The following is a 72,089-nucleotide window of genomic DNA, read 5'->3' as shown; positions in this document are numbered from 1 at the left end:
GGTTCCTATTTTAGTTCTTTAAGTTTTATAATCTGAGTGTCGGCGTTCTAGGATTGCCTCTGGCATTTCCAGGACCTTATATCTTATATACGTGGCACCTTTACCATGCTGAGAACCCCCGATTCTTATTCCATTCGGATATTTGTGGTTTTTCTGATGCAGGTCAGGCGGCACCTCGCTGAGGCATGCTAGAAGCTTCTGATAGCGGAAATCCTTGTCTTTGGGGTTTTATCTTATATATATGTATATATGTAGATACTTTTATCTCCTCTGCCTATGTATTTGATGTATTAACTTTCTATTAGAGGCTATTTTGGAGAGATAGGTTTTGTAACTTTGTATTTGGGCTTATTTTGGGTTCTCATATATATATATAAAATGTGTATATACTTATGTGCTCAGGCTGGTTTATCTTCGCAAACTGAGTCTTGAGTTTTGATATTTGTACCTTGGAATTGTCTTTGGTTATTTCTATGTTAGTTCCTCTTATCTTTTCCGTTTATCGTGTATGTGTCGTGAGTGTTGCGCTTTTCTGTTTAATGTTTTGCTTTTAACTTTCTTCCAAAGGCTCCTAGATAAACCTTCTCTTCAACTATATATATATATATATATATATATATATATATATATATATATAAGTTTTTATTTTTAGAAGTCGTAGCACCTCGCCACCTCTGTTTTACATCCTAGGTGTAAAGCTCTGTGTGGTAGGGTGTTACACCTAGCTGCTATGTTCTTCCTAGTTGGAGCAAGAACATAAAGCGCAAGCATCTTATGTCAAGAGTAGTCATGACGTGATTCGGTCAGATGAGAGTTATACTACAGGGGATTATGTGCACACTTCTTCAACATTGCTCGGGAATTCGTCTATGAAGCTGACGAAACAGCCTTGCTGCATGCTGCTCTAGAAGAAACAAGGGCCAAGCTGACTGAGCATGGTGGGTCTAGGTGACATTCAAGGCCCGTCAAAGGTCAGCACGAAAGGCCGACCAAAGAGTAAGAGGTTTGGCGCTGCCCTGGAGAAGTCCTTCAAGAAATCTGCTCAGAGGAAGAACAAGAATGTCGCCCCGATATATGTTTGTGTTAATCTGACCTTGCACAATTATTTGGTATATTAATATGCAAGCCCTTAACTGTTGTCATCTATTTATGTTGTTTAGCAGGTTGTTCGTTCGGAGGGATCTGGAAATATAGAGTTTGGTGCTCCTGTTGGCCGCAATAAGCCCTAACAATTTGGTGGGTTCATGTCTTTGTTAAGCTCCTTCGACAATAGTTAGTGTCTGTTGGACATGGCTTTCAGTACGTTATTCATGTATTAGATAGTGTAAATGAAAATGGTATTTTTCCTACATGCAAATGATATCTGTGATGTTATTGTTGTACGGACGGAGTGGGTTTATTTTCTAAAAATATAGGTTTCAGGTTTCTTTGTAGTTGTTGCAAGAATCTAGACTTTATTAATTCTAATGTACCACTTTAATGTGGAGTAATGCAGATGCTAAGTTGTATATGATGCTGGATGGTTATTCTTTGTGTTACTAATTTCCATATGCTATATTACATAGTCATCCGATATGCAGATGGTCATTTTAGATAGTGATTATATGATTATTTTTACGCACAAATTTTGGATGTTCGTGTCTATATATAACCGGATGTTCACTATTATTTTAACCACGGATGGTTGGTTTTGGGGGGCTTCAACCGATGTTCACTCTAACACGTATTCAAAACGAATCACGGGATCTCAACTCAAGGTCAATGATCATGATTTTGACACTTAACAAATTCAAGTCATTCCACTTTGAAATACGAAACAGAAATCCCTGTATCAAGATATAATTAGCCGGATGTTCATTTCAATGTGTATCTAGATGGTTACTTTCGTAAACAAAATAGATGGTCATTTTGATTCACTGGTAAGTATGTCATGCTTGAGTGATTGTAGACCAACAAATTCATAGAATTTCAAAAAAGTAAAAGAGCGACCACAACTACATCCTCCTACTATCTCAAATAAATTTCCAAGACTGTAACCAGTACATAAGCCAAACAAGCATATCCAATGTTACACTTAAACATAAGTTAGCCTACTTTTTTCTGCCCTTGACCTTTCTCCCAGTTGGTAATCCTTCGGCTCGTCGTGTCAACATCCTCTTCCTAGGTGTTGTGAATGGTGATCTCACTTCCTTTCGCTTGTTTTATGGTTAATTGCGGCGTATGGGTTCAACTTTGTCCTCCAATAATGAAAGCATCTGATCAACCAATGTATTTTGTGGCCCACAGACAATGTTTAACATCAACTCCAACCTGATTGATCTAAGGATATCCTGTATGAAGATTTCCAAAATGAGTTAGATGTTATAACCGTGACAGTAATTTGTATTCTAATTTACACATGGTATATGCCGAAAAGTTCGTTAAAGTCACCTCGTCCTATTCATCAAACTCACGCCCATCAGTCTAATTTTCCACGAACTTAATAACGTGGATTGACAAACCCCATTTGTAGGGTTTATCTTGTATTGATTTTTGGGGATTTTATCACCTTTTACCCATATTTATTCAAGAAATAGCATGGTTTTGTATATTCTCCTTTAATTGTGCTTGAATGTGAAAACATGCTTTTTAGGACTCAAAATAGCTAAATTTAGTTCACCTTGATTCTATTAGATGCCTTGATATGTTTGTTAAGTGATTTAAGGTTTAGGAGGCAAAGATTGGATCAAGGGAATGAAGAAAGAAAGCATGAAAAGTTGGAGAACTCATGAAGAAATGGAAGAACCGGAAAGCTGTCAAGCCGACCTCTTCGCACTTAATCAACCATAACTTGAGCTACAGAGGTCCAAATGATGCGGTTTTAGTTGGGTTGGAAAGCTAACATCCGGGGCTTCGAAAAGATATAAGATTTGCTATGGTTGAACTGCGCATAGTGACGCGTACGCGCATAGTACGCGCACGCGTCGTTGCTGCCACCTGGTTCACTTAAAGCAAAACGTGGCCAGCGAATTCTAAAGCCTTGTGGGCCCAATCCAACTCATTTCTGATCCTATTTAAGCCAAGGATTGAAGGGGGAATGAAGATACTTTTCATACTTTTCATACTTTTCATACTTAGAAGTTAGTTACCATTAGTTTAGCTTTAGCTTAGTTTTAGTAGTGAGAGTTAGTTTCTAGAGAGAGAAGCTCTCTCTTCTCTCTAGAATTAGGATTAGAATTAGGTTTAGTTTTTAGATCTAGGTTTTAATCTTTGCATTCTTCCACTTCTATCTCTCAATTCCTTGTTGTTACATTCATTCTTCTTCTATTCTTTTGTTGTAATTTCCTTATTGTTGTTCTTATGTTTTGTTGTAGATCTACTTTTGCTCCTTCTATTTTCTTTCAATTCAATTAGAGGTAATTCATAATAATTGTGTTCCTTTTGATTGTTGTTGTTAATTCCTTGCCATAATTGTTGTTAGATTCTATTTTTGTTATCAATTTACTTTGCTTTTCTTTTATGCCTTCCAAGTGTTTGATGAAATGCTTGGTTGGATTTTAGTATAGATTTTGTTCCTCTTGGCTATGGTAGAGTAATTAGTGACGCTTGAGTTATCTAATGTCTTTGTTGATTGATAATTAGAAGTTGCTAATTGATTTAGATACCACTAAAGCTAGTCTTTCCCTTGGGAGTTGGCTAGGACTTGTGGAATCAAGTTGATTCATCCACTTGACTTTCCTCCGTTATTAGAGGTTAACTAAGTGGTAGCAATGGACAATTGTGGTCACAATCGAGGAGGATAACTAGGATAGGACTTCTAATTCTCACAACCTTGCCAAGTGCTTTTTAGTTGTTAGTTTATTTTCATTGTCATTTACATTTCATGTCTCTTATCCCAAAACCCCAAAATACAATCCATAACCAATAACAAGACACTTCATTGTAATTCCGAGGGAGAACGACCCGAGGTTTAAATACTTCGGTTTATAGAATTTAGGGGTTTGTTACTTGTGACAAACAAATTTTTGTATGAAAGGATTATTGTTGGTTTAGAAGCTATACTTTACAACGAGATTTCAATTGTGAATTTCTAAACCGTCAAAAATCCATTCATCAAAATGGCGCCGTTGCCGGGGAATTGCAATGGTGTTATGTTATTGGTTATTGTACATATGTGAATAGTGTGAATATCTTGCTTTTTGCTTTATTTGCTAGTTGTAGAATTTTGTTTCTTTTGTTTTCTATTAGCTTTTGTTTTTATTTTATCTTTTCACCATGAATTCTCATTTTGGCTATGAGTGTGATTACAACTATGTTGTAGGTGATGGGAGCTACAATGAAGATGTGTATCAAGGATGGGACAACCAAAGGTGGGAGGAGCCATATGCTTATGATCAATCCTCATGGCAACAACCCCCACCAATGCACTATGAAGAAGAGCCATTCTATGATGCATACCAATCCAATGGCTATGGTGAATCTCCTTGTGACTTTCAAGAACCACCACCATATGCCTATGAGTCATATCCTCAACATGAGTCTCAACCACACTCACAAGCCTATTTTCAACAAACACCTCCATATGATCATGATCCTTACCCATCATACCAACCTCCTTTTGAACCATATGAGCCATACATGGAACCACAATTCCAAGATTACTACTCCCAAGAACCACCTCAATACACACCACCACCTTACCAAGAAGAACCACCTTCCTATAATGAACTCTTTCTCCAAGACAATGAACCCTCTTATCCACCCCAATTCTCAATGGATGAAACCCTTAGCCTTATACTTCAAGGGCAAGGAGAAATACAAAGGGAGACACTAGAATTTATGGCTACCTTGACCAAGGTAGTAAGCATTTTAGCCTCCCAATGCTTGAGCACTCAAAGCACTCCCATGGTCACATGTGGAGAACCAATTAAAGAGCAAAGCATGAAGGAAAGATTGGAAACTCCGGTAGAAAAGGAGGAATGCTACTTTGTGTTAGAACAATTGGAGGAGCCTATGATTATTAAAGAAAAGGAAGAAGTGGTTGAAGACCTAGGAGATGCGGAACCTCCATGGGAAGCTAAAATCATAGAAAATCCATCCAAGAAGATTGAATTTGATGTCGAGGAGGAAAGTGCACAACCTCCAAAACAATTTTTGAATGAAGACTTGGAAAGAATGAAGCAAGAATTGAGTTCCCTTGGTGATAAAGATCATGCATCCAACCATCTTGGTGGTGAATCCTTTGAATTTGAAGAACCTTCTCCCAATGAGATAGAAAGCAATGTGGAGGTAGATTTCTCTCAACCTCCCATTTATGATTTGAGTGATGAGGAAGAGTTGGATGAAATTGATGAACAAAGGATTGGAAGTGAAGAAGCTTATGAAGAGGTGGAGATTAACAAGGAAGAACACAAGGGAGTAAAGCTTGCTAGCACATTGGAGATACCTCTCCCCAAGCCACCACCATCCATTCTTTCATTCAAGTGGGTAAATTCCTTATACTCAAGCTTTATTATTCCCCTTGAATATGGTTTGCTTGAGACGGATGGTCAACTTAGACATATTTGTGGCTTTAAAAGCAAAAAGGAAATGGCTAGTGGTTGGAAACATTATTCTAGGCTCATTATGGTTGCATGTTCAAAGCTTAATTGCACGGTTTGGTATAGAGCTAGATTGTTTGGGTCTAGGAGAATGTTTGGTCACTTTATTGAGAATTCTAAGGTCATGCCACCCAAATGGAATAATGATAATCAACTTGAAGATGGGTGTGGAAATAAGATATGGGACCTGGGAATATATGAGGATCAATTTTGGGAGCCCATGGTTTGTGAAGAACTCCATCAAGGCTTGAAGATATTAAAATTGAAGAATGGAGCTTATTGGAGATTCAAGCATTGGTGGATGTTCAAGGATAGCTTCAAGCACAAGCCACCTTGAGAGGAGCTCCCCATAAGTCCAACTTAAGGACAATAAACAAAAGTGCTAGGTGGGAGACAACCCACCATGGTAAAATCCTTTCATTTTCTCTTTTGTATATATTGGTAGAATTAGCTTAATTTCATGTTTTGTTTAGTTAGTTGAGTATGTTTGGTAGTTTAAGTATGTTAAATAAGGTTTTATGGTGTTTTGGTAGCTGTTTGGAGGTTTGGAATGCTTGGATTGGTGCAAAAACATAGAAAAAAAATTTTTGAAAAACAGAGCACCATCCACGCGTAGCGTACGCGCACTTACAGCATTTCCGACCATCCACGCGCGCGCGCCATGCGTGCGTACGCGTGGATTGAGAAGTTCCAACCTCCATACATTTTCCAGAGAGTTGTGCCTGCGCCGCGCCAACGTTGTGCCTTTGGCACAAACCTATTTGCGCGCTCGCGCACGTGACGCGTACGCGTCACTCTCGAAATAAGCCATCCGCGCGCGCGCGGCATGCGCGCGTACACGCGGATTTCCTTCCTTCACCACATTTCTTTTCTTCCCCTCTTTCTATTTCTTTCCTTCTCCTTTCTCCTACCCCTCATCCAACACTTCCAAACACCATTGACAACCATTTATTTTAGTTAACAAACTAGTTAGTTAGTTAGTTGATTAGTTAGTTTTAGTTTAGTTTTCACTTTATTTTCTCTCTTTTCATCATAAGTGTTGGAGTATTGACTTTGCTTACTATACATTGCTATATCCCTTATGACTAAATGCTATTTTAGCATGAATGTTTTTAGATAATCTTTGTTGGATTCTATGATTGAGGTTATATTTTGTTACTTGGTTTTGAGTTCTTCATGCTTACCTTTTGAAAAAATACCAAGTGATGAGAATTGTCTTCGAGCTTATAACTCTTTTGAATTGCATGTTGTAGCTAGCCACCATGTGATTTGGATCCTTTTTCCCTCGATTAGGCAATCTCTTAATGGATAATGTTGAGCATTTACCTTAATGCATTGTATTTCATGATTATATCCATCCATATGTTTGACTTGAATGCTTTCATGCTTCTCTAATGCTTGTCTTACCTTACAAGTTCACTTAAAGCATCTCAAGCACACTAGGATAAGTGAAGTGCATGCTTCTTTTGTGACATAGCTTTTATGCTAATGTGTATTCTAAACCGCGCAATTTAGAATTCACACACCTAATATTTCTTAATGTCACACTAATTCACTCACCTCATTCTAGTGATTTACCTCATTCCAACAATGTATGCTTCCTTGCTTTTATATCTTCTCATCTTATGGTGTTATATTTTTGTTTTTCATAACGAATGCACCACAAGCAACCATGGAAGCAGAAGAAAGAACACATAGCAATCCGGAGAGTCGCCGTACCCCCTTTGAGTGCACCGAGGACGGTGCAAACTTTTAAGTGTGGGGAGGTCGTCCGACCGGTCGGCGATTTTGGGTGACAAATTTCTAATCCCAACACTTTTGCATTTCATTTTAGGATTTTAGGATTTTTACTTGCATTTTCTTATTTTTGCATATGCATACACAATAAGCTTAGTCAAAATAATGAGAATTTTTCAAGATTTCTATCTATAGGGCATGTCAATTGATTTGAGTGAAAACTTTTCATAGAACTTGCTTGAATTATATATATTATGGATCATGTTTTGAGCTAAGAACACAATCTTGTGAGACTTGAGCCTAACGGTGTGGTTACATCTTACAACCACTTATTTTTCCTTCTTGTGTGCATTATTCTCTTTCTATGATTGTAATCTTTGATTTGTTTGATTCTTTATGTCCATTATTTTGTGTATTCATGCATTTATATGATTGAGGCCATCATTTTATTAGCTCACTTACCCAAATAGCCTTACCTTTTATCTTCCTTTGTTAGCCAAATTTGAGCCTACGCTTAACCCACTTATTCTTATTTTAGCACATTACAAGCCTTAAAGCGAAAAACAATAATTGTCCCTTAATTTGGATCTTTGATTAGCTTAGGCTAGTGTGTGTGAGTATCATTCAAGTGTGGGAACCTTGGGACATTGGGTGAATAAAAGGGTAGTTTTGTAATGTTATTGGAAATATTGGGAATTGGGTACATACTCATGTATTGATCAAATGTAAAACCTTATGCATTGAGGTTCTTGTATATAAAAAGAAAAAAAAATAAGAAAAACAAAAGAAAAAGAAATAAAAGTGAAAAAGAAAAACAATATGGAAAAGAAAAGGAAAAAATAGAAAAAGAAAGAAAAAAAAGAATAAAAATAATAAAAAGGGGACAAAATGCCCCAAAGTGAAGCTCAATAAGATCAATGCATAAGTGCTGTGAAATGAAAAGAAAATGCATGAGTATGTGAAAAAGTGAGAAAATGGGTAGTTAGGTTAGAACTTAATTGTATAGGATGTCATAGGTTAGGTGGGAAGTCTAAGTTTATCAAAGATTCAAATTTTAAGCTCACTTGACCAAATATGCATCCTACCTTGACCCTAACCCCATTACAACCTAAGAAAAAGACCTCATGATAGATGTATGCATGCATGAAATATATGTTGATTGTTAGAAGAAGAACAAATCTTAGAAAGCATGATTAGGAGAGAATTGAGTGAATCAACCCTAAACACTTGAGCGAATAGAGTGCAAACACATCCGGTGAGGGTTTGATGCTCAATTACATGTTTTCACCTATGATCATCATTCTTCATGCAAGTTTGTAAAAATATTTAATAACTCAATTCAATTGTGGATTAGACTTGCTAGTCCTTAGCCCTTGTGCATATATGTTTCTTGGGAATTGATTTATTTTGACCAAGCACTTGCATTCATTTAGATAGTTGCATATAGGTAGATTGCATTTAGTTAGTTTCCATTGAATAAATGCCATACCCTTACTTCATTCTTGGTTTAAGCATGAGGACATGCTTGATTTAAGTGTGAGGAGGTTGACAAACCCCATTTGTAGGGTTTATCTTGTATTGATTTTTGGGGATTTTATCACCTTTTACCCATATTTATTCAAGAAATAGCATGGTTTTGTATATTCTCCTTTAATTGTGCTTGAATGTGAAAACATGCTTTTTAGGACTCAAAATAGCTAAATTTAGTTCACCTTGATTCTATTAGATACCTTGATATGTTTGTTAAGTGATTTAAGGTTTAGGAGGCAAAGATTGGATCAAGGGAATGAAGAAAGAAAGCATGAAAAGTTGGAGAACTCATGAAGAAATGGAAGAACCGGAAAGCTGTCAAGCCGACCTCTTCGCACTTAATCGACCATAACTTGAGCTACAGAGGTCCAAATGATGCGGTTCCAGTTGGGTTGGAAAGTTAACATACGGGGCTTCGAAATGATATAAGATTTGCTATGGTTGAACTGCGCATAGTGACGCGTACGCGCATAGTATGCGCACGCGCTGTTGCTGCCACCTGGTTCACTTAAAGCAAAACGTGGCCAGCGAATTCTAAAGCCTTGTGGGCCCAATCCAACTCATTTCTGATCCTATTTAAGCCAAGGATTGAAGGGGGAATGAAGATACTTTTCATACTTTTCATACTTTTCATACTTAGAAGTTAGTTACCATTAGTTTAGCTTTAGCTTAGTTTTAGTAGTGAGAGTTAGTTTCTAGAGAGAGAAGCTCTCTCTTCTCTCTAGAATTAGGATTAGAATTAGGTTTAGTTTTTAGATCTAGGTTTTAATCTTTGCATTCTTCCACTTCTATCTCTCAATTCCTTGTTGTTACATTCATTCTTCTTCTATTCTTTTGTTGTAATTTCCTTATTGTTGTTCTTATGTTTTGTTGTAGATCTACTTTTGCTCCTTCTATTTTCTTTCAATTCAATTAGAGGTAATTCATAATAATTGTGTTCCTTTTGATTGTTGTTGTTAATTCCTTGCCATAATTGTTGTTAGATTCTATTTTTGTTATCAATTTACTTTGCTTTTCTTTTATGCCTTCCAAGTGTTTGATGAAATGCTTGGTTGGATTTTAGTATAGATTTTGTTCCTCTTGGCTATGGTAGAGTAATTAGTGACGCTTGAGTTATCTAATGTCTTTGTTGATTGATAATTAGAAGTTGCTAATTGATTTAGATACCACTAAAGCTAGTCTTTCCCTTGGGAGTTGGCTAGGACTTGTGGAATCAAGTTGATTCATCCACTTGACTTTCCTCCGTTATTAGAGGTTAACTAAGTGGTAGCAATGGACAATTGTGGTCACAATCGAGGAGGATAACTAGGATAGGACTTCTAATTCTCACAACCTTGCCAAGTGCTTTTTAGTTGTTAGTTTATTTTCATTGTCATTTACATTTCATGTCTCTTATCCCAAAACCCCAAAATACAATCCATAACCAATAACAAGACACTTCATTGTAATTCCGAGGGAGAACGACCCGAGGTTTAAATACTTCGGTTTATAGAATTTAGGGGTTTGTTACTTGTGACAAACAAATTTTTGTATGAAAGGATTATTGTTGGTTTAGAAGCTATACTTTACAACGAGATTTCAATTGTGAATTTCTAAACCGTCAAAAATCCATTCATCATGGATGCCACAATCAGAGCTACAGACAACGAAAATATTGGTGCAATCGGAATGACATGAATGTCACAGAAAATATGCCACATTTTAAAAAAAAGTTGTGCTGTATATTCAACTCACTTGTTTGGCTACTTTGGAACACTGGCGTATGAACGAGATGGGCCATTTGTAGTCCGTACGTATGCGGAGATGGCAACTCTAGCCATGTCCTCGATCAGTCTCTCCTAGAAAACAGGCAAATATAAAGTGGGATAATGTGTTATACAACTAAGTATTACAAATCTCTAGCGGGTACAGAGAAGATATTATGTTACCACATATGCATCGAGTTTATCCCGTTCAGTACCAGGATTAATGGAATGCAAACTGTCGATTATCACAAATCGCTTTGCTGGAACATCAAACGCATACACCCACCAATGGTCATCCCAGCAGAAAGGAATCAATCACTGCAGCAAACAATACACAAGATTGAATATGCCTCTAAAAAAAACTCAATTAAATCAACCATAAAAGACCGAGAACATCATCGAATCAAATAACAGTCCCAACAAATTTCTAAAAAGACAATGCATCACAACAACCCATATACAACTATAATCAAATATAAAACCCAGCAAAGAAGATTAGAATCAAACAACACAACAACATGGCAACCGCAAACAGCGACCTATACAATGAAAAACAACCATCCCGATAGTTAAAAAAGTAACCATCCATTTCAGATCATTTCAGGAATGAATATTTGAGTTCGAAGCCCGCTTTGTGCACCATATATACACATTTTTTCTTAAAAATAACACACGCATAAAACAGCACCTGATTCAAACAAGCTATCAACATAGTAAAACCAAATAGGAGTCACTACGATAAAAACCAACCATCCAAATCCATAGTAAAATAACCATCCGATTTGCAACGAAACTCATCATGTTTACAATGAATACAATAAGAAAGCATCAAATAGCTCTTTGTGTTAACAAAATATGCATAAACAACAGATGGAACATAACCAGGCAAAACATACAAGGATGATGAAAATCAACCATCCAAATGTTTGGTAAAGTAACCATCCGATTCGTACTTTATCTCATCATGTGTACACTGAATTATCAGCAAAGACAAAAGAAATCATACATCTAATATCAAGGCAACAAGGTTATATTGAATTATCATCAAAGAAAAAAGAAAACTTATTTATAATGGATTGACTTATGCAATACGTAGCTCGACTTAAGGAGCATATATACATTTACTGTACCTTAGGGAATCTTTAATAGGACTCAGATACCAAGCTTAGTTGCTTAAAGAGAAAAAAAAGAAACGCGTCAAATAGCACTTGAGTCAAGCAAGCTAAAACCTTAGTAAAACCAAATATCAGTCCCTAGAATAGAAACCAACCATCCGAAAACATGTTAAAGTAACCATCTAATTAGTGTCAACTAAAGATCGACAATGGTCAACTAATTTACATCACGTTGCATGCAAAAGTCCACACAGTGAGGGAAAACTACTATGCTATTTAAACCAAACTTTTGCGATTCTTCCCGCGCTAACATTAAATCAATTGCAATCATTACAACAACAACTTATTCTACACATTCCAATATACTGAAATTGCAACAATGGAGTTCTTCACTATGAATAATCAAACATCATAGCAAGATTCATTGCATCTACAACTAGAAGCAATAGAAACAATAATGATGAAAATAAGAAATTAACCCACTAACCGTAGAGCGTCGACAACGGTAAGGGTTTGGGGGTCGTAACAGCAAGGAGACTGTGACCCGTCCAATAGTCACGGCTTCAACTGGTTGACACAGGATGCAGGCGGACGCAGGGCGCGCACACCGTTCAGGTTACTTGTGCTGAGACAAGCCAGCAACAGAAGACGCCCGCGTGTAAGGGTGAGCAGTGCAGGTCAGGGGCCAACCGAAGTGGCTGTTGCCGGCTACGGAAGACACACGCGTAGGAGGTTGAGCGGTACAGGTCTGGTTGGCGCTGATGGAGGTGTGGGGTCATGTGGTGCCACAGCGGTAGGATGGTCAGGAGCGATCGTGCAGGGTTTGCAGGGTAAGATTGCCGTCGGTGCAAAAAAAGGGAATTGGGAAAATTTTGAATTAGGGATTATGTGGTTATAATGAACACAAAACTGAACAGTACTTTTGGAATTAGAGTAAAATGTGGGTTGATTTTTATTTTTAACTTATATTGGGACAAATAAACAGCCCATTGTAGACATTGTAAAGATACCCCATTGTCTCCCTAACAGGATTCAATAACTATTTATAAACTACTTTTAATATAAGCATTTATTGTTTAAGCTATTTTTTCAAAAAGAGTTTAATTAAGTTGTTTATCCAAACTGGACCTAAATAATAAATAGATTATTAGTTTTAGGCCAATTCTACCATGTAGACTGTAGAGCATGGGTTGCCTTCTATAAACCCCGAGTAATTAATAAATAATTAGCTAATAAATTAATTAATAATGCAAGAAATTATAAAATAGAATTTTATAGTTTAATGAGGTAGGATTAATTAAAATATGAATTTTGACACTAATTTTAAAGAATTTGGCTCAAAATTGGGCCAACGGACTAAACTGAGCGAACTGAGCCCAAGTGGGCCCAAGTCCACATGTCCAATCCCCATATATAAGCAAGCTTCAGCATTTCTTCCCTCCCCATTTTGTGTTCACGCAGCAGAGAAGAAGTAAGGAAACAAAACACAAACCCTATTATACTTCAAACTTTGAATCCTTGTAACTTTCAATCCGGAGAGCTCCGATTGACGAGCCGTCAGTGGTCACGCGTTCGTCACGGAATTTTCTACAAAAATCACTCAAAAATTTGGTAAGAAATCTGGTATTGTGTGCCCATTTTTCTGTTTTCCCCTTTTCCACGAATTTGGGTTTTGGTATTGAGAGATTTTGTGATTTTGATGATTTAGGAGTACTCTAGCAGTGGATAATTGTTGGATTTTATCTAATTAATCCTCGAGTAAGGTAAGAAAACTCTAAACCCTTGTGGTTATTCAATTATGTGAACCCTAGTTATTAATTTGGTGAATTTTATGGAAATAGATTGAATTTTGTTGAATTGGGTGATTTGGAGTTAAATTGGTGGATATTGAAAGCTTGAAATTGAATCCTGGGAGCTTCTGTCAGCGAAGGATCCTAGTCCTTTGGGTTTATGTTTTGGTTAAGTTGTACATATAGATACTATTATATCTCCACTATGTATATTTTATATTTTTGTCCCTCCTAGAGGTCGACTTGGAGAAACAGGTTCTGTAAATTGTATTCTGGGTCTTTTGGGAATCTTATATATATATATATATATTTGCTTTGGCCGGTTCTAGCTTCACTAGCCAAGTCAGAAGCCTTGCTATATGTATCTTTGGAATTCTTCTCTCATATTTATCGCTTACGTGAGTGATGTGATTTTCTGTTTAACGCATTGCTTAACTCTTCTTCACAGGCTTCTAGTTAAAATTCCTTTCAACTATTATTTTTATATATTTTTTTTTCTTTTAGAGGTTGTAATACCTTGCCACCTCAGCTTTATGACTTAAGCATAAGACTCTGTGTGGTAGGGTGTTACATTATGGTATCAGAGCAGTTTGTTCCCGTAGAGCCTGGGGAATGGATTGACTATACTTCTGAGCATACTCTGGCTGTGTGCATATGCTATTTAGGATGTTTGCTTGACATATATAGCATAAATATTCATGAGCATTACCTTTGGAGATTCGAAGCACTATACTTTAGATATTAAGACTGATCACCTTAATATCAATTGTTTGGTGTGGACAAGACCCAAATGACATCTCGTGAATGCGAGTGAGGTGATACGGTTGACGATAGGGCTACTGCGGTGTAGGCTATTGCTGACGAGTTAAAATAACAAGCTAGAAACAGTGATAGGAGAGGTAATGGACCTGGTGGTGAAGAAGACCATGGAAATAGAACTCATGCAGCTTGGAGTAAAGGACAATGGCGTTTAGTTAGAAAGGTAAAAAGATACAAGAAGATGTTTGGTGGAAGCGAATAAATGATTAAGTTCTTAGTGGTTAATAATCAGAGTAACGCTGCGGAAATGCCGTGATTTTGGTGACCCTAGAACTATAGGGACGTGAAGAAGAAGCCTTGGGATATGAGAATGATTTGAGGATTGACGTAGGATCAAGGAATGGAAGTGTGAGTGTGTGATTTAGGTTATAGCAGGTTGAATTAGACTAAGAGATTGAGAAATTTTTTAGTGTTTGAGATAGTGAGAAGCATTTGAGATTGTTTTGATTTAGATGGAAACCTTAAAGGGTAAGAGAGAGTATACTTACTGAGAAAGAGCTAGACGAAACTAAGAGTGAAACAAATGTGTACGACTTAGGCTTGAATTTGGTTAAGTTTATGATCTTGTACATGAGAATGGAGAATGTGAACTAGTGTCTGAATTGATGTTGGAAAATGGCAGAATGAATGATATGAAGTCGGTTGAATTTGAGGAAGCATATAAGAAGATTCGAAAGCAAATTTTCGAGGGCAAAATTTTTTTTAGGGGGGTAGGATGTAAACGCCGAGTAATTAGTAAATAATTAGTCAATAAATTAATTATTAATCCAAGAAATTAGAAATTAGAATTTTATAGTTTAATGAGGTAGGATTAATTAAAATATGAATTTTGACACTAATTTTAAAGAATTTAACCTAAAATTGAGCCAACGGGCCAAATTGAGCAAACTGAGCCCAAGTGGGCCCAAATCCACATGTCCAATCCCCATATATAAGCAAGCTTCAGCATTTCTTCCCTCCCCATTTTGTGTTCACACAGCACAGAAGTAAGGGAACAAAACATAAACCCTATTATACTTCAAACTTCAAATCATTGTAACTTTCAATCTGGAGCTCCGATTGACGAGCCATCAGCGGCCACGCGTTCGTCTCAAAATTATCTACAAAACTCACTCAATAATTTGGTAAGAAATTTGGTATTATATGCCCAATTTTCTATTTTTCTCTTTTCCACGAATTTGGGTTTTGGTATTGAGAGATTTTGTGATTTTGATAGTTTAGGAGTACTCTAGCGGTGAATAATTGTTGGATTTTATCTAATTAATCCTCGGGTAAGGTAAGAAAACTCTAAACCCTTATAGTTATTCAATTATGTAAACCCTAGTTATTAATTTGGTGAATTTCATGGAAATAGATTGAATTGTGTTGAATTGGGTGATTTGGAGTTAAATTGTTGGATATTGGAAGCTTGGAATTGAATCCTGAGAGCTTCTGTCAGTAAATGATCCTAGTCCTTTGGGTTTATGTTTTGGTTAAGTTGTACATATAGATACTATTATATCTCCACTATGTATATTTTATGTTTTTGTCCCTCCTAGAGGTCGACTTGGAGAAACAGGTTCTGTAAATTGTATTATGGGTCTTTTGGGAATCATGTGTGTGTGTGTGTGCTTTGGCCGGTTCTAACTTTGCGAGCCGAGTCAGAAGCCTTGCTATATATATCTTTGGAATTCTTCTCTCATATTTATCGCTTACGCGAGTGATGTGATTTTCTGTTTAACACCTTGCTTAACTCTTCTTCACAGGCTTGTAGTTAAAATTTCTTTCAACTATTATTATTATTATTATTATTATTATTATTATTATTATTATTATTATTAGAGGTCGTAATACTTTGCCACCTCAGCTTTATGACTTAAGCATAAGACTCTGTATGGTAGGGTGTTAAACCTTCTATATTTGTAGAATAATACTGACACTATTAAAAAATGATAAGTGTCTCTCCCAATAGATCATTTCTATCAAAACCAATAGAAGGGACAGTTTGTGCAGGTGTTGCTCAATTTTTATCACGTGAGTAAATTGAGATAAACCGATGGACAATTATCATAATGATACTGAGTAAGATTAAAACTAATGATGGACTATTATTAGGCGTTGAATTTAGTCATTGATGGGCCTTAAATGTTTTTGCAAGAAGATTTTAGAGACAATGGAAAAAAGAGTTTTTGAAATATTATTGTGTGGACTTAGTAATCAGTTTAGATATTTTTTAGATGGAGGTTTTAATTATGGATAAAAAAATTTTGCTATTAAGGTGTCTTTTAAAAGCATTTTGAGATAACCAACTTGGGTTGGTCGAGTGGTCAGCTAAGCTCAGATCCGCGATGGATTAGTCCTTAACCTGTCGGGTTGGGGAATACCATGAAAAACCAAAAAAAAAGTATTTTGAGATTTAGGGAATTGCCCCATAACAAATGTTTCCTCCATTATTATCATGAACTCTTCTGAAAAATTGACCCGCTAATAATATTTATTATCATGAATTTTTCGTTGAAGAAATTTAAAAATAAAATCATTTTAAAAATTTCAATATGACAAGTATAATTTTTTTTTTTTGCTTTTAAATAAGAAATATATAAATGCTCACAAAATATCTTTTATTTATAAGATTTATTAGTAAGCAATAAAAATTTTACAATACCAAAGAATTGATATTAAAATATTAAATTTAATTACAAAATATAAAAGATTTAAATTATCAAAATAATTACAAAATATTATTATGCACTACTGTATCATTTAGTGGAACAATAAAATATTAATGATGGTTCCTAAAAACGCCAATCAAGTTCTTATTATACCGAAAATTGAACTAATTAAAATTTTTTGGTATATTTAATTTAATAAAAATATCATAAAATAATATATAGATTTTAAATCACACGATAGATTGAGCACATGGAAGGAGAAAAAACAAAAAGAAAACAGTAAATCATCCCCTAACAATTTATGATGGTAGTTAGTTTTTGTATAATCCTTTACACCATGTATGAGTTTATGATGGCAGTCAGTTTTCACATAAATTTACACATTTTGTAGCAGTTTATGATGGTAGTCAATTTTTATATAAATTTGTACACTATATAACAGTTTATGATAATAGTCATTTTTTACATAAACGTTTACATTTTGTAGTAATTTATGTATAAATTTTTAAACTTTTATATCTTATGGTGGTTTATATAAAGAAAATATATGATCAAAATATAACTATTTTAAAAAATTTACAATTAGATAAAATTGATTCATCGTAATCTAATTCATCGTTTATTTATTTATACAATTAGCCCTTTTAATTATTTGCATTTTAATGAATTTGTGGAATTTACACGAGTAATTTTTGTAAAGGATATTGATTTGTGTTTTTTATTGTATTGAATATCATAATTTGTGAAGTTATATATAATAATTTATACTAGTCATAAAATAGTCCAAATTACATATTAGAGGCCATAATTCTTATCTTAGTTTTACTTTAGGGTTTAGTTTCTTGTCTGCTTTTTTGTAATGAACCAAGGAGGATTTTATATTCGTAATTTTCATTTATTTAATAGGAAGTATAAATATGGGTGATTTATTAGATATGTGTTTGTTATTGATGTAATATAATATTAAAGAATTTAAATTCTCGGCTTAATATTTATGACATGAATTAGGAAACCCTAATAACATTACATTGTTCGTAGGGATGATAACACCAATTAAATTCACGGGTACCTACCTCGCACCGGGCGGGTTTTTAGCGGGGCGGGGTGATAAACCCCAATTTTGTGGTTTATCTTGTGCTTATTTAAGGGGATTTTATCACCTTTTCTCACATTTATTCAATGAAATAGCATGATTTTGTAATTCTCCCTTGAATTATGCTTAAGTGTAAAAAAATGCATCTTAGGCCCTTAAATTGGTGATTTTAACTCACTTTAATTCCATTTGATGCCTTGATGTGTTTGTTGAGTGATTTCAGGTTCATAAGGCAAGTATGGGATGGAAGAAATGAGGAGAAAAGCATACAAAGTGGAGAATGCATGAGGAAACAAAGATTGGGAATACTTCAAGGGGCGCGGAAGCGTACAAGGCGCACGCGCACAGAAGTGATATTGCATGGCGACGCGCACGCGTACAAAGCGCGTACGTGCGGATGAGGAAATAGCCAATCGACGCGCACGCGCACATGGCGCGTACGCGCCGTTACTCGCACGTGACCCATTTAAAGGCAAAACGCTGTGGACGGTTTCTGAGTTGCCCAGGCCCAAATCCAATGTGTTTCTGAGTGTATTTCATGCAGAATTGAAGCCCAAGCAAAAGGGGAGCAATTGTTTGTAACTTAGCATCATGTAGGTTAGTTTCTAGAGAGAGAAGCTCCCTCTTCTCTCTAGAATTAGGGTTCTTAGGACATTTTCATCTTAGATCTAGGTTCAATTTCATGATTTCATCTCATTTCCTTTGTGAATTCTTGCTTTTACTCTTTCATTTTCATGGTTTGTAGTGTTAATTTTACTTTTATGCTTCTTTCATATTTATGAATACTCATGTTGGATTTGGTTTATATTTAATGCAATTTGATGTTGATGTCTCTTTTTATTGATGAATTGAGTTGTGAATTTATTTCCCTTGCTATTGGTAGTTGGTAGATTTATTATTCTTGCACATTTACTATGATTTCCATTTGTACCCACCAAGTGTTTGACAAAATGCTTGGTTGGGCTTTAGGGTAGAATTTTGAGCAGTCTTGGCTTGGAGAGAGAAATTAGGTAATCTTGAGTCATGAAAACCCAACTCATGTTGGTGATCTAGAGTTGTTAGTTAATATTATTTCCATTGACTCTAATCTCTTGCTAATCCAATTAGTGAGTTAATTAGGACGTTTGGATTGAGATTAACTAGTCTTGTTTGACTTTCTCTCATGGAAGATAACTTACACCTTCTTCCAACATTGGGGATGACGAAATAAGATAAATTCTTGTTAATTATTGTTGTGATTAGTGACTAGGATGGAAAGCCTATATTCTCAATCCTTGCCATGAATGTCTCTCTTTATTAATTGCTTTTCTTTAGTTAATTGCTTGATTTATTTTCCCTGTTCCTCTTACAAATCAAAACCCCTTGTCCCCTTCATAGCCAATAATTGACCACTTCATTGCAATTCCTTGTGAGACGACCCGGAGTCTAAATACTTCGGTTAATTCTTATTGGGGTTTGTACATTCGACAACTCAATTTTTTTATTGGGAGGATTGTTTATTGGTATAGAACTATACTTGCAACGAGAATTAATTTGGAGAATTTCTATACCATCACAACAATTCGCTCATCAAAATGGCGCCGTTGCCGTGGAGTTGCATTGGTGCTATGTTATTGGCTATTGTATATATTGTGAATAGCTTGATTTTTGGTTTGCTTGTTGGTTTTTGCTAGTTGTAGGACTTAGCTTCCTTTATTTCTTGTTAGCTTTTGGTTTTTTATTTTCTCTTGACACTATGAATTCTCATCCTTTTGGCTATGAGTATGGTTCTAACTATGTTGTAGGAGATGAAAATTACAATGGTAACATGCATCAAGGAAGGAACAACCAAAGGTGGGAGGAGCCTCAAGCATTTGCTCAACCTCCATGGCATCAACCTCCACCAATGTACTATGAGCAAGAACCACTCCAAGATGCATACCAATCTAATGTGTGTGATGACCCTCATTGTGGTTGTCAACCACAATATATCATCATATGCATATGAACCCCCTCCTCAATATAACCCTCCACCATACTCACAAGCCCATACCACCATCCACCTCCATATGATCCCAACCCGCATCCACCATACCAACCACCATATCAACCATATCTAGAGCTACCACCATTCCAACACCAATACTCTCAAGAGCCACAAATTCCACACACACCACCTCAAGAGTTTCACCAATATGAACCACCTTCTAATTACAACAACCTTCCCTCAAACAATGAACTCTCTCTTCCACCATCACCTCCTGATGAAGCCCTCATGCTAGAATTGAGAGATCTTGAATCTCATATCTTAAGGCGACATGAGGAGGATGAAAAGAAGTTTGAGGAGTTAAGAGAAAAAATGGCTATCATGGTAGAAGCCATTTGCAACATAGTCTCATCCTGCCTAAGCCTATGCGATTAAGGCACTCCCATTGTTGAATATGAAGAAGCACCCAAAGAGCTTAGTAAGGGAGTGGAATTGGAGCTTCAAGGTGGAGAAGAAGAGTTGAATAAAGAAGTGCAACAAGAGGAAAAGGTAGAGATGATTGAACTAAAGGAAGTAGTGGTTGGAACCTTAGGATATGTTGAGTATACAGAGGAGTCACAAATTAAAGAGCCTTCTTCCATGGAGTTTGAAGTTAATGTTGAGGAGGAGAGTGCACAACCTCCAAGACACAATGTGACTAAAGAATTGAAAGAAGTGTTCCAATCAATAGGCCCTCCTATTTATGATGATTCCGCATCAACATATGATCCTTTTGAGTTTGGGGAATCCTTCCCCACTATACTTGGAATTGATGATGAGGTAGATTTTACTCAACCTCCTATTTATGATTTGAGTGATGGGAAAGAGCTAGAGGACATTAGTGAAGAAGAACTTGAACTTGATGAAGCTTGGCAAGAGGTAAAGCTTGAAGAACCTTGCCAAATGGTGGAAGCCTCTAGGAGAGGATGGACGGGAGTAAAGCGCGCCTTGTCAAGATCATTGGGAACCCCTCCACCTAGGTTGTCATCTAATCCTTCATTTGAGTGGGTAAAACTTCTAACTCTTAGCTTTATTATCCCACTTGAATATGATTTGCTTGAGACGGATGGCCAACTTAGGGCGCTTTGTGGAATTAAGCGTAAAAGGAGGATGTTTAGTGGTTGGCGTTGTAAGTCTAGGCTCATTATGGTTGAAGCTTCAAGGAGCAAAGGTTGGACTAGTGCTCAATTGAATGGGTCTAGGAGGATAGTCTGGTGCTTCCATGATAATTCATCTCTCTTGCCACCCGGAGGAAATCACCATGATCAACTCAAGGACGGGTGTGAAAACAAAGTGTGGGATCCCGGATTACACAGGGAGAATCAACTTTGGGAGCCTATGGTTTGTGAAGAACTCCATCAAAGCTTGGAGTTATTAACTTTGAATGATGTAGCACAATGGAAATCCAAGCATTGGTGGATGTTCAAGGATGGATTCAAGCACAAGCCACCTTGATGAAGAGCTCCCCATAAGTCCAACTTAAGGACAATAAACAAAAGTACTGGGCGGGAGACACCCCAACATGGTAACATCCTTTCATTTTTCTCTTTTGTACATATTGGTAAAATAGGTTTAATTTCATGTTTTGATTGATTTGTTAAGTTTGTTTGGTAGTTTAGTGTGTTAAATAAGGTTTTGTGGTGTTTTGGTAGTTGTTTGGAGGTTTGGAATGCTTGGTTTGGTGCAAAAACATAGAAAAATTTTGAAAAATAGAGCACCATCCACGCGCATGCGTGCTTCACGCGTACGCGTGAATCAAGCAATTTCGACCATCCACGCGCACGCGTCATGCACGCGCACGCGTCATGCACGCGTACGCGTGGATTGAATTTTTCCACTTTCCAGCCATTTTCACGAGAGTTGTGCCTGCACTGTGCGCGTTTTGTGCCTCTCGCGCAAGGCTATTCACGCGTACGCGCACTTTACGCGTACGCGTCGTTTGCAAAATAACCCATCGACGCGCACGTGTGCCTGACGCGTACGCGTCGATTCCATTTTACCGTTCCACGCGCACGCGCCACTGATGCGCACACGTGGATTGCCCTGTTTCACTCACCTTTTCTTCTCCTCTTTCCATTTATTTCCTTCTTCTCTCTTCTCTTCTTTTCTTTCCACCCTTCAAACATCATCCAACACTACCAAATATCATGTAACACCATTTCTTTTACTTAGTTAGTTAGTTTAATTTTTGTTTTCCATTATAAGTGTTGGATTACTAATCTTGTTTACCATTTACTGCTGCTTATTACTAATAGGATGTTAGTTTAATATCATTGTTGTTAATTGTCATTGTTGGGTTTCTTTGTTGAGGTTGTATTTGGATACTTGGTTTGGAACTTTTCACGTTTATTGTTTTTGAATACCAAGTACTTGTTACATTGCCTTCATGCATCTTAACTCCTTGAATTGCATGTTTTGGCCACCATGCATTCATCATCTATTGTTAGGCAATTGTACATTATCAATGCATTTTTTTAGGATGCTTGTTCTAATTGACCATCACCTATGAGATTGTGGAATTGTGAAGTTGGATCGAAAGCTTACCTAGTGACATATTTTTGAGCTTTGTAAAGCTTTGTGGACCATACTTGCTATGTGATTGATTTCACTTCTATCTTCTTTTTCCTAAGTTCCATAGCATCCATGTGTTTCACCTCTATGTCACTTAGGTGTTGCAACAACTTCAATATGTGTCGTTGATTGTTGTGTGAGTTTCATATACCATTTTGTTCACTAAGTCTACCTACACATCAATTAATGTCCATGCATTATCCAATTTCACAATGGCTTGATTAATTGCTTGAATGCTTTCATGCCTCTTCACTACTTGTTTGGTTGACTTAACCTACAAGTCTTCTTTTGAAGTACTTCAAGCACACTAGAATGAGTGAAGTGCATACCCCTTTTGTGTAATTGTGACATAACTTTTTGTACTAGTGTGTGTGTATTCTAAACTGCGCGCAATTTTAGAACCCACACACCTATTTTTCATCAATGTCACACCAATTCACCCACTCAATTCTAGTGATTTATCTCATTCCAACAATTCACGCTTCCTTGCTTTTGTATTTTCTCATCTTACGGTGTTTATTTTATTTTTCATGATTGATGCACCATAAGCAAAAATGGAAGCGGAAGGAAGAACACACAGCACCGGTTGACCTACCAAATGAAGGTGGCAACTCGAAAAGTCGCCGTACCCCCTTGCTCATTTACTACACCGAGGTCGGTGCAAACTTTTAAGTGTGGGGAGGTCGTTCGACCACTCGACGTTTTTGGGTGACAAGTTTCTAATCCCAACACTTTTGCATTTCATTTTAGGATTCCTAGTTGTATTTTCTTATTCTGCATATGTATATAATAAGCTTAGTCAAAATAATGAATTTTTTCAAGAATTTTATCTATAGGGCACCCCTATTGATTGAAAAAAAAAATTTTAGAACTTGCTTGAATTATATACTTTGTGGATCATGTTTTGAGCTAAGAACACAAGCATGTAAGTTTTGAGCCTTAATTGTATGGTTACATCATATAATCACTTATTTTCATTCTTGTGTGCATTATTCTCTTCCTATGAGTGTAATCTTTAATTTGTTTGATTCTTTATGTCCATTATCTTGTGTATACATGCATTTAGATGATTGAGGCCATTGTTCAAATAGCTCACTTACCCAAATAGCCTATCTTTTATCTTCCATTGTTAGACAATTTTGAACCTATGCTTAACCCTTTTGTTCTTAATGATAGCACATTACAAGCCTAAGTGAAAAACAATAAATGTCCCTTTGTTTGGATCTTTGATTAGCTTAGGCTAGTGAGAGTGTTCATTACTTAATTTTGGGAAAGTTGGGAACATTGGTTAGAGATAAAAGTGTATTTTTGTATTTGTGTTGAGAATCTTGGGAATTGGGTACATACTCATGTATTAATCATGTGTAAACCATATGCATTGATGTTTTTGTATATATTTTAGTTTAAAAAAATGAGAAAAAACAAAAATAATATATATATATATATATATATATATATATATAAGAAGTAAAATAAAATATATAGAAAAGAAAGAAAAAGAAAAGCAATAAAAAGGGAACAAAATGCCCCAAAGTGAAGTTTAATAAGAGTCAATGCATATGAGTTGTGATAAAAAAAAAAAGAGAGTGCATGAATGTGTGAAAAGTGAAGAATGGGTATTTAGGTTTGTTTAGAAGTGTATAGGTTGTCATAGGTTAGGTGGGAAGTTTAAGTTGATCAAAGATTCAAATTTTCTAGCTCACTTGACCATATGCATCCTACCTTGACCCTAGCCTCATTACAACCTATGGGAAAGTCCTCATGATATTTGTATGCATGCATGAAATAATTGTTGATTGTTAGATGAAAAACAAATCTTGGAAAGCATGATTAGGGGAGAATCGAGGGAATCAACCCCATACAGTGAGCGACTATAGAGCGGATACACATCCGGTGAGGGTTCGATCGCTCAATTACATGTTTCCACCCATGATCATCTTTTCTTGCAAGTTTGAAAAATCTTTCAATGATTTAATTTAATTGTGGGTTGATTTGATTGATATCGCCTTAGTCCTTGTGCTTGTATATATATATTCTTGGAAATTGACTTGTTTTGACCAAGTGGATGCATTTATATAGATAGATTGCTATATAGATAGGTTGCATTTAGTTAGTTTGCATTGAATAAATATTGATACCTCTTTGCTTCTTTCTTGATTTTAGCATGAGGACATGCTTAGTTTAAGTGTGGGGAGATTTGATAAACCCCAATTTTGTGGTTTATCTTGTGCTTATTTAAGGGAATTTTATCACCTTTTCCCACATTTATTCAATGAAATAGCATGGTTTTGTAATTCTCCCTTGAATTATGCTTAAGTGTAAAAAACATGCTTTTTAGGCCTTTAAATTGGTGATTTTAACTCACTTTAATTCCATTCGATGCCTTGATGTGTTTGTTAAGTGATTTCAGGTTCATAAGGCAAGTATGGGATGGAAGAAATGAGGAGAAAAGCATACAAAGTGGAGAATGCATGAGGAAACAAAGATTGTGAATACTTCAAGGAGCGCGCAAGTGTACAAGGCGCACGCGCACAGAAGTGATATCGCATGGCGACGCGCACGCGTACAAGGTGCGTACGCGTGGATGAGGAAATAGCCAATCGACTCGCACGTGACCCATTTAAAGGCAAAACACTGGGGGTGATTTCTGAGCTGCCCAAGCCTAAATCCAATGTGTTTCTGAGTGTATTTCATGCAGAATTGAAGTCCAAGCAAAGGGGGAGCAATTGTTTGTAACTTAGCATCATGTAGGTTAGTTTCTAGAGAGAGAAGCTCTCTCTTCTCTCTAGAATTAGGGTTCTTAGGACATTTCCATCTTAGATCTAGGTTCAATTTCATGATTTCATCTCATTTCCTTTGTGAATTCTTGCTTCTACTCTTTCATTCTCATGGTTTGTAGTGTTAATTTTACTTTTATGCTTCTTTCATGTTTATGAATACTCATGTTGGATTTGGTTTACATTTAATGCAATTTGATGTTGGCGTCTCTTTTTATTGATGAATTGAGTTGTGAATTTATTTCCCTTACTATTGGTAGTTGGTAGATTTATTATTCTTGCACATTTACTATGCTTTCCATTTGTACCCACCAAGTGTTTGACAAAATGCTTGGTTGGGCTTTAGGGTAGAATTTTGAGCATTCTTGGCTTGGAGAGAGAAATTAGGTAATCTTGAGTCATGAAAACCCAACTCATATTAGTGATCTAGAGTTGTTAGTTAATATTATTTCCATTAACTCTAATCTCTTACTAATCCAATTAGTGAGTTGATTAGGACGTTTGGATTGAGATTAACTAGTCTTGTTTGACTTTCTCTCATGGAAGATAACTTACACCTTCTTCCAACATTGGGGATGACGAAATAAGATAAATTCTTGTTAATTATTGTTGTGATTAGTGACTAGGATGGAAAGCCTATATTCTCAATCCTTGCCATGAATGTCTCTCTTTATTAATTGCTTTTCTTTAGTTAATTGCTTGATTTATTTTCCTTGTTCCTCTTACAAATCAAAACCCCTTGTCCCCTTCATAGCCAATAATTGACCACTTCATTGCAATTCCTTGTGAGACAACCCGGAGTCTAAATACTTTGGTTAATTCTTATTGGGGTTTGTACATGCGACAACTCAAATTTTTTATTGGGAGGATTGTTTGTTGGTGTAGAACTATACTTGCAACGAGAATTAATTTGGAGGCGCTGTTGCCGGGGAGTTGCAATGGTGCTATGTTATTGGCTATTGTATATATTGTGAATAGCTTGATTTTTGGTTTGCTTGTTGGTTTTTGCTAGTTGTAGGACTTAGCTTCCTTTATTTCTTGTTAGCTTTTGGTTTTTTATTTTCTCTTGACACTATGAATTCTCATCCTTTTGGCTATGAGTGTGGTTCTAACTATGTTGTAGGAGATGGAAATTACAATGGTAACATGAATCAAGGAAGGAACAACCAAAGGTGGGAGGAGCCTCAAGCATTTGCTCAACCTCCATGGCATCAACCTCCACCAATGTACTATGAGCAAGAACCACTCCAAAATGTATACCAATCTAATGTGTGTGATGACCCTCATTGTGGTTGTCAACCACAATCACCATATGCATATGAAGTACTATAAACAAGCTAGTCAATATAATTTAAAACATAAATAAAGTGTATTGATACATCAACTATAATTCTCAGTATATTGTTCAACCATACTAAAACTATCAGCTATAGTCTTCAGTGTCATCTTCATCTTCCTCATCATCATAGTCCTCATCCAAAGAGATTGAGGGTGGCGGCTTTGTAGAGCAACATGGCAGGCTTCTTTGATTGGCATCTACAAGATAAGATTACAAAAGAAGCAATGTTAATATGATATCTCAAATTGAATTTGCACAGCAACACAGCAGGCTCCTTTGAGTGAATGTTTATCTATATTTTCTAGAATAATCTGTTGGGTCAATAACATTCTGAAGTAACTATTTATGAGGCTCTACCTAATTAATAGCTTTAACTTTTATTACTCTTTTACATTATTACTAACTCAACAAGAAGCACCTATGAGACTTTTATTCATTCAAGTAATTGTCAATTATAGTATTGACCTTTTAGTTCGGGGACATGTTATGTGCTGATGCTTAACTTTACATATCACTAATGTTATGCTTGTACAGGAGAGATAGAGATACTGTAACGACCCAATTTTCAATATGTCTAGATCACACCGGAAACTGAGCGCTACCAATTTGTCTTCCTAATTATTATCTATTATTTATCATATGAGCCTAATTCGTTATTAAAAGCGTAGTTAATTTGCGAGGTATATTTTTTTTTTTGAAAACATTTGGATTAATAGACGGAATCACTCATAATCAATTCACAAGTAATAACAAATAAAATAGTTATAAACAACCACATATAAATACATCACGAGTAACTAGCAACATTTAGTTATCCAGCCTTTATTAGAGTATAGACCTTTAGTTAGAACACCCCTAGATATAGCTAGATAATAACTATATACATATACATACATACAACATCCCAGGTCCTAACCTGTTCAAGAGGTCTCTAAGCTGGCACATAGGCTAGCCTAGATTCTATACTCACTTAGTCCCTCTAAACTACTAAAGCGAGGGAAAGTACGTTCTAAGTCTTCACAACTCAAGTCAGGTGGAACGTCATCAAAAGATAGAACATCGTCTGCTACTCCTCTGCACGATCAGACTTTTCCACAGGACGTCTCTCTAGTACCTCATGAAGTAGCCACACAACAGGAATCTCGTACACAAGATTTAAGTTAAAGTGCACATATGAACGGGGTGCAGATGTTGGCTGGTCTCACAGTATATACATATAAATAGAGAATGATATTCAGCCTAGACTCAGAAGACTATCTAGAGCATACTCCTCTTCTTGTGAACGGTCATCAGCGAACTATGGTAAGGTACTCTTACTTCCATCTGAAGTGGGAAGGGAAAGAGAAGGGGTAAGAACTGGGGAGTTCTTAGTAGGGCCGGGATTATTAGTTACGTTCATTTATTTGGGGTCGATTAGTAGACGAATAACATAATATAGCGAAGCAGTAAACAGAAGATAAAGATAGAAAGAGAAAGTAGAGACAACAGAAAGTAGAACACAAACAAAAGAATACAAGAAAATAAAACACAGAAATAGCATACAAGCAGACAAACATAAAGAAGTAGATCACACACAGAAAGGAATGCAACAGAGCATGATGCACAGACAAGAATGATGCATGTCTAGCCCTAGCACAGGCCATGAGCTCATGTGTCGGTTGGCTGCCCGCAATCCCGACATTTATCCGGTCACGAGTAATCCCGATTTCCCGGATACGATTTTCCGTTCCTAAATAAATGCGCATATAATAATAGCCGCTCATTTGAGACAGCCTCTGCTTACTGCAGGAAAATATATATATACTCTTCTCTGCTCTGGGGAAGCGGAAAATGGCTGTAGGTAACTTAGTTTCCCTACAGAGGCTCTGGGTTGCATTAAGCAACTAATATATATTGAATATAGCTCTGGGTTGCATCAAGCAACTAATATATATCTTTATTATATTACTCTTCTCTTTATATCTCTTTACTCTGTTCTGGTTTCTCTTTTCTCTGTATCTCTTTACTCTGTTTTAATTACTCTGTTCTCTGTATCTCTTTTCTCTTCTCTGATTACTCTTTTCATCTGTATCTATATTACTCTTTTTCTCTTTATCTCTTTACTTTACTCTGGTTACTCTGTTTTCTGTATTTCTCTACTCTGCTCTGATTTCTCTGCTTAACGTATGTATTTAAAGCTTATGTAAATTTCGGTATGAATAGTTAGCCTGTCCCAAGTATAGGTTCATTAAGTCTATACTGAAACAGTTTAACTTTTCATATTATACCTAACCCTAGTCGCAACTCAAGTACTAACTAAGTTGCCCTAGTTCGTTCACTAGTCTCTGTCTGTTTTTCTGTCGTTAAAATTTTACAGACTTTTTCTTTGGTTTTTATCTTTTCTTTAACTTTTTATCTTTTATTTATCTTTGCCTCACTAACATGTTATTACCACTCCCTAAGTGTTTTATTAAGGTAATTATGAGATTCTGCACTTAAAGTTGTCTTTCTAAAACTTTTACAAAAAACTGCTTTTTCGCATTATTTTATTATTTTTATTAAAATATTATTTTTAATTAAATATTATAAGTTAATATTTTATTATTATTTATTATTTTATTATTAAATTTTCAAAAATTACCTTGCCTTTACCTTTTAACCTTTAAAATTAACTTTTTACTCCGGTAACTTTTAATATTTCTACTTTAACCACCCTAACTTTCATAAATCACAAAATAACCCCTCAAACACCAAAATATTTACTTCCTTGCCCTTTCTAAGATCTAAAAGGTGTTCTTCAATGTTCTTCAAAACACCAAAATATTTACTTCCTTACCCTTTCTAAGATCTAAAAGGTGTTCTTCAATGTTCTTCACCACACTCAAAGTGTTCTTCATGTTCTTCGTATATTCTTCAAATTCTTTCTCTGTTTTTACCCGTTTTTCAGTCTTTTCAGCAACCGATATTTACCAAAATTCAAAATAAATTCTCAGCCACTATAACCCCATCTTTTTCACATGATTTCAACACAAATTGAACCCCAATTTAGGGCCTAGGGTTTTGTATTCATAGCTTGAATTTCATCAAATTTCATCAAAATTTTACCAAATTTTCACCAAGAATCAATCATATATGCAACCAATTTTTAGCATAGCCAAATCATACAACATTAACACAACTCAAACACAAATATTCAAGATTAATTTTGTGACACCCTACCTTGATTTGCTGCTCCAAATTCGGTTACTCTTTGAAGTGTTCTTAAAGCACTTTTTCCTCCTAAAACACATCAAGAACAACTTTAAAAAACTAAACCATCAACTAAAAGAACTTCAGAAGCATCTTAGGAAGGTTATCCTCACCTTAAACGTGCAGGAAATCAAATATCTTTGGCCCACAAGTCAAGCTAAGCAAGAGATCTAAGGAAGAACATCAAGAAAACACTTGTTTAAGCATGTTTCCTTGAAAACCGAATTGAAAGGGGAAAGGAAAAGCCATCTCACCTTATTTTCATCCTTGATAAGTTACATGGTTATGTAGAGGAAGAAGAGAGGATCATTTTGGTGAAATCGGAGTTTTGATTTGAGTTTTAGTTCAGAAGAAATCAAGCTTTGAAGATTAAGTGTTCATGAAAGTTTCTCTCTTTTCTCTCTTGTTATTTTCGGCCACAATGATGAAACGAGAAAGCCTTGGAGGTCTTGGGGGTGTAAGGTGAGTTGTGATTGGTTGGCTTGGAGGTGGATTAAAATAATATTAAAATATCTCTGGTGTACAACTACTAAAACTAGGTGTATCGGAACACTCGTAAAAACATCTCTAAAAATTATTTTCTGGGCTACTAGAATAAATGACACTAGTAACATATTTATTATGATAATAGAACATGTATAATGAGGCCTTAACATTGCTAAATTCATCAGAGAGTGCTGGTGCTAAGCTGGACCAGTAAACCGTAAACCCGGTTAAACTGATTTTCTGTTTTTAACAAAAATAGACCAGGTAACCTTATAATATCATTAAAGCATTTTATAATACTAATATAATGATAATATTATACTATTATCTCTCTCCTCTCATGAATCGAGTTCGGTTCGCCAAACAGAGACTATTTACAAAAATCAGAATCAAAACTGCCAACCGATACGATTCAAAAACTAGGTTCTTCGCGATTGCATTATCGAGCTTGCCTCAGAGGAGGTTCTAGCTTAAGGATGACATAATGATAATGAGGATTGAGATGCTTGATGATATAACAAAGATGTTTCCTTTACTGATCTTCCGGAGAAATCCGTACTTTCAGAAAAGATCCCATGTACTCAAAAATCAGGGTTGTTACATTCTACCCTCCTAAAAGAAAATTTTGCCCTCAAAATTTCAGTTACCTAGGAATAGATGCGGGTAATTAGCTTTCATCTTATCTTCCAGTTCCCAAGTGTGCTCTTCTTCTCCTCTTGGTTCCCAAGCTACTTTGACTAAGCGAACAACTTTACCTTTTAGCTGCTTATCACTTCTTTCTACTATCTGAACTGGTGATGCTTGATATGTCAAATCATTTCGTAACTGTACTGTCTCTGGTTGTAAAATGTGACTCTTGTCGGGAATATATTTCTTAAGTTGCGAGACATGAAGAACATCATGAAGGTTTGATAAATAAGGAGGAAGGACTATTTGATAAGCTACTAGACCGACTCTTTTAAGTATTTGGAAAGGTTCTATGTATCGTGGGTTAAGCTTTTTAGTCTTAAGGGCTCTACCTATTCCAGTAATCGAAGTTACTTCTAGAAAGACACGGTTTCCGTCACTAAACTCTAAGGGTCTACGTCTATTATCGGCATAGCTCTTTTGACAGCTTTGTGCTGTCTGGATCTTCTAACGAATCTCCTTTATCTTCTCAGTAATTTCTTACACTAAGTTTGGACCTAATACACTAGCTTCTCCATCGTCATTCCAACACAATGGTGTCCGACATCTTCTTTCGTAGAGAGCTTCATATGGTGCCATCTCGATACTTTATTTGCAAATGTTGTTGTAGACAAATTCGACCAACAGCAAATACTTATCCCAGCTGCTTTGGTTGTCTATCATACATGATCGTAACATGTCTTCTAACGTCTGGATTGTCTGCTCTGATTTTCCGTCTATCTGAGGATGGTATGCTATACTCGTGTGCAATTCTGTTTCCAACGCTTTCTGAAAAGCTCCCCAAAATCTAGTAGTAAATCTCGAAACTCGATCTGAGACAATTTACGAAGGTATCCCATGTAGTTGTACGATTTCTTGAATATATATATTCATTCCAGCCTTTCTAAAGTATAGTCAACTCGAATCAAAAAGAAGCACGCCGACTTTGGCAACCTGTCCACAATCACCCAAATGGCATTACGTCCTGTTGAGGTTCTTGGCAATCTCGTGATAAAATCCATAGTAATCTGCTCCCATTTCCATTGTGGTATTTCTAAGGGTTGCAGGGTTCCTGATGGCTTCTGATGTTCCACCTTCACCTTCTGGCAGGTTAAACATTTTGAGACATAATCAGCTACTTCTTTCTTTAAGCCCAGCCACCAGAATATTTGTTTCAAATCTCGATACATCTTTGTCACCCAGGATGCATAGAAAGTCTACTTTGGTGAGCTTCAGCAAGAATCTTTTGTTGCAATTCTCCAGAGTTAGGCACACAAATTCTGTTCTTGTACCTCTATAGGCCATTACGATCCTGTCTCACAACTTCTTCAGCTCTGCAAGCAATGGTGACATCCGGTGTGGTGTTATGGAAATCGGTCCGGTTCCAGGTACTAGATCAATGCTGAATTCTATCTCTCGCTGAGGAGGAAACTCAGGTATGTCGTCCAAGAAAACATCAGGAAATTCCTTCACCATTCGGATTCGTTCTAAGCTTAATTCACTATTATTCGAGCTAGCCACTAACAGAATGTACCCCTCACAATCACTCCCGCCTAAGGTAACTCTTACAGAATTCAGATATAAGGTGTGGGACAGAAATGGTTTAGTACATAGACTATCAGATGGAATAACAGTAGTTCTTTTAAAATAATCGAGGAAAACATGATACTTAGATAACCAATCTAATCCTAAAATAACTTCTAAACCACATAGAGGCAAATAGATTAGATCGTGTATAAAAGTCCTGTTCCTAATAGCGAATGGTACTTGCAGGCACACTAAACTGGTCAAAGCATTTTAGGATGCAGGTGTATGGACAATCAAGTAAAAATTCAATTTAAAGAAATATAATCCTAACTCGTGAGCAATAGTTAGAGAAATAAAGAATGCGATGCACCCAAATCATACATTACAGTTAGAAATCGATTCTTGACATAACACTGACCTTGAATGAGGGCATCTGATTGCACAACATCGTCAATAGTGATAGCAAACACTCGTCCTTGTTGTTGGGTTCTGACTGGATTTCGAGTAAATCCCTTCGAACAATCCTTGGCAATGTGTCCAAGTTCTCCACAAGCATAGCAGTTAGGTGATCCAAACTGGCAAGACCTGTTACTATGCTCTTTTCCGCATTGCTTACATACAGGGTTTATGTAAGCCTGATGGGCTCATTTACCATTGCCTTGCCTTACTTTACCTCGAGCGATAAATCCAAACTTTATAGTATTGCCAACGGACTCATCTACCATTCTTTTTCGACAGTCTCTTGCCCGATGTCCTTCCTTATTACAGTAGTAACATAAACCTGTTCTGAACCGGCAAAGCCTACTACCATGATGATTTCCACAAATTGGGCATACTACACCACTTTGAGCTTGGTGTGGTTGACTCTCATGTCCTTGTTCAATGTCACGGTTATTGTCACTACCATTATTGCGAGTTAGACGGCTGACATCTCGGTGGTTTCCATTCCAACGCTGGAATTGACCAATGGCTTTAAAGTTGCGACCTTGAGGGGCTAAATTTTGAACAAAGTCTCTTTGTGAATCCTCCCTACAACTTGCTCGAGCTATCACCACCTTCTTTGAACATTCTTCCACTAGTTTACTTTTATTCACTAGTTCAGCAAAATTTCGTATCTCTAGCGAAACAATAGAATTCATCAGTTCTTCTCGAAGTCCTCCTTCAAACTTTAAACACTTCCATTCCTCAAAGTCTTCTGGGTTTCCTTGACAAATCTTGGAGAAACGGCACAAGTCATCGAACTTACGGGCATACTCAGCAATAGTCATATCCCCTTGTTTCCACTGCATAAGCTCCATCTCCTTAGCATCTCGTGCTGCTCCCAGAAAATACTTTTTATAAAATTCGTCCCTAAAGATATCCTAAGGAATGTCATTTTCATTCTGTTGTAGCAATCGCTGTATCCCCTGCCACCAGTACTCAGCTTCTCCCTCGAGCATATAAGTAGCAAACTCCACGTGTTGTCCTTCCGGAACATGCTGCGCTCTCAGGGATCGTTCAATACCTCGAAACCAGTTATCAGTGTCAGTCGCAACGAGTGTACCCTTAAACTTAGGCGGATTAACCTTCAGAAAGGTCGCAAGAGTCATAGGTCTTTCAGGATGCCCTAAGTTGTTCTCATCATTCCCATTATCTTCTCCGTATTCATTCTCGTTCCCATTTCTCACTCCGAGACGTTCAACAGCCCTAGCCGCTGATACAGCAGCTTCACGCACTACTTCAGCCACGTTGTTCATGGTAGCCATAAACGTTTCCTGTTCCCTCTCGTAGTTAACATTAGGAATTCCTTCCCGTACGCCTCGTCTCCGTGAACCCATTGTAGTCCTGTTCACACCAAACAATCATTGTTAAGGTGATCAGTCTTAAAACTTCAAGTCAAGTGTGAACATTTCCAAAATGAAAATACAGAAACAATCATGCAACATATATCACTGGGATATCCTATACGCATGAGACACACAACAGAGTATGCAATGAAGCATAGTCAGTCCACTCCCCAGGCTCTACTGGGAACGAACTGCTCTGATACCAAATTGTAACGACCCAATTTTCAATATGTCTAGATCACACCGAAAACTGAGCGCTACCAATATGTCTTCCTAATTATTATCTATTATTTATCATAAGAGCTTGATTCGTTGTTAAAAGCGTAGTTAATTTGCAAGGTGTATTTTTTTTTTTTGAAAACGTTTGGATTAATAGACGGAATCACTCATAATCAATTAACAAGTAATAACAGATAAAATAGTTATAAACAACCACACATAAATACATCACGAGTAACTAGCAACATTTAGTTATCCAGCCTTTATTAGAGTATAGACCTTTAGTTAGAACACCCCTAGATATAGCTAGATAATAACTATATACATATACATACATACAACATCCCAGGTCCTGACCTATTCAAGAGGTCTCTAAGCTGGCACCTAGGCTAGCCTAGATTCTATACTCACCTAGTCCCTCTAGACTACTAAAGCAAGGGAAAGTACGTTCTAAGTCTTCACAACTCAAGTCAGGTGGAACGTCATCAAAAGATAGAACATCATTTGCTACTCCTCTGCACGATCAGACTTTTCCATAGGACGTCTCTCTGGTACCTCATGAAGTAGCCACACAACAGGAATCTCGTACACAGGATTTAGGTTAAAGTGCGCATACGAATGGGGTGCAGACGTTGGCTAGTCTCACAGTATATACATATAAACAGAGAACGATATTCAGCCTAGACTCAGAAGACTATCTAGAGCAGACTCCTCTTCTTGTGAACGGTCATTAGCGAACTATGGTAAGGTACTCTTACTTCCATCTGAAGGGGGAAGGGAGAGAGAAGGGGTAAGAACTGGGAAGTTCTTAGTAAGGCCGGGGTTATTAGTTACGTTCATTTATTTGGGGTCGATTAGTAGACGAATAACATAATATAGCGAAGCAGTAAACAGAAGATAAAGATAGAAAGAGAAAGTAGAGACAACAGAAAGCAGAACACAAATAAAAGAATACAAGAAAATAAAACACAGAAATAGCATACAAGCAGACAAACATAAAGAAGTAGATCACACACAGAAAGGAATGCAACAGAGCATGATGCACAGACAAGAATGATGCATGTCTAGCCCTAGCACAGGCCATGAGCTCATGTGTCGGTTGGCTGCCCGCAATCCCGACATTTATCCGGTCACGAGTAATCCCGATTTCCCGGATACGATTTTCCGTTCCTAAACAAATGCGCATATAATAATAGCCGCTCATTTGAGACAGCCTCTGCTTACTGTAGGAAAATATATATATACTCAACTCTGCTCTGGGGAAGCGGAAAATGGTTGTAGGCAACTTAGTTTCCCTACAGAGGCTCTGGGTTGCATTAAGCAACTAATATATATTGAATATAGCTCTGGGTTGCATCAAGCAACTAATATATATATAAATATCTCTTTATTATATTATGATGAAACGCAAAAGCTGGTGAATTAAAAAATTATAAAAAATGGTTACGTTGCAAGTATAGTTCTTAACTCACCGAAAATCTGCCTATCAATTTAGAAATATGTCACAGAGAGTTAAATTAAAAATTACTGGGAGTTTTAAGTCCCAGGTCATCTCCCAACGAGTTGCAGAAAAGTGTGCTATCTTATTAATCAGATGTTCAAAGAAGTTGAGTTGGGTAAATTGGAATTTAAATTGAGGAAATTTAATTAATAGGAATAAAAGCCTTGACTGGGAGTTGATTGGTTGGAATTTCTACTATTGATGGGGTGATTGTAAGATTAATTTATAATTAATGGTTGTTCTGTTTGGTTATCCTTTACTGAGTAAGGGAAAGTCAAACAAGCTGGAATGCCAGATCTGTTCACAAGTTGCAACCCACTTAGTTCAAAGGGATTGGCGTTGGTGACAGGATAGCAATCCAACATTTAACCCAATTACAAATTTTTCTTCAATCCTTCCAACTCAAGAGTTCCTTTTAATCAACTCCCCATCAAGTAAGGAAACTACTCACGCATTGTAAATAAAGAATCCATAGCACATGAAAGGGAATTAAAAGAAGACATGATTGTTGGAATTGAAATTGAATTAAAAAGAAATAATCCTTGCATTAAATAATCATAGAAGTATCTGAATGACAAAATTGGACAAAGCAAAGAACATGGAAGAATGAAACCAAGTTAAGAAAACAAACTAGAATGACGAAGTCTTGATGAGGAAATAACTCTTCTCAATGTTCCAATGCTAAGACCAATTGAAAATTAAAATTCTAAAACCTAGAGAGAAAAACCTAAGAGAGTAAAAACTAGATCTCCAACTGTCTCTGAATGAATGTGTTATTTGTTTCTGCATGTTCTCTGACTCTAGTCTGCTGTTCTGGGCCAAAAACTGGGCCGAAATAGGGTCCAAAATCGCCCCCAACGAATTCTGCAGATTATGCAGATCGCACATGTCACGCGATCGCATCATCCATGCGGACGCGTCATTCGCGTTTTTCCTCGCCACGCGTTCGCGTCGTCCACACTACCGCGTCGCTTGGGCTTTCCAATCCGCGCGGCCGCGTGAGCCATGCGGCCGCGTCGCTGCGATTTGCTCTCCTTCGCGCGGTCGCGTGAGCCATGCGACCGCGTCACTTCTCGCTGGTTATCTCCTCAAAATTCTTGTGTTTCTTCCATTTTTGCTAGCTTCCTTTCCAATCTCCAACTCATTCATGCCCTATAAAGTCTGAAACACTTAACACACAGATCACGGCATCGAATGGAATAGAGGAGAATTAAAAATAAATAATTAAAGTCTCTAGGAAGCAGTTTTCAAACATGTAATAAATTCAGGAAGGAAATCTAAATGCATGCTAATTTAATGAATAAGTGGGTAAGGATCATGATAAAACCACACAATTAAACACAATATAAATCATAAAATAGTGGTTCATCAACCTCCCCACACTTAAACATTAGCATGTCCTCATGCTTAATTGAAGGAGATAAGGAAATAAGTATGAACATGTAGAAACTCATGAAATGCAATGCAAACCTATATATATAAATGTAACTATATGATTCTTGTCCACTTGATCAAAAGTAAATAAGCTCTTCAAAATAATTACAAATCAAATTCCACTAATTTTATCATTACACAATAAAATGGATAAAAGTGCAAGAAGATAGCTCATGAAAGCAGGGAACTTGAAAATTCAAGTATTGAACCCTCACTGATAATGTATGTACGCTCTAATCTCTAGTGTATAGGGTGGTCACTCTATCCTTCTCTAATCATGCTTTCTAACTTTTGTTCTTCTCCTAACCAATCAACAATAGTTAATACACCAATGCAAACATCATGAGGTCTTTTCAAGGTTGTAATGGGGCTAAGGTATAGGTAAGGGTGTATATTTGGTTAAGTGAGCTAATAAATTGAATCTTTAATTAACCCAAGCTCTAACATAACTTGTATACACTTAATGTCATCCTTAAGGTTCATACCTAGCTACCCAGAATTCCCTTTTTCAATCCATACTCATGTATCAACTTATATTTTGATTCCATCATATGTGCATTGATCTTCGAATTCTGAATTCAACATTGGGGTAATTTTGTCCCCTTATTTATTTTTTTTTAAAAAAGAAATATGTCTTATCAATGCACATAGATTTTTCATTCTTATATTTTTACATAAGTAGGTATCCAAATTCCCCTTAAATTTTTATGACACATTCCCTTAACAACTTTTGTTCCCACAATTTCCCATACTTAACTAGCACACACAATTCTATCTTAAGCTAACCAAAGATTCAATTTGGGATATACAATTGTTTTTCGGCTTAAGGTTAGTAATGTGGTAAAATATCGAACAAATGGGAATTAAAGGCTCAAAGTGGTTAACAAAGGTAATTTAAAAGGGTAAGCTTAATTTGGATAAGTTAGTTTAAATAAATAATGGCCTCAATCATGTGCAAGCATGTAAATATAATAAATATTGGAAATATAAGATAAAGCAAAATATAGATTACAATCATAGAGAAGTAAACACACAAGAATGAAATAATTATGGTTAAGTAATGTAACCATTCATAAAGGCTCAAATCTTTCACAGGTTGTGTGTTCTTTAACTTAAATATCATGTTCCAAATACAACTCAAGCAAATTTATCATAAGAATTTTTGAAAAATTAGTGAAATTTTGTTCCAAAGATAGATTTTTTTTTTAAAAGAAACTTATTGTCTTTTCAATCAAGTAGAACATGCATGCAACTATCCTAACCTATGCAATTTATTCTATTCTATAAAGGAAAGAAAATCTAACTAAAATATCCTAATTATTGGTGCTAGAGAAGATAATTTACCTCCGGAAGTCAGGTACTGACCGACCTCCCCACACTTAAGGCTTTGCACTGTCCTCGGTGCCATCTGTCAGGAACAGGGGTGGGCTGGTAGCAGTATCTCCACAGTCGGGGACGTCATGGCTCCCTGTGCTGGTAAAGGAAGTGGAGTCCGGGGTGTCTGAGTCTCTGAAGTGTCCCTTGAGTATCTCCTTGAGGTGTTTGAATCGGCGCTCGTTACGGCGCTCTCTCATCTTTGCTTTATGTTCTTGCCGATCCAACCGTTCGATTATCTGCTGGAGCAATTTATCAGTTGTAGATGCTTGTGGTGTTGAAGAAGGATTATCTTCAACTGGAGCAGTAGGAAGGCTTGTAGTGGCTGCTAAGAGTCTGAGGTATTTCCCGTTAGGGACATACTGATCATCCTGTGGAAGCATGGCTTTGGTGTCCCCAGCTCTGTAGGAGACTCTGGCTGCTGAGACAAGATCTGAGACCAAGGCGGGGAAAGGTAAGTTGCCCGCAATTTGTACATTTTCCATAGCATTCCGAATATGTCTTGAGAGATTCAGAGGTTGGTCTGTAAGGATGCACCATAGTAGAACAGCCATGTCCGCAGTGAAGGAGGACTCATGAGTGCTTGGAAAGACGTAATGGGACATGATCTGTGCCCATACGTGAGCCTCCAAGGTAAGTGCTGAAGCCAAGATTCCCTTAGGGCGGGTACGGTGGTATCCATAGATCCAACGGCTGCCAGGTAATGCGATGACTCCGAGAACGGAGTCCCAGTCGAATTGGTATCTCTGGCGCTGAAGGGCGGCTTCTTGAAAAGCGTCCATTCCTGCTGGAATAGGGGGAAGACTTAGAGCTTGCTGAATGACCTCTTCTGTGATAGGGACTTACTTCTGCCGGACATAAACAGACTGCAGGGTTGGCATGTAGAAGTTGGAGTAGAACTCAACTACCCAAGAAAGATTGACCTGCTTTGGCTGTTTCCGTAGGAAACCCCATTGTCTTCGCTCAATTTGCGGCTCAACAAAGGTAGCAATATTGGATGGGAGGATAAGAAGGTATTCATTGTTATAGTTCCTTTCTGCTAGGATAGGGAACATCTGCTCACAGTAGCGATTGGAAAATCGCGCAGCGTCCTTTGCTGGAAAGGCTTTCTCCTTTTCGTCAACCTTTATTATCCTCTTAATTCTTTTTGTTGAGGGCTTGACTGCGGTGGAAGAAGGCTCTGCCACTAATGCTCTTTTAGTTCCTCTTCTTGCTGGTGGTTTGGAAGTTGCTTTCTCCTTTCCTTTCTTGGTGGCCATCCTGAAAGAAGGGAAGAGAAAGTAAATTAAATTCAAAGAGATATACAGCAAGGAAGGAAAACGGAAAAGGGGGTGATAGATGCACATTAAGATATGCTGACATTATCACATGCTCGCGAGTACGTGTGAGAAGCCAACTATGGAAAATAGCTAGTGCATATAAAGACAAATGAATGCAAGGTGTTTATTGGCATGCTGGCAAAGGGCATGAGTAGCATAGACCAAGCAATACTTTGTAACAAACCATCACGTTTGTATTGACAATTAAATTCAATTAATATAATAATAAGGAGAATTTGTGAAAAGCAAGCATTGAATAGTAGAGTAAAGTAATGTAGAAAAGTGCATAGGGCTATATAGGCTTTTTCACAAACACATGGCATGCATGGTAAATAAGATATAAAAAGTATGAAATTGAACATGCAAGCAATCCCTTAAATAGGAGAAAAATAATTGTCAAACAATTTGCAATAATCCACAAGCATATAATGAGGGATGATGACTCAAAAGGTTTCTAACACCATGGAAAGAAAAGAAAAGCTGAAGAAGAAAAATAAAAAAAATTGAAAAGAAAAAGAAAAGAAAAAAGAAAATAATAATATATATACATAATATAATAAGAATGATAGAAAAGAGAAGAAGGAAGAAGAAGGTAAAACCTTGTTAATGGTGGTGAGAGAGATAGAGAGTGAAAGGTGAGATAGAAAGGGGAAGGGGGAAGGAAGAAAGAAGGAGGGAAAAGGAAAATTAGGATTTGGAAGAGAGAAAGATAAGATAAGTTGGCAATTTAGGTTGAGCTGTGCGGCGCATGCGACGCGGCCGCGTGGAGCACGCGTTCGCGTGGTGGCGCGTCAGGTAAGGGGACGCGATCGCGTTGGTCACGCGGTCGCGTGACCCGTGTTACGCTGCTGGCGCGAGTGCAGCCTCGCTCCAGCACAACTTTCTGTTCGATTTATTTTAATTGCCAAAATTGGGTGACGCGATCGCGTGGGTCACGCGATCGCACGAGTGTGCGTTATAAAATGGGTGACGCGGTCGCATCGGCGATGCGATCACGTGACAAAGATTGTGCTTCCATCACCAATCCAGCATCACTCTCGCACAGAATGTTACTGTGCACCCTTTTACGTTGAAAATTCAGAGCACGCGGCCGCGTGGGGCACGCGGTCGCGTGGGAGGTCATGATTCCCATGCGACGCGAACGCGTCAGGGACGCGATCGTGTGGGTCGATTTGTGCCATTGGCACGCCTCCAGCCACGCTCCAGCCGAACTCTCTGTTCATTTATTTGTTTTCTCCACCCCCTCTGCGACGCGGACGCGTCGCTGATGCGATCGCGTCGCATGGCGAAAATTTTTTTTTAAAAAAATAAATATAAAGACATGTAAATGAAAGAGCACGAAAGCACTAATAAAGAGAAGAGTTATTAAAGAAGAAAAACTAAAAGTGAAGAAAAGAACGATCATACCGCGGTGGGTTGTCTCCCACCAAGCACTTTGCTTTAACGTCCATAAGTTGGACGCTCCACTAGCTCAATCTGCTGCTATGTGGGGATCTTCCAAGCGGAAGATCTCAAGCTCCTTATTTTTCTGCACCTTCTCACCATGGTACAGCTTCAGGCATTGTCCATTAACCTTAATAAGTTCAGAGCTTGAAGGATGGCTTAGGTGATAGACTCCGTACGGTTCAGCCTTCTCTACTCTGTATGGACCTTCCCATTTTGATCTCAACTTACCGGGCATGAGCCTTAGTCGAGATTTGTAAAGGAGGACAAAATCTCCAGGTTGAAACTCTTTCTTCTTGATTTTTTGATCATGCACAGCTTTCATCTTTTTCTTGTAAATTCTGGAGTTCTCATAAGCTTCTAGGCGAAGGTTCTCCAGTTCCTGCAGTTGCAACTTCCTTTCAGCTCCGGCGTTCTCAATTCCCATGTTGCACTCCTTAACTGCCCAGAAGGCTCTGTGTTCTATTTCAACTGGGAGATGACAAGCTTTTCCATAAACCAAGCGGAAGGGACTCATCCCAATGGATGTCTTGTATGCTGTTCTGTATGCCCACAGTGCATCTTGTATCCTGGTGCTCCAGTCTTTTCTATGAGGCTTTACTATCTTTTGCAAGATACGCTTAATTTCTCTGTTTGACACCTCGGCTTGCCCATTAGTTTGGGGATGGTAAGCTGTTGCAACTTTATGGATTATCCCATGCTTCTTCATCAATCCTGTTAGTCTCCTGTTAAAAAAATGGGTGCCTTGATCGCTCACGATCGCTCGTGGTGATCCAAAGCGACATATAATATGGTTTCTCACAAAGGAAACAACAGTGTTAGCATCATCAGTGCGGGTAGGAATTGCTTCCACCCATTTGGAAACATAATCCACAGCTAACAATATATAAAAATATCCATTAGAATTTGGAAATGGACCCATGAAGTCAATGCCCCAAACATCGAAAATTTCACAGAAAAGCATATATTGTTGAGGCATCTCATCCCTCCTGGATATATTACCAAATTTTTGGCATGGGGGCAAGATTTACAAAACTCAGCAGCGTCTTTAAAAAGAGTAGGCCACCAGAATCCGCAGTCTAAGATCTTTCTAGCTGTTCTTTGAGGGCCAAAATGTCCTCCACTCTCAGATGAGTGACAGGCCTCCAAAATGGACTGGAATTCTGATTGAGGCACACAACATCTAATGATCTGATCAGCGCCACACCTCCATAAATATGGGTCATCCCATATATAATATTTAGACTCGCTTTTCAGCTTGTCTCTTTGATGTTTAGCAAAATGTGGAGGAAATGTGCGGCTAACTAAATAATTAGCGACAGGTGCATACCAAGGGACTACCTCGGATACTGCTTGCAGGTTGTCAAAAGGAAAATTGTCATCTATAGGAGTAGAATCATCCTTAATATGTTCAAGGCGACTCAAGTGGTCTGCTACTAAATTCTGATTACCACTCCTATCCTTTATTTCTAAATCAAATTCTTGTAACAGCAGTATCCAACGTATAAGTCTTGGTTTGGATTCCTTTTTAGCTAATAGATACTTTAGAGCTGCATGGTCCGAATACACTACTACTCTAGTACCAAGTAAATAAGCTCGGAATTTATCCAGAGCAAAAATAATAGCAAGAAGCTCTTTCTCAGTAGTAGTATAATTGGACTGGGCAGTGTCTAAAGTCTTAGATGCATAGGCAATAACAAAAGGATCCTTACATTCACGCTGAGCCAGCGCTGCTCCTACTGCATGGTTGGAAGCATCGCACATGATTTCAAACGGCTGGCTCCAGTCTGGTCCTCTCACAATTGGGGCTTGAGTTAGAGCAGTCTTCAGCTTATCAAACGCTTGTTTGCAATCCTCACTGAACTCGAATTCAATATCCTTCTGCAGTAATCTGGATAAGGGAAGTGCCACCTTACTAAAGTCCTTAATAAATCTCCTGTAGAAACTTGCATGGCCAAGGAACGAACAGACTTCCCTCACAGAAGAGGGGTAAGGTAAACTAGAAATAACATTCACATTTGCTGGGTCTACAGAAATGCCATTATTAGATACCACATGTCCTAATACAATCCCTTGTTTTACCATAAAGTGGCATATTTCGAAATTCAATACAAGGTTTGTATTAACACATCTATCTAATACTCTAGATAATCCATCTAAGCAAAGGCTAAAAGAATCACCATAAATGCTAAAATCGTCCATAAAAACTTCCATACAGTCCTCAATAAGATCAGAGAAAAGACTCATCATGCACCTTTGGAAGGTAGCTGGTGCATTGCACAAGCCAAAGGGCATTCTCTTATAAGCATAAGTCCCAAAAGGACATGTAAACGTAGTCTTTTTCTGATCCTCAGGAGCTATATGAATCTGGAAATAACCTGTGTAACCATCTAAAAAGCAATAATATGATTTACCTGACAGGCGATCCAGCATTTGATCAATGAATGGAAGTGGGTAGTGATCCTTACGGGTAGCTTGGTTGAGACGCCTGTAATCAATGCAGACTCTCCAAGCATTCTAAACTCTAGTTGCTATGAGCTCTCCATGCTCACTCTTCACTGTAGTGACTCCAGACTTCTTGGGCACCACTTGTACTGGGCTCACCCATTCGCTGTCTCAGATGGGATATATGATACCTGCTTCCAATAGTCTGGTCACTTCCTTTTTGACAACTTCCAAGATGGTGGGATTCAATCTTCTTTGGGGTTGATGGACAGGTCTTGCTCCCTCTTCTAAAAATATTCTGTGCTCACATACTTGAGGGTTGATTCCCACTATGTCTGCCAAACTCCACCCAATGGCCTTCTTATGCTTCCTCAGTATGTCAAGTAACTGCTCTTCTTGTTGAGAAGTCAGTTCCCTTGCAATAATAACCGGAAGCTTCTGCTCATCCTCAAGATAAGCATATTTGAGATGTGGAGGGAGAGGCTTCAATTCTAACTTTTTATCATGGGCAGGCTCTGGATTATCTAGGGCTTGTGAAAATGGCGAAGTGCCCTCACTGTCAGTTAAGAGGGTCCCCACACTGGGACCTTGTCCAGTGTGCCTCTCTTCAAACTCTTCCTTTTGGACTTCAGCCACACTTTCGTCTATGACATCACACTGGAAGATGGAACGATCTTCTGGGGGGTTGTCAATGACTCCATTCAGATTGAAGATTACTATGCGGCCATCTATTTCAAAGGAGTATGTTCCTGAAAAAACATCCAATTTGAATTTTGATGTCTTCAGGAATGGTCTTCCAAGTAGGATTGATGATGGCTTATCTGAATCATTGTGGGGCATCTCCAAGATATAAAAATCAGTGGGAAATGTGAGCCCTTTAATGTTCACCAAAACATCTTCAGCAACTCCAGCACTGTAATAATGCTTTTATCTGCTAACACAAAACGAGCTGCCGACCTTTTTAAGGGAGGGAGCCTCAAAACATCATATATAGACAAAGGCATTATACTGACGCATGCTCCTAAATCACACATGCAATCATAAATTACTACACCACCAATAGTACAACTAACTATGCAAGGACCTGGATCACTACATTTTTCAGGTAATCCTCCCATTAAAGCAGATATAGAACTACCTAAAGGAATAGTTTCTAATTCATTAATTTTGTCTTTATGGATACATAAGTCTTTTAGAAACTTTGCATATTTAGGTACCTGCTGAATAACATCAAAAAGGGGAACAGTTACCTCAACCTTTTTGAATATCTCTACCATTTTAGGATCGGGTTCCAGCTGCTTCCTGGGCTTCCTTGCAAGTTGTGGAAATGGAATAGAAGTAGTGTTGTCTGTGGTGTCTGCGCCTTTTGGTGCTTCCTCCTGTGGTTGAGCTATTTCTTCTTCAGCTATGTCCTGTATATCCTCTTCCTCTTCAACATCTTCGATTTCTACCACCTCTTCAGCTGAGGCGTATTCTGGTGAGCTTGGTTCCTCCTGAATCCTCTCCTGCAGTGTAGTTCCGGACCTCAGGGTGATAGCATTAATGCCTCCCTTTGGATTGGGTAATGGTTGAGAGGGGATTCCAGTGGTGCTTGAAGGTTGGTTATTGAAATTTTGTGCTGGTACAAACTGTGTCATAAAAGCTTGCATAGTAGAGGTGAGACCATTCAGACTGGCATTAATACTATTCATGATGTTGGTCTCCATGGTCTGTTGTCTTTTCTCAAAAGATTGTAGTAGATCTTCATTAGAAGATAACGAAGAATGAGTAAATTGAGAGGTCTGCTGCTGATTGTTCTGTGGTCCTTGGTTCTGCCTCAGGTGAGGTGCTCTGTAAGGTTGATTTTGCTGCCTGTTGTTGTTATTGTTCCACCTCTGATTTCCCTGATTATCTCTGCCTCCTCTGTTATTATTGTCCCTCCAATTCTGGTTTGAATTGTCCTGCCATCCATGGTTATTATTTCCACTTTGATTGTACCCTTGGTTGGGGCGGTCATAGAAGTTGTGAGTGGATGCCACCATGTTGTCTTCTTGTTGGAGTTGCGGGCATTCATCGGTGTAATGGCTATAATCAGTACAGATTCCACAAATTCTTTGTGGGACTAGTTGTTGGTTTTGCTATGGTGGTGGAGGTTGAGCTTGCTGAGCTTGTTGATTCAACTGCATTTGCTTCAGCAAGTTGGTCATTTCACAGATGCTTTGAGTTAGAGCAGCAGTCTCTCTGCTAGAAGATACTTCTGCAACAGCTTTTGAACAGCCTTGCTTTTGTCTGTGGTTCCTAGTGGATTCAGCTAAATCACTGATCAATTGCCAAGCTTCATCAGTGGTCTTGTACTTCTTCATAGACCCATTGCTGGCACTTTCCAGTGTGGTCTTATCTTGGGGCCTCATACCCTATGTAATATAGCTGAGTATCACGATCTTGTCAATCATGTGGTGGGGGCATGCTTCCAGAAAATTATTGAAGCGCTCCCAGTATTCAAAGAGAGTCTCATTGTCATCCTGAACAATTGTAGAGATATCCTTCCTCAGTTTATCAGTAACTTCATATGGAAAGAATTTCTCCAGAAACTCCTTTCTGAGTGTATCCCAGTTGGATACATTTGCTAGAGGTTGAGTGTAGTACCACTCTCTTACTTTTCCCTCAAGAGAAAACGGAAAAGCTTTCAGCAGAATTGAAGTTTCATCAGTGCCATCACGCCTGACAGTAGAACAGGCTGCCTGGAAATCTCTCAAGTGCCTGATAGGCTCTTGAGCAGGTAGGCCATGAAACTTGGGCATCAAATTTAGCAATGCGGGCTTTATTTCAAAATCTGTAGCTACCGCTGGATGATGCGCTTGAAACGGTTGCATTGTAAAATCAGGGGCTCCTTCCTCCTGGATGGTAACTCTCCTAGCTGCCATGTTTTCTGCGCGTAAAACAACCGAATCAATAGAAGAGGGGCTGGTTTCTTCCTCAGATTCACTTTCAGATCCGCCCTCAGAGCGGACTAACCAACGCTGTTCTCGCCTTATTCGTGAAATTGTCCTTTCAATTTCAGGATCGAATATTAGCAAGCGCGGATCAGGAAGTGAACGCGTCATTTGACGGAAGAAACATGCAGCTCATAGTAGCAAAACAAAATAAAATGAAAATAAATAAATTCTAATTAATAAAATTAGCACTCTATTGCAACTCCCCGACAACGGCGCCAAAAATTGATGAGACGCAGAAGCTGGTGAATTAAAAAATTATAAAAAATGGTTACGTTGCAAGTATAGTTCTTAACTCACCAAAAATCTGCCTATCAATTTAGAAATATATCACAGAGAGTTAAATTAAAAATTACTGGGAGTTTAAGTCCCAGGTCGTCTCCCAACGAGTTGCAGAAAAGTGTGCTATCTTATTAATCAGATGTTCAAAGAAGTTGAGTTGGGTAAATTGGAATTTAAATTGAGGAAATTTAATTAATAGGAATAAAAGCCTTGACTGGGAGTTGATTGGTTGGAATTTCTACTATTGATGGGGTGATTGTAAGATTAATTTATAATTAATGGTTGTTCTGTTTGGTTATCCTTTACTGAGTAAGGGAAAGTCAAACAAGCTGGAATGCTAGATCTGTTCACAAGTTGCAACCCACTTAGTTCAAAGGGATTGGCGTTGGTGACAGGATAGCAATCCAACATTTAACCCAATTACAAATTTTTCTTCAATCCTTCCAACTCAAGAGTTCCTTTTAATCAACTCCCCATCAAGTAAGGAAACTACTCACGCATTGTAAATAAAGAATCCATAGCACATGAAAGGGAATTAAAAGAAGACATAATTGTTGGAATTGAAATTGAATTAAAAGGAAATAATCCTTGCATTAAATAATCATAGAAGTATCTGAATGACAAAATTGGACAAAGCAAAGAACATGGAAGAATGAAACCAAGTTAAGAAAACAAACTAGAATGACGAAGTCTTGATGAGGAAATAACTCTTCTCAATGTTCCAATGCTAAGACCAATTGAAAATTAAAATTCTAAAACCTAGAGATAAAAACCTAAGAGAGTAAAAACTAGATCTCCAACTGTCTCTGAATGAATGTGTTATTTGTTTCTGCATGTTCTCTGACTCTAGTCTGCTGTTCCGGGCCGAAATCTGGGCCGAAATAGGGTCCAAAATCGCCCCTAACAAATTCTGCAGATTATGCAGATCGCAAATGTCACGCGATCGCGTCATCCATGCGGACACGTCATTCGCGTTTTTCCTCGCCACGCGTTCGCGTCGTCCACGCTACCGCGTCGCTGCGATTTGCTCTCCTTCGCGCGGTCGCGTGAGCCATGTGATCGCGTCACTTCTCGCTGGTTATCTCCTCAAAATTCTTGTGTTTCTTCCATTTTTGCTAGCTTCCTTTCCAATCTCCAACTCATTCATGCCCTATAAAGTCTGAAACACTTAACACACAGATCACGGCATCGAATGGAATAGAGGAGAATTAAAAATAAATAATTAAAGTCTCTAGGAAGCAGTTTTCAAACATGTAATAAATTCAGGAAGGAAATCTAAATGCATGCTAATTTAATGAATAAGTGGGTAAGGATCATGATAAAACCACACAATTAAACACAATATAAATCATAAAATAGTGGTTCATCATATTACTCTTCTCTTTATATCTCTTTACTCTGTTCTGGTTTCTCTTTTCTCTGTATCTCTTTACTCTGTTCTCTGTATCTCTTTTCTCTTCTCTGATTACTCTTTTCATCTGTATCTATATTACTCTTTTTCTCTTTATCTCTTTACTTTACTCTGGTTACTCTATTTTCTGTATTTCTCTACTCTACTCTTATTTCTCTGCTTAACGTATGTATTTAAAGCTTATCTAAATTTCGGTATGAATAGTAAGCCTGTCCCAAGTATAGGTTCATTAAGTCTATACTGAAATAGTTTAACTTTTCATATTATACCTAATCCTAGTCACAACTCAAGTACTAACTAAGTTGCCCTAGTTCGTTCACTAGTCTCTGTCTGTTTTTCTGTCGTTAAAATTTTACAGACTTTTTCTTTAGTTTTTATCTTTTCTTTAACTTTTTATCTTTTATTTATCTTTGCCTCACTAACATGTTATTACCACTCCCTAAGTTTTTTATGAAGGTAATTATGAGATTTTGCACTTAAAGTTGTCTTTCTAAAGCTTTTACAGAAAACTGCCTTTTTCGCATTATTTTATTATTTTTATTAAAATATTATTTTTAATTAAATATTATAAGTTAATATTTTATTATTATTTATTATTTTATTATTAAATTTTCGAAAATTACCTTGCCTTTACCTTTTAACCTTTAAAATTAACTTTTTACCCCGATAACTTTTAATATTTCTACTTTAACCACCCTAACTTTCAGAAATTACAAAATAACCCCTCAAACACCAAAATATTTACTTCCTTGCCCTTTCTAAGATCTAAAAGGTGTTCTTCAATGTTCTTCACCACACTCAAAGTGTTCTTCATGTTCTTCATATATTCTTCAAATTCTTTCTCTATTTTTACCCGTTTTTCAGTCTTTTCAGCAACCGATTTTTACCAAAATTCAAAATAAATTCCCAGCCACTAAAACCCCATCTTTTTCACATGATTTCAACACAAATTGAACCCCAATTTAGGGCCTAGGGTTTCATTTTCCAGCAGCCACAAGAACACACATTCATAGCTTGAATTTCATCAAATTTCATCAAAATTTCACCAAATTTTCACCAAGAATCAATCATATATGCAACCAATTTTTAGCACAGCCAAATCATACAACATTCACACAACTCAAACACAAATATTCAAGATTAATTTCGTGACACCCTTCCTTGATTTGTTGCTCCAAATCCGGTTACTCTTTGAAGTGTTCTTAAAGCACTTTTTCCCCCTAAAACACATCAAGAACAACTTTAAAACACTAAACCATCAACTAAAAGAACTTCAGAAGCATCTTAGAAAAGTTATCCTCACCTTAAACGTGCAGGAAATCAAAGATCTTTGGCCCACAAGTCAAGCTAAGCAAGAGATCTAAGGAAGAACATCAAGAAAACACTTGTTTAAGCATGTTTCCTTGAAAACCGAATTGAAAGGGGAAAGGAACAGCCATCTCACCTTATTTCCATCCTTGATAAGTTACATGGTTATGTAGAGGAAGAAGAGAGGATCATTTTGGTGAAATCGGAGTTTTGATTTGAGTTTTAGTTCAGAAGAAATCAAGCTTTGAAGATTAAGTGTTCATGAAAGTTTCTCTCTTTTCTCTCTTGTTATTTTCGGCCACAATGATGAAACGAGACAGCTTTGGAGGTCTTGGGGGTGTAAGGTGAGTTGTGATTAGTTGGCTTGGAGGTGGATTAAAATAATATTAAAATATCTCTGGTGTACAACTACTAAAACTAGGTGCATCGGAACACTCGTAAAAACATCTCTAAAGATTATTTTCTGAGCTACTGGCATAAATGACACTAGTAACATATTTATTATGAGAATAGAACATGTATAATGAGGCCTTAACATTGCTAAATTCATCAGAGAGTGCTGGTGCTAAGCTGGACCAGTAAACCGTAAACCCAGTTAAACCGATTTTCTGTTTTTAACAAAAATAGACCAGGTAACCTTATAATATCATTAAAGCATTTTCTAATACTAATATAATGATAATATTATACTATTATCTCTCTCCTCTCATGAATCAAGTTCGGTTCGTCAAACAGAGACTATTTATGAAAATCAGAATCAAAACTGCCAACCGATACGGTTCAAAAACTAGGTTCTTCGCGATTGCATTATCGAGCTTGCCTTAGAGGAGGTTCTAGCTTAAGGATGACATAATGATAATGAGGATTAAGATGCTTGATGATATAACAGAGATGTTCCCTTTACTGATCTTCCGGAGAAATCCGTACTTTCAGAAAAGATCTCATGTACTCGAAAATCAGGGTTGTTACAGATACAACCTAAAGAACAAGGCTTCCAGAGTAGTCAGCAATACCACCCATGACATCTAACCATCCAGGAGCTCTTGTCACATATATTTCTTCTTGTCATAATGATTCAACATCAAAAATTGAAAGAAGGAATAACAAAAAAGACAGGTATTTGAATTTAACAAATTCTGTAGTGTAATATCACAAAAATAAAATAAATAAAAAATGGAAATGGTCAAGACCTCCCAGTTGAACAGAGAAGCTGCAGCCCTACTCTCCCACCTTTTGGGGTTCGCATGTAATTCAGTTAAGCTATGTAAGAAAGCCACAGTATCTAGAAAACCTTGAACATTTCCGTGCAGAATCTCAAAGTCATCTATTACACTGAAGAAAGAATACAAGGAAATAAAGAGGCAATTATCTTGTCTCTTCATATGCAAGAAAATTGGAGTCTATTTCTTTTAAAGAAAACATTTGCAATTTATTTACAAAAATATTGCTTTTGTTTTGGTTTTGTTTCCTGTTTTCAAGACTTAATAAAGAAACCTTGAGAACAGTATTTTTTTCAATAGACAAGAACCACTTTTGTATTAAAAGTGACAAGAAGAAATTAAAACAAGAACTTGAAGTAAAATGAAACTTACTATTCAACCAAAGCACTTTCAAAATCTGCTGGCCGATCTGATGGTCGTCGGCCAAGTTGGCTTTCAGCATTTACATACCATTCTGGGATTGCAATGTCTCGGCCAGGGGCCCTTTGCAGTTAATACCCAAGAACAATAGCATCATGTAATCTTCTTGCCCCACTAAGATGCACATTTATTAAGTCAACATTGAATTCTCCTTACCATGTTCAGTCTTTTCTCCAAATCTTCATGAAACTAGAGGCTTATTGAGAACTAAAACCGTAATTAATAGGTATCATTAGTCCTTTACCTTATCTGATGCATAATTTTTTCCAAATGCAGTCTCCTGTAGGATGTGGACAGCCATCTACATTTGAAATTTTTATTGAAAGATGACACGTGAAGGAGCAACAATAAAAGAATTTATTAAAATAATCTAGATTTATGATCTGCTTAGTTAAGTTATTTCATGTATGATGACCTCAGAAGGCATGTCCAATGGATCATCATAAGAAATTTTGATTTGGATTATGTCAGATACCTATATGGATCCCACCTACAAGATCCTCCAAGTGCACCAGGTACAATCCATGAGTTAATTATTTACACATACTTTCTGTAACAGCCCAGACCACCCGCTAGCACGATATTATCCGCTTTGGCACACAAGGCCTCACGGTTTTACCTTTAACGATAGGGATGATAGCCGAAGCCCCCCACACTCACTCGTCAAAACGCGTCATGCTAGGGAGAGGTATCCACACCCTTATAAGGCATGCTTCATTCCCCTCTCCAACTAATGTGGGATCAATCCATTAAGTTTCATCATTTTTCATTAAATAGCCACTCTGGTTTATTCCGGAAACTATATTGGGGGGAATTCTTAAAGTTTACATGATAGTTAACAAATAAAGCATTATGAAAGCACCTGCGCAAAATGATATTGTCGAAAGAGTCGATTAATTCAAGAATAAGATGATACCTCAGCACCATTAATGCCTCCTTCATAACAGGGGTTCAAACTTACTGCATGTTCAAGATAAGGTCTCAGTGACCAGTGAGTAAATCCCTGCTAATCATTTCAAAATCTAAGAAAACCTAGCCTAGGAAAAACCTTTGATAAGGTGGAAGCTTTAGCATATTCATACAAGTAGCTGACGTTGGTAATCGGTCAAGAGCTTCCTCCGATGCAGTACCAGCAGCCCTACAAGAACAGCAGGCATTAGACAATTCCACTTGGCCTCATTAATTACTCTTCTAACACAAAATAAATTGTGGTTAGAGAAAACAATTTTGGATCATATTTTCATTATTTTACAAAATTAATGTTACGGATAGATCATAGATATCAGAAATTCAGAATATAATTTCTATAGTATTATTTACCTTTGTATGCAAAACAAAGGTTCAAGATATCGAAAACCCAGCAATGGTCCACGAGAGCAACCTGTCACAAACCTATAGAAAGGTTAAGTTTGTTATCCATGCTGAACTTAGTAATAAAAAAGGGCTATTAAATCATATATCTATGTTTATCTTACTTCAGAAATTTCTTTCTGTTTTCCAATGAAAAGCCTTTGAGAATCTCCTAAAACATCTCAATCAGATAATGATCCTATCAGAAGAACTCACTTGTTAGAAAAGTGCCTACTTCAAAGGTCAATGTGACGTGTGTGTGTTTGGCCACCGATACCTTCTTTCAGTCTTTCTTTTTCCCCACTATTGATTAATATCATGGATTTGACCCTAGTTCTTATGTATATCTAATGATAAGAAGCCAGAAAGACTTCAAAAAAAAAAGTCTCAAACTAATTTTTTAGCATGACTATAATATCATTTGAGTGTTTCTGCTAAGGATTTACTGAATAAAACCACATAGGCGCCAAAGAGCTTACACTGTGATAGCCTCCTGCATAGTTGGTATGCTGCCGCAGATCATCAACATCCAAGCTCTCCAGTGAACCTGATATCAAAAGCTGTGGAAAACAATAATCTCAAGCAAGTTAGGTAAAATATCACAAAACAACAAACATTCATTTTATTTTCAATCTTTTTTTAAATTAACTTGACTGTCAAAGCAATGAAAATGGCACCATCTAGTTTTATCAAATAGACAAATATCAACACAATGTTAGAGCAAGTATTGAAAACAAAGATTGTTATGGAAAAAAGAGAACCACAAGCTTTCAAAAGTGGACAGGCTTATAACACAACCTGAAGTTCATGTTCATTAAACATGTCAATCCAATCCTTCTGAATAAGTTGTTGAAATCCCCTCAAGAAATGCGAACTTTGTTGACGTATCTGAAAGCGTAGTTATTTTTATTATACAATGGAAAAAGGAATTGATTTTGCAATACAAGATGCAATTCGAGTTACTTCACCTGAAAATTCAAGCGATGATTTGCTACAAGATGAATAAAAGTAATGACATTGTCATTAGTAACACGCAGATTCCTTCCCCTCGGGAGCAGTTCCTCCTCTGTTTGCTCACCATATTCATTGTTTACTATCACAAAGTATAATTAACTAGTGTGTAATAAAGGAGACTTAACAGTTTAGCTAATTTGGAATCTAATTAGTTAGATTATTATTCATTTAGCACATGTGAGTTAGGATTACAACTTAATCAGTTAGGAAGTTAGCTTAGGTGTATGCAACTTGCATGCTTCTAGTTGTAGCTTGTACAGATTGTGATTCATCCCTTAATTTCATTTCTCATTTTCTGACCCTCACTTTTCCGTAAGTTCTCTTCTCTCTTTCGCTCTCATCTCACAAACTCTGCACCAGAACAAAGTTTCCATACCTTATACCTTGCTTCTGTTCTAGATATTTCAGGACTCATGCTGCCCTTAGTTTGCATGACAACCAATAAATCTGTTGCATAAAGGTTGGTACTGCAAGTTACAAATTAAAAAGGAGAATAATACAAGAATAAAGTGTGCGTGTATACAAAATCAAGTGATTAATGGCCATGCTTTGACCAACCAACATACTTTTCTTACACTCATATACCAACCATTGCCAAACGTGTCATTCCAAATCAATATCCCGTTTTCTGAGGCTTTTCATTAAACATCTTACATGCATCATTCAAAATGCTTTGATTAAATAAAACATTTATCACAGCAACCAAATAAATCACAAAATCAAAGGCAAATGCTAGTTTAATCCCAAATCGGAAATGAAATCAAGCAACAATTAAACTAACACGGCATGAAAATTATATTGTAATAACAGAATTTCATTGTATCAAAAACTGGAAGAAAATATAGTAGAAAATTCAAATACTCACCATCGATGTTGGGTTTGAATAGAAGAAAAAGTCACTGAAGGAGGATTAAGGTTTGTACTCGTAAAAGAGGGGAAAAGAAGGGACAGTACGGGGAACAACTATGATTGACGATGACGAGAGTGATGGAAGTCTCAAAGGTGTTGATGATGGCAGAATGCGGTGGATGAAGGCACTGAGGAGAAACGTTTGGAGTGTGAATGGAGAGGAAGATGACTGTGAAGCTCGTTTGGAGTGTAGAGCTCAAGAGGGTAGAGGTAGAGTTAGGTTTAACTCAATATTTCTGACAGAATATTTTAAATTACAGACAGATTTTTTGTCTATAATAATTTAATAAAATGAAACATTTTTGTTTATTTAATTCCAGAGGGATTTTCCGTTGGTAACTATTTTCCACGAAAAAATTAATTTTTCCGACAGAATTATCGACGGATTCTCTTTTCCATCTGTAATTTATGCTAATTCATTTTTTGTTTCCGACGAAAAATCCCTCGCAAATTCTGTCTGTATTTTCGTGGGATAAAATCTGTCAGAAATATCCGTCCGTAATAACTAGCTTTCTAGTAGTGAGAATTGGAAGCAGATGCAGAAGAAGAAGCAGATGCAGATGCCGAAGCAAAACCACCGGCACCCCCCGTGCCTCTTCCCCTTCCGTCACCGCCTCACGCTTTGTCCTTTCTCCTTCCTCATGCATCTCCCTCTCTTCGCTATTCTGCTTCCCGGACGGCAGCTCGTGGGCAAATTGGCAGTGACGGCTCAGCAGCGTGGTCTCCCTCCAAGGCCCGATGATGACACGACGACAGCGACGAGCCCTAGCAGCGCCGGCGCATCTCCTTTCCCTCTTCTCTTCTCCCCTGTCGCAGCCCCTCTCTCCTTTCTTCTTTCTTTCTTTCTTTCTTTCTTTCTTTCTTTCTTTTGGCGGTAGGGTAAATGGTGATTCCTAACGGCGACAGCGATGGCGGCTCCAAGCTTCACCGGCACCGTCCCCTCCCCCCTTCCCCTTCCCCCTCTCCCTTTCCCCTTTTCCTCCCCCCCCCCCCGCGCGCCTTTCCCTTTTCCTTTCTCTCCTCCCCCCTCGCGTTCTTTTCTCTTTTTTTTTAATTTTATAATTTTTATTTATTATAATAGGGGTAATTTAGTAATAAATTAAAAATTTTATTAAAAAGACGATTTTAATATAAAATAAAATATTAAGGATGATTCTAAATAAAAAATTACATTGGAGACGGTTTCGATTCTGACCCTAAACGTTAGGGACCAAACAATACTTACCCCTACTTTTTTATAGATGTGCACTTATATTTCACACATCAGCCTATGTTTATTTTGGTTATAATCTTTCTCCTTTACAGGATTGAAAAAAGTTTGCATGTGAGTCACAGGGAGTAGGTAATGTATATCTTTTAACTTGTGGTTCACTCTTCTTTCTCGTTCTCCTTCAAATATCTTTTCTGTTTTTTAATGATTTGCATTTCTGAATTTCGGTTTTTCCTTTTTTATGTTGAGTTTTTTCATAGATGTTTAGAACTTGAGCTATAACTTTTATCTCAATTCATGTCTTTTATTTCTTAATTTTGTGGCATTCAAAAAATTAACTATTAAGGACAAAAACTTCAAATTTGTGTAATATTAGATACTACATTCTTTGTTGTTTTTACTTGGTTGTCCTGAATTCATTTGAAACTTCTTTTGATTAAATTGTATTAGTTATTTAACCATCCTTCGAAAGTCTTGGTTCAAAAATGATTGAGTATGGTTTGATATTTTTTTGGTTATTCTTTCTTGCTTACCCTGGTATTTGGCTACTAGAATTTTTAATGTATTAGCTGAAAAAAAGTTTTGCTAACTAATACTAACAATTAACATACAATTAAAGAAAGAATAGTGTAACTTAGATTTTTTTTTTCTCTTTAATAAAGTCATTTAGTCTTTGTGTATTTGTAGTGTGTATTTGATACTTTTAATTTTTACTTTAATTTATTAAATTTTAATGATCAGAAGTTCAACAAAAAAATAAAGACAAAATTTGTGCATGAAATCCTTAATTTTTAATGTGTGATGATGAACGTAAATTTTTGAAAGTATGAGTTTGTTGAGTTTTCCAATACAAATTGATTGAAATTGAATCTGTGTTAAAAATTAGGATTTTGTGAATAGTTCCTATATAAGATTGTGCGTGAGGATAGAAATAAGCAATCAAGAAACCTTTGATCTTAATATAAGCTCATTCATCGATGCACCAAGTCTGATGCTTTGGTTGTAATCTTTATTATATTGTTATGAATTATCATGAAAAATTTTGGTATCATCTTTAGATTTATTGTTCTTCCATGTGTGAATAATGATGATGGTCCCAATGTAAATATCCATTTTTTTTAACTTTGGATCTATGGGGTGAGTGATGACCTACTACAAATAGGGGAAAGGTTAATTTTCAAACTATGTGTCTTCTATCTAACTTGTTTGAACAGTTTATCTCCGATAACTTCCATCTCTTGAGTAATTGATAAATATTGTCTTTTGTATACATTGGAAAGAAATATTGGTGTTGCCATTTGTCAGTATAATTTTGTATTTTCCATTAATTGATACTTATTTTGATTCACTTGAATTTTAAAGTTAAATTCCATGAACAAGGTATGCAATATAATTTTTACAGTTTTCTCTTTTGGTGTCCCTAATTGTTTGCTACTTCGTCATAACAGCTATTGATTTAGAAATAACATTTCATTGCTTATAAAAAGACATTAGTGGAAGAAGGTTTGCTTCATGATTAATCAATGCATCAAAATTTCTTATAAATATGTTCTTTTTTTGTTCTTTGTTCTAGTTGAAAACATGATCAATATGCAAGTGAATGAAAGAAAAAAATGTTAGATTTTTAAATGTGCATATAAAGAAAATGGTATATACATAATTGGTTGGTTTTTCATTGTGTGAAGTCATAAGTTTTGATTTTGTGTTCTTTGTATTGACCTTTCAAGCATATAAACGAATGAGTTTTGATTTTGTGTACTTTATTCTACAATATGAGAGTTATCAAATTTTTCTTACACTACTAAAAAACTGAAAAACTATCTTTTGAATTACAGTATTTTGTGAAGAGAGAGAGAGACTAATCTAATTATATCACTTACTGTGATAGAATTTTTTTACTATTTAACTCTTAAAATTCTTATTTTAAAAAATTAATATGATAGAAGAAGCTATTCAACTGTCTTTAAGTGATTTGCAAATACAATACAATTAGGGATATAAAACGGAGTGTAAATTTAGATATTACTGATTGTTTTGGTGATATAATTTACAATTTATATATTCTAAGTTTAAGAATTGAGTAGTAAGAGATAATCTAGATTTATGTCTTTTACTATATTTATATTATGTAGCATGACTAAGGTTTTTTTTTAAATTAATTTTATCTTTTTAAGATCTAAACAATAATTATAGAACTATTTTTCTTTTTCACCTTTTATTCTCGTTTGTTTCTGTCTAAAGATATTTTGTTGATTTAGTGATGGTTCTCATATTCCTTTAGAAAAAAAAATTTCTTCCTCCATCTAAATTCTTAATCTGTGGGTAATGCTGTTTCGAGCTTCAAATGATTATTTGGCTGGAAGTGTCTCCAATTTTTGTTTTCAAATCAAGCCATTTGGTATATACGTAATTTGTATAGTTTGAGAATTTGAGTTATTTTTTGTTTAGCTTCTTTAAAATTATTAATGTAAGTTAATTATATATGTGTATTAACTTATTTGTTTCTAAAATAATACAGATTTCTATTAATAACCCAACAAGTGACATTGCATGTTTGAGAGATCCATAATGCAAGGTTATTCCTATAAAATTGTATACTCAATAAGGTATATGAGTAGATATTGATACTAAAGATTACTGTTCAGTTCTTTTGTATAAATGGTATTTTTATTGCAGTGTTTTTCATGTTATTTAGGATGTTATTAATTAGAGTGCCAAATATTCACATAGTCCAAGTGTTAAACATGATAGTGGTCTGCCTACCAGAGATCATCAACAACTTGCCATTCTAAAAAATTCAAATTATAATTTTGATGAGCATATGGACGAATGTGGTGCTTGATGTTTAGTTTTTAGTTTTAATAGCTAGAATATAATTTTTTTTTGTGAGCAATGTGTGAAAAGAATTATTAATAGCTATTGAAAAAGAACCAAATGGTCTATAATAGTTAAAGAGAATATTCAGATAAAACTGTATTACTGGAGATAAGTAAATTATTGTGCAAGCATATTAAGAAATTGACCGACTTCGTCACAAAAAATTTTAACCAAATTGTTATATGTTTTTAAATTTTAAATTATATTATTTTTTCTCCCTTTTCACTCCAAATATATTTAATCATCTTATATTTACATGGTAAGTAAGTTTGTGACAATATTCACAAATGAATAGTCATTATGATCAATTATAACACTAAATTGAATATTCTGTATTCTTATTAGAATCCAAAAATTAAAAGTAAAATTAACTGAAAAAAATATATTTAAGGCCGTGCGAATGTACGGATTATCTACTAGTTTATAAATACAAAAGTCCATTCTTATTTCAATAATAATAATAATAATAATAATAATAATAATAATAATAATAATAATGGATTAAATTAAATTTCTATGTGAATGATTTTAAATTTTTAATGTATTATTTAAAATGTTAATTTTAAGAAAATTGCACCGAGAGAGTACCGAGTTAATTTTTAATTTGGTCTCTAAAATTGGAAGTCAAACTTAATTTGATCTTTAAAATTTTAATGGACTCAAATTAGATGCTAAAATTTATAATCGTAATTCGCATTAATTCTTGAGTTAATTTTATTAATGATGTGTTAATTTAATACATTACCTTACTGTAATTTGAAATTCTCGCTTAAATTGCATATGATTGAGACCTAATAGAACTTTTAGAAAATTGAGTGCTTTTCTTAGAATTTCAATTTTTTAAGAAGCCAATCAAGTTTATAAAAAAATATAGTACATTTTAATTATATGAAATTTAAACGAAAATTTTAAATTTTAACAAATTAACATAGTGGTTGAGTGAAATTAATTCAGAGCTAAAATTAGTTATTTGTTACGATATGGATGTCCATATCCATCTATTCAGCATGATTTATTCTTCCTTTGAAGTTCTATTAGGAAGCACAAATATTAAAGGATATGCGGTGCATGCTTTCCCAATATTTGTAAAGTGAATTTTTTTACTAGTATAAATAGGAGAATAAGGTTGAGGCTTTGATACACAAGCAAGTAATAAGAAATCAATTCTCTCTTTATATTGCAATCAAATACTCTTCTCTTTATATTTCTACTACAATTCTTTCTCTTCTTTTATTTTATAAGTATTTTAAACACTCTTTTCTATTACTCTTTACATATAATATTAATCGCAATATTAATCATATTTATTATATTGAGATAGTAATTATAATACTAGAGTCTTCTATTTATACTTCTTTATTTGATATTTATTTTACAACACGTTATCAGCACGAGACTCTGATCAAATTTTTAGGAAGACTCAGGTAACAAATTTTTATTATGTTGAAGCTCTCTCATCTTGAATTCAATGCTCTTGATATATCTGGAAATAATTATTTATCATGGATATTAGATGCTGAAATCCATCTTGATTCAATGGATCTTGGAGATACCATTAAGGCTGAAAATAATGCATCCCAGAAGGATAAAGCCAAAGCCATGATTTTTCTTCGTCGTCATCTTGACGAAGGATTGAAAAATGAATATCTCACATTAAAAGATCCTGCAGATCTTTGGAAAGACCTTGAAGAAAGGTACAATCATCAAAAGACGGTGATACTTCCTCAAGCCCGATATGTTAGAGAAACTTTTCTCGACCTTCCATACCTCGATTGTGCTCCTGCAGCAGCAGTATCGAGAAAAAGAATTTAAAAATATTCTGAGTTAATTTCTTGCTTTCTTATTGCTGAACGCCAACAATGAGTTGCTCTTAAGAAATCATGAAGCGCGCCCAGCTGGCGCCGCCCCATTTCCTGAAGCAAATGCAGCAAATTATAACTCCAGAAGAGGTAAATGGCAAGGTTTTAATAACAAGAAAAATCATGGAAGGAAAAGGAATTATGTTCAAAACAGAAGATCTCACCAGAAGTGGGATAAAGAAAGAAACAATGGGCAAAGTAAATCAATTGAGGATAAATGCTTCCGTTGTGGTGGAAAGGGCCATTGGTCACGTACCTGTCGTACCCCAAGGCACCTAGTTGATCTTTATCAAGCATCCTTGAAAAATGATGACAAAGGAAAGGAAACAAATTTTGTCTCAAATGATGAAAATTCCACCACTCATTATAACGTATCTAATTTCTTTAAGGATTCTGAAGGAAATATTGGCTATTTGATCAATGATGGAATAGTTTGATATATGTATGTGTTTGAATAATTTCACCGTGCATGTACTTCTACTCATTTTATTATTATTATCATTTGTTTTTTTTTTTTGAAGAAAAATGGCAAGGACATATTCTGAAGATATTTGCCTTGCAGATAAAGTTCACACACTATTCTTAAAAGTAATATATATTTTACCCATCTTGTGCCAAAAGAAGAGTATGTTAATACTATTATTGGCTCAGGCAATGTGATTGAAGGCTCCGAAAGAGCTATAATATTGTTTCCCAGAGGAACAAAATTTATAATAAATAATGTACTATTATCTACAAGTCCCTGAAGAACTTGTTGAGTTTCAAAGATATTCGCCGAAATGGATATCATATTGAGACTATGAATGAGGGAAATCATGAGTATTTATGTATCACAACTCATGATTTAAATAAAAATGTAATATTAGAAAAATTACCCTCACTTTCATCTAGGTTGTATTATACCAAGATTAGTGCAATTGAATCACATGCCACTGTAAACCAGAAGTTTACTAGCCCAAATGAATTCATAACTTGGCATGATAGATTGGGTCATCCGGGAACAACTATGATGAGGAGAATTATTGAAAACTCTCATGGACATTCACTAAAGAACCAGAAGATTCTTAAAACTATTGAATTTTGTTGTACTGCATGTTCTCAAGGAAAGTTAATTTTAAGGCCATCACCAGTAAAGATTGGATTTGAGTCCCCTGAATTCCTAGAAAGGATTCAAGGTGATATATGTGGACCTATTCATCCACCATATGGATCTTTTAGATATTTTATGGTCCTGATAGACGCATCTTCGAGATGGTCTCATGTGTGCTTATTATCTTCTCGCAACCTGGCGTTTGCGAGATTATTGACTCAAATTATTCGATTAAAAGCACAATTTCCAGAAAATCCAATCAAAGCAATTCGCCTTGATAATGCTGGTGAATTTACTTCCCAAGCTTTTGATGCTTATTGTATGGCTAATGGAATAAGTGTTGAACATCCAGTAGCTTATGTTCACACACAAAATGGGTTAGTAGAATCACTTATTAAGCGCCTCCAATTAATTGCTAGACCCTTGCTTATGAGAACAAATCTCCCAACCTCGGTTTGGGGGCATGCAGTTTTACATGCCGCAGCACTTATTCGTTTGAGGTCAACGAGTTATCATCAGTTCTCTCCTATGCAATTAGCTTTTGGCCAGCAGCCAAATGTTTCCCATTTAAGAATATTTGGGTGTGCGATATATGTTCCCATTTCATCACCTAATCGCACCAAAATGGGACTCCAAAGAAAATTGGAGATATATGTTGGATATGATTCTCCCTCTATAGTGAGGTATCTTGAGATACAAACGGGAGATGTATTTAAAGCCCGGTTTGCGGATTGTCATTTTGATGAATCAAAATTTCCAACATTAGGGGGAGAGAATAAGCTTCCTGAAAATGAACTTAATTGGAATGCATCATCGTTGATGCATTTAGATCCTCGGTCAGGGTAATGTGAACTAGAAGTTCAAAAGATTATACATTTGCAAAGAATAGCAAATGAATTGCCTGATGCATTTTCTGATACAAAGAGGATAACCAAATCTTATATACCAGCGGAAAATGCCCCAATTCGAATTGATGTCCCAGTAGGACAAGTAGCCACTGAAGCAAATTCACACCAGAAGCGTGGCAGGGCGGAAAATGCCCCAATTCGAATTGATGTCCCAGTAGGACAAATAGCCACGGAAGCAAATACATGCCAGAAGCGTGGCAGGCCTGTCGGTTCCAAAGATAAAAATCCTCGAAAGAGAAAAGAGGTAAATACGATTCCTGTTGAAAAAGACATAGTAAAGACACCTGCAGTTGTTCAAAATTCTGACATAGTGTTAACGTCAGAAGACGTTCAGGTACCTGAAAATTGTGAAAATGATGAGATCTCAATAAATTATGTCTTTACAGGAGAGAAATGGGAGCGAAATAAGACAATTGTCAATGAAATATTTGCATATAATGTGGCATTAAATATCATGCATGAAAGTAAGAATCTTGAGCCAAGATCAGTCGAAGAGTGTCGACAAAGAAATGATTGGCCAAAATGGAAAGAAGCCATGAAGGCTGAATTAGACTCACTTGCAAAACGTGAAGTCTTTAGACTTGTAGTCCGTACACCTGAAGATGTAAAACCTGTTGGATACCGATGGGTATTTGTGAGAAAACGAAATGAGAAAAATGAAGTTGTGCGCTATAAAGCCCGACTTGTAGCACAAGGTTTTTCACAAAGGCCCGGTATAGATTATGAAGAAACGTATTCCCCTATAGTGAATGCGATAACATTGCGTTATTTGGTCAGTTTATCTGCATATCATAAACTGTATATGCATTTAATGGATGTGGTAACAGCCTATTTATACGGCTCATTAGATCAAGATATCTATATGAAAGTCCCTGAAGGACTAAAGATATCTAAACCATCCAGTGAATATTCACAAGGGTTATACTCAGTCAAATTGCAAAGATCTTTATATGGTCTGAAACAATCTGGACGAATGTGGTATAATCGTCTTACTGAGTATCTGGCCAAAAACGGATTCAAGAATGATGATATCTGTCTATGTATTTTCATAAAGAAAACTGCATCTAGATTCATTATTATTGCTGTGTACGTTGATGATTTAAATATCATTGGAATCCCTGAAGAGATTCCAACAATTATAAAAACTCTAAAAAAAGAGTTTGAGATGAAAGATCTTGGAAAGACTAAATTTTGTCTCGGCCTGCAGATCGAGCATACAAAAAATGGGATCTTTATTCATCAAACAACATACACAGAAAAGATCTTGAAGAGATTTTATATGGATAAGTCACATCCCTTGAGTACCCCAATGATCGTAAGATCTTTGGATGTGGAGAAGGATCAATTCCGTCCTAAAGAAGAAAATGAAGATATCATTGGTCCTGAAGTACCATATCTTAGTGCCATTGGAGCGCTAATGTATCTTGCTAATAATACACGACCCGATATATCATTTGCTGTGAATTTACTAGCAAGATATAGTTCCTCTCCAACCAGAAGACATTGGAGTGGAATCAAACATATCTTTCGATATCTTCATGGAACGGTTGATATGGGATTGTTTTATCCCTATGGATCCAAGTCACAATTAGTTGGCTATGCAGATGCTAGATACTTGTCTGATCCACATAAAGGGAGATCTCAAACAGGATACCTGTTCACATATGGTGGTACAGCTATATCATGGAGATCCACAAAACAGACGATAGCAGCAACCTCCTCTAATCATGCCGAAATACTAGCGATTCATGAAGCAAGTCACGAGTGTTTTTGGCTCAGGAGTTTGATTCAATATATCCTGTCATCATGTGGACTGATTGATCATAAGATAGCTCCAACTGTCCTGTTTGAAGATAATACAACATGCATTGCTCAACTTAAGGGCGGATACATTAAAGGTGATAGAACAAAGCATATCTCTCCCAAATTCTTCTTCACTCATGATCTTCAAAATCAAGGGACAATTGATGTCCAATAGATCAGTTCAAGTGACAATCTGGCAGATTTATTCACAAAGTCACTCCCAAAATCCTCTTTTGAAAGATTGGTACATGAGATTGGGATGCGCCGATTTCGAGACATTAAATGATGTCGGCAAGAGGGGGAGACTGTACTCTTTTTTCCTTGGTCAGATTTTTTTCCCATTGGATTTTTCTTAACAAGGTTTTTAATGAGGCAGTCCCCATCACTAAAGGATTTTGTACTCTTTTTCCTTCACTAAGATTTTTTCCCACTAGGTTTTTCTTTAGTAAGGTTTTAACGAGGCATAATCCTAAATGGACATCCAAGGGGGAGTGTTACGATATGGATGTCCATATCCATCTACTCAGCATGATTTATTCTTCCTTTGAAGTTCTATTGGGAAGCACAAATATTAAAGGATATGCGGTGCATACTTTCCCAATATTTGTAAAGTGAATCTTTTTACTAGTATAAATAGGAGAATAAGGCTGAGGCCTTGATACACAAGCAAGTAATAAGAAATCAATTCTCTCTTTATGTTGCAATCAAATACTCTTCTCTTTATATTTCTACTACAATTCTTTCTCTTCTTTTATTTTATAAGTATTTTAAACACTCTTTTCTATTACTCTTTACATATAATATTAATAGCAATATTAATCATATTTATTATATTGAGATAGTAATTATAGTACTAAAGTCTTCTATTTATACTTCTTTATTTGATATTTATTTTACAACATTATTAACTTATTATTGTAAATTTTGAAGTTTAAATTGAGTTAATTGTAATTTTAAGAATTAATTTAAGTTGGGTTTTAAATTTCTGGGGCCGAAATCGAGTATTAATTCAGATACCACCTGGCCTAGCGACTGGCGAGAGTCACTGGTGTCACTGTTTTAGTCTCACTGTCAAGTGTGGAAGTGTAAGAGCTAAGAACCACTCGCAGGATGTCGGAGTCGGAGGTTGTTTGCGTCACCGGCGGAAGCGGTTGTATTGGTTCGTGGCTTGTCCACCTCCTCCTCACTCGGGGCTACACCGTTCACGCCACCGTCAAAGATCTCAGTTACTTCACTTACTCCTCCTCCTCCTCCTCCTCTTATTATTATTATTATTATTATTATTATTATTATTATTATTATTATTATTCCGATTGCAGACGATGATACTGAGACGAAGCATCTAGAAGCTCTTGAAGGAGCGTCCACGCGCCTCCGTCTCTTTCAAATCGACCTGCTCCAGTACGAGACCATCGTCGCCGCCGTGCGCGGATGCTCCGGCGTCTTCCACCTCGCTTCACCCTGCATTGTCGACGAAGTCCATGACCCACAGGTACAAGATTGAAAAGGAAAGAAGAAGAAAAAGTCTGTAATTCGGGTACCAAATTTTGAAAATGGCCATAACAATTCAAATTACTTCAGTCTTCAGTTAATTATGTGAAGTGATAGATGGCTATAATTGATACTGTGATTAATTCTGAAATTTCAAGAGCTCAATTTTTATTGACTTGCAGTGATTTGTTCTAAAGATTTTTCGTTGTTCATAGCAGTTTGTTCCTTTCTCTTTGAAATTTGATGCGGGATTTTATTGAGCCACATCTTGGTTGTAGAAGGAGCTTCTGGACCCTGCGATTAGAGGGACAATGAATGTCCTTGAGGCAGCAAAGGAAGCAGGGGTGAAGCGTGTAGTGGTCACGTCGTCTGTCTCGGCGATTACGCCGAGCCCCGGTTGGCCATCTGATGTTGTCAAGACAGAAGATTGTTGGACTGACACTGAATACTGCAAGCAAAAGGGGGTGGGGCTTTCTTGTTCTTTTTTGTGTTCAGTTTTTTGGTGTGAATTAGTAACCTTAGTTCTAGTCTCTTCAATTGTGAGAAATTTATCTATAAATATCTGATTTTCTGTTTTATAGTTATCAAAAGTTGTTCCTGACATTTTATTCTAGTAAGTAGTTAGTTACATTAGTTCGTTACATTTTATTCTTGTTACTCTAATTATGTCTCTACCAAGAACAAAATGAAAACATGTTTGAAGTCAAGAACTATGATGCATAATTTTGAGGCACTGTGAATTTTAGCTTTGTTCTGAAATGATATGGAACAGCTGTGGTATCCACTATCCAAGACTTTAGCTGAGAAAGCTGCTTGGGATTTTGCAAAGGAGAAAGGCTTGGATGTTGTGGTGGTGAATCCCGGAACTGTGATGGGCCCTGTTATTTCACCCAGACTTAATGCTAGTATGATCATGCTTGTTCGCCTTCTTGAAGGTATATAACTATATATATCATTATATACTGTTGCTTACTGAACTTGATTGTTTTCCAAGTCATCATGTATTGTTGTGCTATGGAACAGAATGAGTACCTTTGATCTTGACTTAAGCGCATTTGATTTCCTTTCTACAATTTTCTATGTTAAAATCGGCCATGCAAAATTGGGAAGTCATTTCACATAATGAGTACCTTTGATCGTTTCCAGGAATGTTGGCTAGAAGCCTAGAACATTATAGAAAGCTCTGCTGTGGCACAAAATAGACAACTTTTAGAACTCAATGCTGTCATATAATGCCCTGTATATAGAGAACACTTTGATTATGCCAAAACCGTTGTAAGAATTTTGGCTTGACCGAGTCTAACTATAATTTGATTTCGCCCATTACTCGCTGTTGCAGGGTGTGATGAAACATATGAGAACTTTTTTATGGGATCAGTCCACTTTAAGGATGTAGCTTTAGCACATATTATGGTGTATGAGAACAAAACAGCAACCGGTAGGCATTTGTGTGTAGAAGCCATCTCTCACTATGGCGACTTTGTGGCGAAAGTTGCGGAGCTTTATCCACAGTACAATGTGCCTAAGTAAGTAAACCGCACTTTGCTGATTAGCTAGGTTGTGGAATTTTATACAAGTCCTGAACTATACTTTTGTTGTACGCTGCATCCTGCATAGGTTTTTGTTGCATTGAATGGTGCGTTTCATACACCTTTGGAGTACTTCGCAAACATGTATAATGCAGCAGTTGTTAGTAAATTAGATTTGGACTTGAAGCTCAGTGTATTTTGTAGACTGGCTGGGCTTTAATCTTAGTCTTAATTAAAATATAAGGTTAAGGATTTTACAACTTTTGTATTTCTAATTTTACAGGTTAAAAACTGATTGTACTAAGAAGCTAGTTAAAAGCATATTTCTTAAAGCTTTGGATTAAAACTGTATGCAAATACATGAAAAGTGGTTTATTTTACTGAAATTGTGATATTTTCTAATTATTGGAAAAACAATGCACCCTTGCCTTGATCTAGAGCTGTTAGCAATTATATTTATATAATCCAGAACTTGCTCATGGTATTTGTGTCATTTTCCTTTGAAGGATCCCAAGAGATACCCAACCAGGATTGTTGAGGGCAAAGGATGGATCGAAGAAACTCATGGATCTGGGTTTGGAATTTATTCCCATGGAGAAAATTATCAAGGATGCTGTAGAGAGTTTGAAGAGCAAAGGGTTCATTTCTTGAATGATTGCTGCTTCTGTTATTTGAAACTTGAGATATAACTACAAGTGATGATTGCATATGGTTCTGTAACATATAGTCTTTTTTCCAGGATACATTTGCCAAGTTTAGCTGAATTCTCTTGAATGTTCTCTCTGGTAATAGTTATTAATAAATTTGATAGGGAGGGGATTGAGGACTTAAAATTTTAGTTTGCTGGTTGTCTCGTACATAAAAATAAAATAAAATAAAATAAAAGATAAAAGGAAGGTGTAAATATATATATGATACAAAAGAAAGATATAGACTAGTAGAAAATTAAAGGAAGGGATCCTTATGGTGTGGAACATGGGGTTGGTGATGCATAAGAGATGTTTGAGAACTTTGACATTAATTAGTTTCATAGATTTATCATATTCAAGTGTTATTCTACAAGATGTGGATGTCTTTTAACTGTATGTATCTTTACACTTATATATCTCATGTAACTTGTAATTATTAATTAATGTCTAATTAAATTTCCATTTGTTTATTCCTAAGGAACAATCTCCAATACCCCCTTTAATGGACTTTTTTTCCATCCCTAGTCAAAAAACTATTTTTAAGCGTGACACAAAATTCTCTTAATTTAATTTTGATAAGTGTAAAATAATTTTATATGTATATTAAATCTTTTAATATTGTGTAAATAAGAATAATTATTTTTTATATTGATGGTGTGAATTGATTAATTAATTGTGTAAAATATTTTATATATATTAAAATTAAATTCAAAAGTGCATAATTTTATTTTGATGTATTATTTTACAATGTGCATCTAATTATATAATGTTAATATTTTAAAATTAAATTTAAACGAATAGAATTTAATTTTAATAGATTGTTAATATTATATATATATATATATATAATCATATAATTTTTATATTAAAAAAATAATTATTTTTTTATTAATTATATGAATAATTATCTAACATAATAGATATGAGGCTAATTTGTTTTAATATGAAAATAATGTGTGTGTTACGCTGGGTTATGGAGATTAAGGGGGTAATATACTGTTGTGGTGGCAGTATTTTTTTGAATTGATGGTGAAGAAATTGGACCGTCTAATTTCTTTGAGGGGAGAGAGAGAGAGAAGAACACAAATCGAACGGTCTGATTTGTGAGGAGCAAGCAACGTTCAACATTTTGTATGTAGAAATTGGACCCACCGATTTCATACATTTGAGTTCTTTAAAAAATTCGAATCAGTAAAAAGGCGGTCGGACCATCCGATTTGTTTAGTTATATATATACACTAGCTTAGCTTAAGTCTCCACTTTTTCTTCGTCTTTCAATTTCCAGCTTTTGAAACTCGTTTTCTCTGTTCTTCCTCTCCATTGCTTCAAAAAAAATAATACCAAAGTTGAAAGTGTTCAATGTAAATATATTATCATAGATGATAGAGTTATGTTAAAAGTATATTATCATAGACAAATTCTGTTATAAACATCTGAAGGAGTGAAATTTGTATGTGAGAATCCATTAAATAGTATTATTCCATTCACATTGTCATTTGAAGAACTAAAGGGTGTGATTTGTGAGAAAATGGATTCTCAAATATCTAAGAAAGTGTCGTGTATTTTGTATAAATATCATATATCTGTGTTTGGGGGTTCGTTCAATTTCAAACCAAATATGTAACCGATGAAGCGAGCATGGAAGAAATATTTTCATTGTATATTAAAACTCGGTCCCATATATCGTTCATCGAGCTATATATTGAGTTTGAGCAATCTGAAACGAACCGAGATATTGAATTGGAAGATTATAATAGTGATAGCGAGGAGGAGTTTGAAAGTAACTATGAGGTCGTTGATCCGGATGTAGATGAAGATCAAGTTGATGACACTATGGAGGCAGATGTGGTAAATGTGGCAAATTCACTAGCAAACCAGCATTCGTTTGAGGAGCCTACTTTCATGCGCTAGTTGGACTTGGATGTCATGCATGCACCAGAATTTTCTCAATATATAAATGCAGGTATGTAATTTGTGCATTTGTATGATAGATTAATATTATAAATCAATTAGGGTATAGGACTAACATATGTGATCTGTGAAATTTAATTTATTAAATAGCATTGGATAACTTATTTATTTAGTTGAAAAATAGGATATTTACCTGTTGATGTATATTTAGTAATTGTTTATGTATATTTTTTAATTTAGTAAATAGCATTTGATTACTTATTTATATTCATATTTGGATAATGACAAATATTGAATTATAATTTATGATTTATACATAGATTTTATGATTTAATAGTTATTTATTTAGCTAAAATATTTAATAGTTATTTATAAATAGATTTTAACGGTTAAGACTTAAAGAGATGTATTTAATAATTATTTATCAAAATATATATTTTGTGTGGTGTGATTGTAGTAGAGTTTCCTGTTATGATGGATGGTGAATTTACTATGGAAATGGAATTCAGTTCTAGGGAGGCAGTGATTAAGAGCAAGAAATAGTAGACAAATCCAAGCTCAGGTAAGCAAAAGTGTTATTGGACTATCAATCTCCTTGCAGTCGACACGAGATGCCTACACAATGCTCTATACAGATGTGCCAGGCATGTTGATCCCCAACTAAATTGTACGATCCCAGGAAAGTTACGGAACAACGGCAAAAACTTCCAATGAACCGCTGCTCCAAACTTGTCTACAAACAGAATGGTCCCAAATAATAATATTATGTGACACTTTACGTACATCTGAATGTGAATATCATCAGTCAAGACTAAACGATCTTTCAATCCCCGAAACCATGTCAACTTTATGAAGCTTCATCTACAATCTGTCTTCCTAGGTGCAACACTAAACTGGTGCAAGCATTCGGTCTCTAAGGCTTCATAACAACTCAAGGTCGGTCCTGTAACTGGAAGACCATTTGCCGGAAGATCAAGAATTATCGTCACATCCTCTAATATCACAGCACACTCACCAACTGAAAAAATGAAATGTGTGAGTCTCAGGCTGCCATCCTCGATTAGAGCATTAATCAGTGTTGACTGACATTGGATGACTCCAATTTAGAAAACGTGATAAAAACTAGTCTCTCATAAATGTCCCTCAACAATTGAATTGTACGGATCCGACAGCATTAAGTGGTCACATGTCAACATCCGTAAACCCTACAAAACGTAACCACATATTACATTAAATAAAGATAAACATAATTAGTTAATAAATAAAACTTAACGATATCACATTTTCATTATAGATAAGCAGTATAATATAATTATATTAACAATTATATTATTAACTATTTAAAACATACTAAATCTATTTTACAAAAATTCAACATTCATATTTATCAGCTTCTAACAATAATTAATAAAACTTAAAATAAATCTAAAATATAAATCTATTTATTATTATTAGATACGTTAAAAATATATTTTTTATTGTCTAAAATCTATTTATTTTATAATAACAGAATAATTTATTAAATCTAAAATCTATTTATCTATTTATAAAACCAGAATAATTTTTAATAATCATAAATTATTTATTGAATTTATATATATTTTTTATAACACCAAA

At 36.1% G+C, this 72,089-nt stretch overlaps 2 protein-coding genes and 1 non-coding gene across 3 annotated transcripts; 2 read left to right on the top strand and 1 right to left on the bottom strand.

Annotated features, from left to right (window-relative positions):
• The first annotated feature begins 46,645 nt into the window (after positions 1 to 46,645).
• Positions 46,646 to 46,753, top strand: LOC148550613 (small nucleolar RNA R71). Its single transcript, XR_015892994.1, has one exon. It is a non-coding gene; the product is annotated as a small nucleolar RNA R71 (small nucleolar RNA).
• Positions 46,754 to 52,591: 5,838 nt separating this feature from the next.
• Positions 52,592 to 54,742, bottom strand: LOC107608397 (E3 ubiquitin-protein ligase UPL6-like). Its single transcript, XM_088494554.1, has 8 exons — positions 54,720 to 54,742; positions 54,573 to 54,663; positions 53,981 to 54,070; positions 53,662 to 53,742; positions 53,460 to 53,529; positions 53,153 to 53,213; positions 52,881 to 52,970; positions 52,592 to 52,694 (listed from the first exon to the last, which is right to left on the bottom strand). The coding sequence occupies exons 1-8, from the start codon at positions 54,740 to 54,742 to the stop codon at positions 52,592 to 52,594; spliced, it is 609 nt and encodes a 202-aa protein (XP_088350680.1).
• Positions 54,743 to 65,761: 11,019 nt separating this feature from the next.
• LOC107609431 (phenylacetaldehyde reductase) lies at positions 65,762 to 68,705 on the top strand. Its single transcript, XM_088493463.1, has 6 exons — positions 65,762 to 66,077; positions 66,172 to 66,344; positions 66,622 to 66,807; positions 67,116 to 67,278; positions 67,683 to 67,869; positions 68,379 to 68,705. Exons 1-6 carry the CDS (start codon positions 65,963 to 65,965, stop codon positions 68,521 to 68,523), a joined length of 969 nt encoding a protein of 322 aa, XP_088349589.1. The 5' UTR covers positions 65,762 to 65,962; the 3' UTR covers positions 68,524 to 68,705.
• Positions 68,706 to 72,089: the final 3,384 nt, after the last annotated feature.

This window comes from Arachis ipaensis, chromosome B7, assembly GCF_059453495.1.
Source record: "Arachis ipaensis isolate K30076 ecotype BB chromosome B7, ASM5945349v1, whole genome shotgun sequence".
Classification (NCBI taxonomy): Eukaryota; Viridiplantae; Streptophyta; class Magnoliopsida; order Fabales; family Fabaceae; genus Arachis; species Arachis ipaensis.
This window is presented reverse-complemented; position numbering and strand designations above follow the sequence as displayed.

Bases quoted from the DNA above. Each gene is read 5' to 3' on its own strand.
- LOC107608397 (XM_088494554.1), bottom strand. From the start codon at position 54,742: ATGGCCATTAATCACTTGATTTT. The intron at 53,214-53,459 runs GTATCGGTGGCC...GGTTTGTGACAG, and splicing joins AAAAGAAAGACTGAAAGAAG to GTTGCTCTCGTGGACCATTG. The intron at 52,695-52,880 runs GTTTTTCCTAGG...CATTTTGCGCAG, and splicing joins AAGCTTCCACCTTATCAAAG to GTGCTTTCATAATGCTTTAT.
- LOC107609431 (XM_088493463.1), top strand. From the start codon at position 65,963: ATGTCGGAGTCGGAGGTTGTTTGCGTCACCGGCGGAAGCGGTTGTATT. The intron at 67,279-67,682 runs GTATATAACTAT...TCGCTGTTGCAG, and splicing joins GCTTGTTCGCCTTCTTGAAG to GGTGTGATGAAACATATGAG. The intron at 67,870-68,378 runs GTAAGTAAACCG...TTTCCTTTGAAG, and splicing joins CCACAGTACAATGTGCCTAA to GATCCCAAGAGATACCCAAC.